The sequence below is a fragment of the Carassius carassius genome, chromosome 28 (assembly GCF_963082965.1).
Source record: "Carassius carassius chromosome 28, fCarCar2.1, whole genome shotgun sequence".
Classification (NCBI taxonomy): Eukaryota; Metazoa; Chordata; class Actinopteri; order Cypriniformes; family Cyprinidae; genus Carassius; species Carassius carassius.
In genome coordinates, this window is record NC_081782.1 from 5,727,204 (window position 1) to 5,789,892 (window position 62,689).

The 62,689-nt window shown below is 41.0% G+C and overlaps 4 protein-coding genes across 4 annotated transcripts in view; all 4 read right to left on the reverse strand.

Annotated features, from left to right (window-relative positions):
• Positions 1-25,132: 25,132 nt before the first annotated feature.
• On the reverse strand, positions 25,133-29,017 carry LOC132107782 (chymotrypsin-like protease CTRL-1). The gene is made up of 7 exons (XM_059513988.1): positions 28,469-29,017; positions 28,255-28,355; positions 28,089-28,168; positions 27,897-27,978; positions 26,241-26,421; positions 26,029-26,159; positions 25,133-25,941 (listed from the first exon to the last, which is right to left on the reverse strand). Exons 1-7 carry the CDS (start codon positions 28,521-28,523, stop codon positions 25,780-25,782), a joined length of 792 nt encoding a protein of 263 aa, XP_059369971.1. The 5' UTR covers positions 28,524-29,017; the 3' UTR covers positions 25,133-25,779.
• Positions 29,018-40,457: 11,440 nt separating this feature from the next.
• LOC132107781 (chymotrypsin-like protease CTRL-1) lies at positions 40,458-43,196 on the reverse strand. The gene is made up of 7 exons (XM_059513987.1): positions 42,387-43,196; positions 42,174-42,274; positions 42,008-42,087; positions 41,816-41,897; positions 41,191-41,371; positions 40,975-41,105; positions 40,458-40,893 (listed from the first exon to the last, which is right to left on the reverse strand). Exons 1-7 carry the CDS (start codon positions 42,439-42,441, stop codon positions 40,732-40,734), a joined length of 792 nt encoding a protein of 263 aa, XP_059369970.1. The 5' UTR covers positions 42,442-43,196; the 3' UTR covers positions 40,458-40,731.
• A 13,854-nt stretch (positions 43,197-57,050) lies between these two features.
• Positions 57,051-59,226, reverse strand: LOC132107783 (chymotrypsin-like protease CTRL-1). Its single transcript, XM_059513989.1, has 7 exons — positions 59,017-59,226; positions 58,799-58,899; positions 58,632-58,711; positions 58,445-58,526; positions 57,595-57,775; positions 57,379-57,509; positions 57,051-57,297 (listed from the first exon to the last, which is right to left on the reverse strand). Exons 1-7 carry the CDS (start codon positions 59,069-59,071, stop codon positions 57,136-57,138), a joined length of 792 nt encoding a protein of 263 aa, XP_059369972.1. The 5' UTR covers positions 59,072-59,226; the 3' UTR covers positions 57,051-57,135.
• Positions 59,227-62,342: 3,116 nt separating this feature from the next.
• Positions 62,343-62,689, reverse strand: part of LOC132108369 (chymotrypsin-like protease CTRL-1) — a 1,621-nt gene continuing 1,274 nt past the window's right edge. Inside the window, exons 6-7 of the mRNA XM_059515070.1 lie at positions 62,608-62,689; positions 62,343-62,526 (exon numbers count right to left, since the gene is read on the reverse strand). The exon at positions 62,608-62,689 is cut by the window's right edge and continues 49 nt beyond it. Of these exons, the coding sequence (XP_059371053.1) occupies positions 62,365-62,526; positions 62,608-62,689 (244 nt within the window). The 3' untranslated portion in view covers positions 62,343-62,364. The remainder of the gene's footprint in view (positions 62,527-62,607) is intronic.

Sequence of the window (62,689 nt, forward strand, 5' to 3'; positions counted from 1 at the left end):
CTTTTAAGCCAAAAACAGGCGTAGAACTCATCACAAACAACATATACTTTGTGAATGTGTTAAGACTGTATTTTGAGTTCAATTTACAAATTTCACGTGTATAATACCAACCGTTTGCTGTGTATTTGTTGAGGGGCTTTGCTGGTTGATCGTTTAACAGACAGTTGCAGCTTTAATGCTCCAGTAATTTCCAGACTGCCCCCCCACCACCCTTTGAAAGAAATGTCAAGTTTTGCATATTGTACGCAACGGTTCACACAGCATGAACATTGTGATGCACAGTGAAACTGCACTACAATCACTGAAACCCCTCAGCGAACCCAAATCTTATTGAAGACGCCCCCTGCTCCTCTGCTCCTCTGATGTGTGTGTGTGTGTTTTTTTAAGAAGGGTATCCCCACCACTAAGGTTACATAGTTTAGATGTGTTTGCACTGGGGGTCTGCCTATGTCTCTGTGAGCATTATATGTATTCATCAGGCTCAATGTGGGTTAATTTACAATGAGCCATTCAAGATGAAACAGTTGAAAATATGTCATCCTTTGCTAGCAGGTATACCTCTGGCTTCACAAGCAGTTTGTGTTTCTAAAGCAACACTGTGCTGATGTACAATACTTATTGAAACAGGCAACTTCTTGGAGTGTTACAAGCTCTTGGTGCATGAAGAAGATATGTAAAGTTGCAAAGACTAAAGTCTCAAACCCAAAGAGATATTCTTTAGGAAAGTTAAGACTCACCCCCCTTTGTTGGCTTATGAGAGTCAAACAAACATATACAGACAAGACCAAATTACAAAAGACGCCTAAGGAAACTTTCAGGCCTTATGAAGCTAAACAATCAAAAACCAAACAAACATTTAAAAAATATTGCTACTGTTCATAATTACATCTTTAAAATGAGGCAGAAGTAAGGAAAAATCTGGGGAACCCGGTATTACAGTTCAACTGAACTGAGTCAAGGGCAGTCCAGTCACTGTATTTACATTTTTCCACTACAGATTGTGTCAAAGCAGCTTCACAGTATTAAACAGAAAAAATATGTGTGTTGAAGGAACTAAAGCTCCCTCATTCTTCTCTGGCCAGACGAATCCAGCAGTTTAATTGCAGGCTGCAACACAGGTCAGATTGTGTAGAGGACTGGTCTGGTTCCTGTGGTCTTGTGCCGATGGCTGTCTTGGTGATGAGGATCTGTCTCTAGGAATCATCTAGTTGTCCTGGTCTCCACTGTCATTTAGGGCTGTCAAGAGCTTGTCTAGGTGCTGATCCACCTGTTGTTTATAAATACCAGTGGTGACATTTTACAAATCGATCGATCAGTTTACATGTGTGTGTGTGTGTGTGTGAGAGAGAGAAAGAGAGAGAGAGGGGAGTCAGCTGTCTTTACTGTCCATGGCTTGTGCACTGCAAACACATACAAGCTTCATCACTGTGTCTGTCACAACACTCTGTTCCCCTTTCGGACTTGAACTGATGGTAAAACCGTAAAACTAAGGACTTTATTAACTGTCTTTACATTTATTAAATTGTTACATTTCAGACGAGGGCTTGTGGTGTTTGGCCAATCACAATGCAGTGGGTCAGTTGGCCAATCAGAGCAGACTGTGCTTGTCAGAAGGAGGGACTATAGAAAACAACACGTTTGAAAAGGCAGGGCAATGTACATTATTTTTAATATAATGTGTTTTTTTGAAAATTAAAGCATGTCAACATATTCTGTCACACCAAATACACCAAATAATGATCTTTAAAAAAGCATCACATGAGCCTTTAAATGGTTAGTTCAGCCAAAAATGAAAATTAAGCCATAAATTACTCACCCTGAAGTCATTTTAGGTCTGTATGACTTTCTTCTTTCAGACAAATTCAGTTGGAGTTATTTTAAAAATTGTCTTTGATCTTTCAAGCAGTTTGATGCCACTCAGCAGGTGTTGTGTTCCATTGGTCCATGAGAAATGTAATAAAAAGCTCATCCATAAAAAAAGGGCATCACACAGCTCCGGGGGGTGAACAAAGGCCTTCTGAGGATAGATGGATAGATCGATGGATGGATGGAGTGTATCACGACCATGAACGTCTCGGTTACGTACGTAACCCTCGTTCCCTGATGGAGGGAACGGAGACGTTATGTCGAACGACATATGGGGTCTCACTTGGGAGGCCAATCATCTCTGAATTTAAGAGAAAATGCCAATGAAAATTGGCTAGTGGATTTAACATACCTGAGCCACTCCCCGTGCCAACGGGTATAAATAGGGCGACAGGTGCATCCACTCATTAGGTTTTATGCTGAGGAGCCGAGAATGTGTCCCGGCAACAGCGACCGGTTCAAGGTTGTGGCATGGGGACATAACGTCTTCGTTCCCTCCATCAGGGAACGAGGGTTACGTACGTAACCGAGACGTTCCCTATCTGTCAGTCACTACGAGTTATGTCGAACGGCATATGGGGTCCTATGGAAAACGCCACAACCTGAACACCGTCACAACCCTGTGGCGCTGCAATTGTCGACAAGCCCTGGCGTGCCACAAAAGCTACGCTTAAGGTCGTAACCTTCCCAAAGCCCCAGCGCAAATTCACTGACCTTGGTACCGAAGGGGCCAAAGGGAGAGTACATCGCTGCTGGAGAAGGCCACGCTGCTGTTCCGCCCACACAAAGTTAGTTTGGAAGGGATTTCAAGAGAAAGATTGCTTCAAATCTTCCCTATTTGTTCTTACAGCTTGGCAAGACAATGGGGAAGCGAGCCTTAGGAAAAGGTCGCTATGGAGACCACATCCTACCCGTAGGGAGGTGGCATGTGGAGATACTGATATGGACTGACCCAGGGGGCAGTACTACATATGGAAGGGGTCTCTGAGGCAGGTCCTACCTTAGAGTAGGGATTGAACAGCTGCCAGAAGAGACTGACAGAGCAGGTCTGTCAAGGGAAGACACTGGTTTGCCGAGAGGGAAACCTTACCGTGGAAGAATACACATATGGGATTACCCGTAGGGAATCAAGCCATATGGACACCTAGCCCAGTACAGGGGCTGACCGGAACTCCGGGCATGCTAACACCAGTGCTGGGCCTGGCGGCAGACTGCTCCGCCAAGTCTAACCGCCGAGGGTGCTGGAGGATGCTCGACCAGGGTACGCCAACCGGGGATCTCACTGAGAGAAGAAAGGCGCTCACATCCCCGTGTTAGGGGGAATGGCGCAGCAAGTGTGACACCTCGCCAGCCCTTCCCGCCAATTACCTGTTACCCCACACACAGGAAGAAACTGGCTCTACACGGAGGTTGTAAAACCTCGCAAAGGTGTTGGGTGTCGCCCAGCCCGCAGCTCGATAGATGTCTGCCAGAGAGGCGCCGTGCGCCAGCGCATAGGAGGAGGCCACACTCCGTGTGGAGTGGGCCCTCACCCCCAGGGGGCACGGCTCACCTTGGGAATGGTAAGCCAAGGCGATGGCCTCCACTATCCAGTGGGCCAACCTCTGCTTAGAGACAGCCTTCCCCTTCTGCTGACCTCCAAAGCAGACCAGGAGCTGCTCAGAGCTTCTAAAGCTCTGGGTGCGGTCCACGTATATGCAAAGCGCTCTTACGGGACACAGCGACGCCAAGGCTGGATCTGCCTCCTCCAGGGGCAGCACTTGCAGGTTCACCACCTGGTCTCCGAAGGGAGTGGTGGGAACCTTGGGCACGTATCCAGGCCGGGGTCTCAAGACAACGTGAGAGAAGGCCGGCCCGAACACAAGGTACTCTTCACTTACCGAAAATGCTTGGAGGTCCCCGACCCTCTTGATGGAGGTGAGCGCGACCAGGAGTACTGTCTTGAGAGACAGGAACTTAAGCTCGACTGAACCCAGCGGCTCAAAGGAACCCCTCTGAAGTCCGGGCCAGGACGATAGAGAGGTCCCAGGAGGGAATCAGGGGTGACCTAGGAGGATTTAACCTTCTGACACCCCTCAGGAACCTAACGATCAGGTCATGCCTCCCCAGGGACCGGCCGTCCACTGCATCGTGATGGGCTGCTATGGCAGCCACATACACTTTCAAGGTGGAGGGTGACAGCCTACGCTCCAACCTTTCTTGCAGGAAAGAAAGCACGACTCTGACCAGGCATCTCCGGGGTCTTCTCGGTGAGAAGAACACCAATTTGTGAACAGACTCCACTTCAGAGCATAGGCCTGCCTCGTAGAGGGGGCTCTAGCCTGAGTGATAGTGTCTACCACCGCTGGGGGCAGATCTACAGGACCGGTTCCTTGTCCTCCCAGACCTTGCACAGTGTCTGTGCGAGCAGGCTCACTGGGGGAAACGCATACTTGCATAAAGCCCGAGGCCAGCTGTGTGCCAGTGCATCTGTGCCCAGGGGGGCCTGGGACAGGGAATAGTACAGCTGGCAGTGGGAGGACTCGTGGGAAGCAAACAGGTCTACCTGGGCTTCCCCGAATCGACTCCAGATCAGCTGGACCGTCTGGGGATGGAGTCGCCATTCCCCGGGGAAAGTGAACTGTAGTGAGAGCGCATCGGCTGCACAATTGAGCTCCCCCGGGATGTGGATAGCGCGCAGCGACTTGAGCTGCGTCTGACTCCAGAGGAGGAGATGGCGGGCGAGTTGAGACATGCGACGTGATCGTAGACCGCCCTGTCGGTTGATATACGAAACAGCCGCAGTGTTGTCCGTGCGGACCAACACGTGCTTGTCCAGCAACAGCAGACGAAACCGTCGTAAAGCTATATGCACTGCCAGCAACTCCAGACAGTTGATGTGCCAAAGCAGTCGAGGTCCTGTCCAGGACCCTGAAGCTGCCTGCCAGTTGCATGTCGCGCCCCAGCCCGAGTTGGAGGCATCTGTTGTGACAACAACGTGCCGGGACACTTGTTCTAAGGGCACGATGGCCCGTAGAAAGGCAAGGTCCAACCAGGGGCTGAATAGGCGGCGACACATCGGTGTGATGGTGACACGATGTGTACTGCGGCGCCATGCCCATCTCGGGACTCGGGAGTGCAACCAGTGCTGAAGTAGCCTCATATGAAGCAACCCGAGCGGCGTGACTGCAGCTGCGGATGCCATATGCCCCAGGAGCCTCTGAAAGTGTTTCAGTGGTACCACTGTCCTGCCTCTGAAGGAACTCAGGCAGTTCAGCAATGACTGGGCACGCTCGCTGGTGAGACGTGCCGTTATACTCACCGAGTCTAACTCCATACCGAGATAAGAGATTCTCTGCACAGGGGAGAGCTTGCTCTTCTCTCGGTTGACCTGAAGCCCCAACTGACTGAGGTGCCGGAGCACCAAGTCCCTGTGATCGCACAACTCCTCTTGGGACCGGGCCATAATGAGCCAGTCGTCGAGATAGTTGAGGATCCTGATGCCCACTTCCCAGAGTGGGGCAAGGGCACCCTCCGCGACCTTCGTGAAGACACGGGGGGACAGGGAGAGCCCGAAGGGGAGGACCTTGTACTGCCATGCCTGACCCTCGAAGGCAAACCGCAGAAACAGTCTGTGATGAGGGAGGATCGAGACATGAAAGTACGCGTCTTTCAGGTCGATCGCTGCAAACCAGTCCTGGGGCTGGACGCATTTGATAATGCGTTTCTGCGTCAACATCCTGAACGGGAGCTTGTGCAGGGCCCGATTCAAGACTCGCAGATCCAGGATAGGTCGAAGGCCACCGCTTTTCTTGGGCACGATGAAGTAAGGGCTGTAAAACCCTATCCTCATCTCCTTCTGGAGGGACCGGCTCGATTGCATCCTTCACCAGCAGGACAGCAATCTCCTCGCGCAAGACAGAGGTGTCCCGGACTGCCACCGAAGTCTCGAGCACGCTATTGAACTTGGGAGGTCACCGGGCGAACTGAATTGCGTAGATCGTGACTGTCAACCGAAGATAAGAAACGACCGCATCCAGGAGGACACGGACGAAACGGCATCTTGAAAAAGACGCGAATCGTCCGTGATTTGCTCTTTTAGAAACTGCTCTTTTAGCTGAAGCGCCCAGGGGAATCGCTGTCACAGGGAAACCGCTGTACCGCGCCGTCACACCGACCAGGAACAGCTTCTCAAAACAAAGATGAATTGGCTTTGTAGTGACTGCTCTCATCAACTACTCGGCTCCGAAGCAAAAATCTAATGAGTGGATGCACCTGTCGCCCTATTTATACCCATTGGCACGGGGAGTGGCTCAGGTATGTTAAATCCACTAGCCAATTTTCATTGGCGTTTTCTCTTAAATTCAGAGATGATTGGCCTCCCAAGTGAGACCCCATATGTCGTTCGACATAACTCGTAGTGACCGACAGATAGGGAACCAGGATTTTCTGCTTACTATTACTAGCTGGTGACAGCGGACAGGGGTCAAGGTTGGTCTGGTTAACATGAACAGTTAGCCCCTGCTGGTAGGATACCCCAGCTCAGGATAGTCGATTTATGTTGTCGATAGGTGGCTTAAAGCTTACTCATGAACTAAAAGCTGCAAAACTCCATCAATAAATGTGTTAGGTTGGTGATTTTATTTTATTACATTTTTTTTAAGAAAATGTCCTTTTACTATATGTCATTCACCATCTATTTAGTGCCTACAAAGATGATGTAATGGAAACTTAACCAGTACAGTTAATACAAATATGTAAAAAATATATAATTCATAAGTTTTTAACTTTCACGCCTGAGGGTGAGGGTGGTCGGATTAATGCAGTGGAATATTTTATTTCAACCTACAATATCTATTTTGGGCTGGCTGAGTAAGTAATTTCCACAGATCCAGAATTTCTCTTTAGTTAAACTGACCAAAAATAAAAAAAAGCCCAACCCTAAAGTCTCTATGAGAGTCTTGTCTCTAAGTATGTTTCTTCTGTACAGTGAGCTTCGATTCTTCCGATAAAATCTGATCACAACTTTAAGCATGAGAATGATAAACATGGTGATACACGATCGGGAAAGCTGACTGTTCTGAGACTAGCCTTACAAAACCACTGCCAGCACATAACGTTAATGAGTGCATAATGTGTTTAAATGTCATTGTAACTACAATCGGAAAGCAGAGACCACCTGTAAAGTAAGTTAAGGGGCTTGACATTAATAACAAAAGCCACAGTTTTCAGCTCACACTAGGACATCAACACGTACATATTGATACTCACACACTTGCTTATTTGACCACGACCTCGCATGCAGCTGAGTCACTTTGAAATAGCCTGCATCATCTGTGAATGTCTGTGTGTGTGTGTGTGTGTGTGCACGCTAAATTGGAGAGAACAAAGTGAGCAGTTGCATTTGAGGTTAAAGAGTTACTCCACCCCGAAATGAAAATTTAGTCATTAATCACTGACCGCCATGTCATCCCAAACCTGTAAAAGCTTCGTTCATCTTCAGAAAACAATTTTTTATATTTTGGATAGAAACCGGGAGGCTTGTGCCTGTCCCATTGGCTGTAAAGTAAATGACACTGTCAAGGTCCAGAAAATAATGAAAGACATCGTCAGAAAAGTCCAACTGCCATCAGTGGTTCAATCAGAATTTTATGAAGCAATGAAAATACTTTTAGTATGGGGTGAAAACAAAAATAACGTTCTAAGTGTATTAATGCTTTGTTTAGAATGAAAACTGCACATCCGCTGCTTGCGTCCAGTGGATATTCTCAAACATGGCACTTTGGTGATGCAGTGAGACACAGAGGAGACAAATTGTTAAATAAAGTCATTATTTTTGCTTTCTTTATGTACAAAAAGTATTTTTGTCGCTTCATAAAATTCAGATTTTACCACTGATGGCAGATGGACTATTTTGATCATGTCTTTCATAGTTTTCTGGACCTTCACAGTGTAATTTACTTGACAGTCACAAGCCTCCTGGTTTTCATTCAAAATATCTAAAATTGTGTTACAAAGAAGAACAAAGCATCTACGGGGTTTGGAACGACATGGGGGTAAGTGATTAATGACAAAATTTTCATTTTGGGGTGGAGTATCCCTTTAATGTCAGGATTAGAAGAGGTCTAAACAAAGAAAAGTTGATTAAATGTAGAATGTATATTTAAATCAATGTGGTTCAGTACTTTTAATTTACTATTAATACTTGATATTAAAAAATGTCAGGAATGTAAATGCAAATGTTACTAAAGAGCTCACCTTGACTGAAGGAAACTGCATTAACTGTAATGTTCTGTATAATTTGCTGAGCTACTTGTGCTATATCTGCCAATGGCTGGTGTATTGGGGAAATGTTGCAGCCATGTAACTGTATGTAATTATTTCATTAAAAACAGGCAGAACAAATAGGGGGAACAGATCTACAATTTTTTTTCTTATAATTCTTATTCTTCAAAATGTGTCACAATGCAGCACATCAGATTACACATTTATAATTACAACATAGTCTTTGCAAACTGATAATCACAGCCTAAACCAGCCAACAGGCAATAGCACTGTTCTGTAAACTCAACAATGTCAAGTCCTGATTACTTTCTTAATTTTTTTCTCTGTTTTTCAATAATCTGTTACACTTGGATATATACCACCAGTGGCATCGGACTGGGGGTAAAACCAGTATTACCAGGGCCCCAAAGGAAGAGAGGGCCCTTGAAAAGTCTGAAATATATATTTTCGGGGGTGGGGGGGTTCTGTTGAGCTGATGAATGCAATGGCCAATCACAGACATTCAGATGAATCATGTTTCTTCTGTACAGTATGCTTGAGGGCTTTATCTTCCGATAAGATCTGATCACAACTTAAAAAATAAGAATGTTAAATATGGTGATACATGACCGGGAAGGCTGACTGTTCTGAGACTAGCCGTCTAAACCACTGCCAGCACATAACTTGATAAACAAAGGTTGATGAGTGCATAATGTGTTTAAATGTCATTTTAATTACAGTACATTTGGAAAGCAGAGACCACCTGTAAAGTGAATTAAGGGGCTTGACATTAATAACAAAAGCCACGGTTTACAGATCACACTAAGACATCAACACGTACATATTGATACTCACACACTTGCGATTTTGACCACGACCCCGCATGCAGCTGAGTCAATTTGAAATAGCCTGCATCATCTGTGAATGTGTGTGTGTGTGTGTGTGCATGCTAAATTGGAGAGAACAAAGTGAGCAGTTTGCAGTTGAGGTTAGAGCTGGGATTAGCAGAGGTCTAAACAAAGAAAAGTGGATTAAATGTAAAATATACTTTTAATATACTATTAATACTTGGTATTAAAAAGTGACAGGAATATGTCTGCAAATGCTGCTAAAGAGCTCACTCAGACTTTTCTCACAGATAATAAGTTCTTACTAAATACTAACTAAAATCTTTTTCTTCCAGTGTTTTGCATTTGTAGAGCTCTTTATTTTGACTCTATTATTCTGGGGCGCATTAATGCACAGGCTTTAAGGGGCTGAAGCCCAGGAGCCTACACTGGAATGAGTGCCCACTGGCTGCAGGAAATTATATTTTTTTAATAATTATTTATATGGTTTGCAGCAGTGATAACAGCGTTCTGTAAACAAACACACACACACACACACACACACACACACACACACACACACACACACACACACACACACACACACACACACACACACACACATTTTCAGTGATGTCCTGGTTGTAGTAGCCTATATAGTGAATGGCTCAGTTTAGGTTCCCCCACACAGTTTGTATAGTTGGTATGTTCCACATTTTCTATAGATATACAATGCATTTGCTAGTAAATAACCACAGCATGAGAGTATCTTTATGTCAACACACAGATTAACAGAAACCCAATACTACTGTGTGAAAGGAACTGGACCGGACAACGTTCTGTAATATCATAGAGTGAGAATTCAGTAACTTGCTTGGATGTAATATGTGTGTCATCTGTGTTCCATAAATAGTGCTGCTTCAAAGTCTCAATGTTAAATCTGGGGATGGAAAAATAGAATGGAATATTCAGCATTGTCTTCTCTTCTGTGTCTGTTATGAGAGAGTTCAAAACAAAGCAGTTTGTCATATCCGGTTCGCGAACGAATCATTCGATGTAACCGGATCTTTTTGAACCAGTTCCGATATGACAAACTGCTTTGTTTTGAACTGTCTCACAACAGACACGGAAGAGAAGGCAATGCTGAATAAAGTCGTAGTTTTTGCTATTTTTGGATCAAAATGTATTTTCGATGCTTCAAAAAATTCTAACTGACCCTCTGATGTCACATGGACTACTTTGATGATGTTTTTCTTACCTTTCTGGACATGGACAGTATACCATACACACAGTTTCAATGAAGGGACTGAGAGCTCTTGGACTAAATCTAAAACATCTTAAACTGTGTTCCAAAAATAAACTGAGGTCTTACGGGTTTGGAACAACATGAGGGTAAGTTATCAATGACATAATTTTGCAAATTGGGCGAACTAAACCTTTAACATACATCCATTATTCTCAGTAAAGCTGGTAACAAAAGCGAGTACACACTAAGTGAACATGTCAAAACTGTGTCCAAAGTGTCAATATTTTGTGTGAGCACCATTGTTATCTATCACTGCCTTAATATCCTCCTGGGCATGGAATTCCCCAGAGTTGTAAAGGTTGTTGCTGGGATGCTCTATCACTCCTCCATAATGACATCACAGAGCTGCTGGATGTTAGACACATGGTGCTTCTCCACCTTCCGCTCAATATGGTTCAGGTCCCTCAATGAACCGCAGCTCCCCTGCACCATCCGCACTCATCCAGCCCCAGACCACGATGATACCACCACCATGTTTGACTGTAGGCAAGACACAATTTTCTTGTTCCTCCTCACCAGGGTGTCGCCACACATTCTTGCGCTTGGACAGATTGTCTTCAGGCCATGCAAACTGACTTGTTGCAGTGTGTGACCTGGTCTGAGCACTGACAAGCTGACCTTCCACTTCTGCAACCTCTAAAGCAATGCCGGAAGCACAATAACTTTGTGGTCAGTCTGCACAAGATCAACATGTTTGTTTCCTTTGCGGCTCTTTTAAATACAAGTCAAGCATTGGATCTATGTCACAGTATCTATGAAACTTTACTACAGCGTTGTTGGCAGGGCGGCCAAAGTGAATTTTGACGCTCTCGACTACAGTGGTGTGAACGCACAGTAAGAGATTTGTTTGAAAAATGTTGATTCATGCAGTAAAGAAACAAGTATTTAGGAGTGAGTTATTGAATCATTCATTCAAACCACTTAGTTTAGTTCAGAATCATGATATCAATTAAGGACAAAAACAATTGTTTCTCAGTTTATCCTGAATTGTGCTGCTCTTTTGTACACGCACTGCCAACACACATTTATTTTCAAACAACATGTAAAAGTGAATTTTGCATAACAGGTGCCCTTTAATAGTTGTTTTATACCTCGTTGACAATAAAACTGAACCCTTTAGACTTCAAAATGAAATGAAATCTCACCCCATGTATTTTGTAAATGTGTTATAGATCTGACTGCGAATGATTCATCAATTTATGTTTTATATTTTATTTCTTTGACCTCATGTTTTTATCAGAATGCTAAATCTTCTAGTAAAATGGACCCAAAAAACTTTACTGTCAACTGCAAGCTCACGTTGATTTTTTATTACAATACCCACGTTTCAAACTCCGCTCAACATCTGATGGATAGATCCAAGTCCTGCTCTTTTTTTTTTTTTTGCATTTACATTCAAACAAAATTAAAGGAATAGTGCAGTCTGACTAATAAGAAACCAGTTGATAGTTTCCTAAAGCATCACTTTCATTTTTGCACAGTAAATAGTATCATAGTACAAGTAGATAATAGTCTAGTACAAAACTTTACCAAGGTGGCATTTGGTGTTAGCTGTAAGACCTTAAGGGGTGACCACATAAGCAGGTCAACCCTGCCTCAAAAGTTAAAATAAGTGGGCCACTGTTTAAAATGCTCGGAAACTGCAGGGTGTGAACAGTATGGGTCCAGTTTGACTCAACAGTATCAAAACTTTAAAACACTGCAGTTTGTAAGAACCATATAAGGGATCAATCAAAGAAAACAATCAAATTGTCAACTTCTAAGTCTGAGTCATGTTCATCACATACATACATGTGTTTAAAATGTGTAGACCACCCTTGCAAGGGTCCTAACGAAACCTAACTACAACAAGTCTGCCATGGGTCATCAGTTCTCAGAAACCTTTATGTACACCCCCTTTCGGTGTGACAAGCTTCCTGCGCAGATATGTGAAAACATTCAGCTTCCAAATGCAGAAATGAATGGCCTTCGAATTATTATTGGCCTAAATTATTTTCATTTGCATGTCAAGCCTAGTCAACGTGCATATGATTAGTTAATGCTGCTTAACTGCATGTTTTATTTGCACAAAATATAATTGAGCCCTAATTAAGCAAGTTATGACTGGGGCAAAACTGAATTAAAGTCTATAATAGTTTACTTTGAACAAGAATACCTATCAAAATGACTAAGACTTACACAAAATGCATGAATGACAAGTAGTTCCAAGTTACCACAACCTGACACCAGACTGATCTCCGTAAACACAGGCTAGTCAGAAAAGCAACGAATGTCAAGAGCTGTGGTTGATAGAAACATAGAGTGAGAAAGACAGAGACAGAGAAGGAGAAAACAAGAAACAGATAGTGAGCACTGAATGTGTCATGAATGAATCTTGAACGGGGAAGTCTCCAGTCATGGTTTACCGTGAAATTCGCTGTAACTTGTGGGTTTGCAACAGCGAGATGAAGAGGCCAATGGAGACCAGCTTGATTACTTGTCAGCAATACCGGCGTACGGGAACTGTGACGACTAGAATGCGATTTTTCCATTTCACGCTGAATCGAACCTTTCTTTTTACACACTGTATTTTGAGGTTGTCAGTGTGGCCTCATCTTCAGGTCAAAGGATGTGAGCAGTGCACGCAGTTCCTGTCGAGTTAGCAAGTGAAATGCCATATATCTGAAATGGGGACTGCGCTATTAATATAACAGTAGTATCTTTATGTTATATATTTATTTTGCATGAGAAGCTATAAACTAGAACATGACTGAATGTTAGTCATTTTTTTCTGTTTTTGAGGCTTATCAGCTGATCAATTGTCTTCTGATTTTAGAGCACATGTTGGTACTTGTTTCAAATTGATATGATAGATAGATCTGTGTCAGGTTCATGGTCTTGTTTTCCTTGGTTCTCTTTTTTTTCTCTCTCTCTCTCTCTAGTTTGTTTCTATGATTTATGATTAGCCTGCACCTGTTTCTGTTCTCCATGTTTACACTCTCTGTATATTTAAGTCCTGTGTTTCCTTAGTTGTTTGTCTGATCTTCTTTATGTTTGCGTAGCATTTACCCCAACACTTTCCTGTGTTTTTCCTTGTGGATTTAATATTATTATTAAAAGATTGCTTATTAGTAAAAGTTAAGTCATTATTCAAACAGCCTTTATCAACCCTACACATAAAACCCTATCGCTTAAATAAGGTGACTGCAAGCTAATATCAACATTAAACCAGTCTTCGTAATATATTTTACTTATAAAATATGACTTATTTTGAGTGAAACAGGACATTCAATGAGATTTCTTTGGGGTAAACTTGGATAGAAATACAGAAATACTTAAATATTTCCCAGAAGACAAAATAAGTACAATTTGCCACTCCATAGCCATTCAGAGGTGGACTTGCCGGTGTGTTTGGGATTATTGTCCTGTTGCATAGTCCAAGTGCACTTGAGCTTGAGGTCACAAACTGACGGCAGGACATTCTCCTTCAGGTTTTTCTGATAGAGTGCAGAATTTATGGTTCCATTGATTATGGCAAGTCATCCAGAAGCCCCAGACCATCACACTACCACCACCATGTTTGACTGTTGGTATGATGTTTGTTTTTATGATTGGTTTTATACAAACCTCCCCAAAAAGTTAAATGTTTGTCTCATCAGTCAACAGAATATTTGCCCGAAAGTCTTTGGGGATAATCAAGATATTTTGGGGCAAATATGAGACGAGCCTTTGTGTTTTTTGCCTTGGAATTCTCCCATGGATGCCGATTTTGCCCAGTCCCAACACTGACCTTAATTGAGGCAAGTGAGGCCTGCAGTTCTTTAGATGTTGTTCTAGTCCTTTTGTGACCTCCTGGATTAGTCGTTTTTGCACTCTTGGTGTAATTTTGGTAGGCCTGACACTCCTGGGAAGATTCACCACTGTTCCAAGTTTTCTCCATTTGTGGGAAATGGCTCTGACCGTGGTTCGCTGGAGACACAAAGCCTTAGAAATGGCTTTATAACCCTTTACAGACTGATACGTCAACTATTTTGTTTCTCACCTGTTTTTGAATTTCTTTAGATTGGATGATGATGTTTTGCTCTTTAAGCATGCTCCACTTTATCAGACAGGCGCTATTTAAGTTATTTCTTGATTCAAGAGGTCTCAGAGTAATCAGGCCTGGGTGTAGTTAGTGAAATTTAACTCAACTTTCGAAAAAGAATGTGGTTTATCACAGTTCTTTCATTATTTAACAGGAGGGGGCAATTAATTTTCACGTAGGGCCAGGTATGTTTAGACAGCATTTTTCCCATAATAGATTAAATCATAATTTAAAAACTGCCTTTTGAATTTACTTGCATTATCTTTCTGTAATATTAAAATTGGTTTGATGATCTAAATCTTTTAAATGTGACAAATATGTAAAATAATAAATAAAAATAAAATAAAAACAGAAGGGGGCAAAAACTTTGTCACGCACACATACACACAAATACTATTAACACATCATTATTTTATATGATACTATTTGGGATTCATATTACATATACCATAACAGGTATTAGCCAGGAGTAGAGAGTTGTTTTTTTATTTATTCGTTTTTGTTGGCTGACATAGAATATTTAGCTCATCATCATGCTTAATTGCCCAATTTTTCCATTTAAATTATTGTCATCAAATTTCACATACAGTTAGTCTTTAAAATCACTAATACTTTAAGTGTTTACAATATTCATACTGTTGCCAGATTCACTTTGACCATTTAAAATGTTATTTATTTATTTATTTTGGTGTTTATATATATATATATATATATATATATATATATATATATATATATATATATATATATAGGTCATATACACTGTGACTAAACCTGCCTATTTAGCCCAGAGTCTAAAACGATTGTCTGCCTATTGGGGTCGGTATGGGTTTGGGGGGGCTACCCCAGTTTACACAAGTGGGATGAGTAGCCACTAGGGTGAGTAATGCTGTCCACTGACACATTTGTCACTGGCCACACACATCACATCTACGTCTCACTTTGTGACAACATCTCAAAACCAGTTCCATTGTGTCATGACATTGACTGCCCATCTTTGAGGTCTGACTCTAAATTGTGTGAAACAATAAAGCTCTGTCTATACAACTCTGAAGCTCTGATCTTTTTGAGGTTGAGAAGGTTTTTTTTTTCTTTTGTATGGAGATAATAGATTCTGTTTTGAAATAACTCTCTTTTTAGCATGAAACACCCCCATTCCACCTACTCTATAGCTTTTAGTGTTAAGTTTCTTGTTCTTCAGAAACGCCAGCACTCACCACACCTAACCTGCTTCAGAAGAGATGCTCACTGAAGCTACATCAGTGACTCCCAAAGCTGTGGTTTGACTCGAGGTGTTTCCCTGCACATTCACCCAAAATTTACATCATGTTAACACACAAACACCACATTAACCACAGTTATTTTAGACATATGTTCATAGACGACTAGGTTTACATACCTTAGGTCTACTCCCACAAATCTCTGTGCATACATAAGAAAAAAATCTAGAAAATTCTGCATATCATTATTTAGCAGGCAACTAAGACGTATTTACCTGCAATAAATAAAGAGTCACATTTTGTATTATACACGTTATGCATTTCTTTAGATGTAAAAAGTTATTACACCCTTTGAGTAAATTATCTTTTCATCACAGGTACAATGCAAAAAATTGTCTGGGAATGAAGATCAAGTAACTGTTGTGAAGTGTCAGGTGAAACCCCATTTTTAGCCCACATACTGTATAGCTCTATAACGGAATCCTTTTGTAATTTGGAATGTCTTTCAGTTCTATTTTCTATAAAAAGCCTAGTATTTTTCTCTAAAGAATACTAGCCACCATTACATGGAAGTTTACATTTTGTAAACAAATATGCAAGAGTCCCTCAAATTATTTAAAACTTTTATTAGTTTAATTGAAGTAAACATGTAGATTTTCCCCTCACTACAAAAACTAGCTTTTACACATTTTGTCAAAATATTCAGTTAATATAAACGAGAAGAAACAAAAGTAGAGGTTGTAGTAATATATATATATATATATATATATATATATATATTTTTTTTTTTTTTTTGATTTGTTATTATAAGACATTTTCATTTAAAAAATGGAAGAATAGGGTGTTCGAGAACTTTTATGTTCAAACATGATAATATAAATTGATGACACTGTAGCAAATTAGCTCAAAGGGCAAATGTTTATGATGAATTATAACTGGTTATAATTAATTATGAATTTTTAGATCAGATCTTAGAATTAACTGAAGCAGAATCAATATTACAGTTATTTAATCTGTTTGTCCACCGACAGTATAATCATTTATCAATTCCTAGGAAAGATTATTTTCCTGGCCAAGAAAGAATAACCTTCCTATTCATACAGTACTAGCATTAAAGGTTTAGTTAACCCAAAAATAAATTACTGACCTTGAAGTCATCCTAAGTGTATATGACTCTCTTCTTTCATATGAATCCAGTCAGAGTCATTTTAAAAATTGTCTTTTATCTTTCAAGAAGTTTGATGCAACTGAGCCTCTGCACTCCATCGGTCCATGAGAAGAAAATGCATCCATTAAAAAAAGTGTCTCACAAACCTCCGGGGGATGAACAAAGGCGTTCTGTAGCAAATTGATGCATTTTTATAAGAAAAATATCCATATTCAAAACATAATAATAATTTTAATATAGCTTGCGCTATATTCTCATGGACCGATGGAGCACAACACCTGCTGAGTGGCATCAAACAGCTTGAAAGATCAAAGACAATTTTTAAAATAACTCCAACTGAATTCGTCTGAAAGAAAATAGTCATATACACCTAGGATGACTTCAGGGTGAGTAATTTATGGCTTAATTAAAGTTTTTGGCTGAACTAAACCTTTAACTTAGCATGTAGCAAGATCAACATTCAGTGACTTGTGAGCAGCACACAGAGGCAATCAATTGTGAATATGAGGAATTTAATTAATTTAACAACAGCTAGGACCGGAAGTAAGAAAAGAGAGAGAGAGAGAGAGAGAGAGAGGAACAAAGAAAATCAGTATTTAGCATCAATTAACCACAAACTAATGTATATATTTATTATTTATTATATATATATATATATATATATATATATATATTTGATATATATTTCAGATATGCTCACTGAATATAAACCTAACAGACCACTCAGATCATTAGGATCGAGAAATACCAAGGGTTCACACAAAACAAGAGGAGTCCTCCTTTAGTTACCATGCCACCCGCAGTTGGACAGTTAGTTCACACAAAACAAGAGGAGTCCTCCTTTAGTTACCATGCCGCCCGCAGTTGGAATCAGCTTCCAGAAGAGATCAGATGTGCTAAAACAGTAGTCACATTTAAATCTAGACTTAAAACTCATCTGTTTAGCTGTGCATTTATTGAATGAGCACTGTGCAATGTCCGAACTGATTGCAATATATATTTTCACTGTTTTTTTTTATTTCATTTTATGTAAAATCATTTTCTAACTGTTTTAAATTAATTTTAAATAAGTACAGTTTTAATAATTTTAAAAGTTTTAAAATTTCTTGTTTTATTCTTGTTATTATTTTTCTTCATTATTATTTTACTTTCTTTTATGTAAAGGACTTTGAATTACCATTGTGTACGAAATGTGCTATATAAATAAACTTGCCTTGCCTAATGAGAATCATGAATCACCTTGACCAAGTGGCTCAAACTTAGACACACATCTAACTAGTTTGAAACAATTACTTGCTTTTTCTTTGTAGCTGAACAAGTGTCCAAATGTGGTAGACAATGGAGGCCCCTGATGAGTTCTGCAGGAGTGAACTGGAGGCTTTCGTCAAGTTCTGAAGATCGGAGAGTCCACCGCAACATCACCCACCACCACCCATCAAACATCTTTATTGCATTCAAATGCTACAACATCATCCATGTATGTATTGCAATGGATGTATTGCTGTAATACTTTGTGGTTGTGTATTGGTTTGTCTGAAGCAAGTATTGTGTGTGTGTGTGTGTATATATATATATATATATATATATATATATATATATTAGGGCTGAACGATACATCAAATTTTCATTGTCATCGCGATATGAACTTGCGCGATGAACACATCGCAGCAGACAGCCTGACACGATGAATAAGGGAAAACAGTTTATTACATGCCCTAAGCGCATGTAATAAACGTTTGACCTATCACGTTTAGATCTGAAGACATGGCTGGCGCGTTCATGCTATTTGGCCAATCAGATGAAGCCCCGGGAAAGTGGCTGACAGCTGTCAATTTAGTTGCGAGTCTGCACGGTGTGTTATACGATGGCGGAGGAAGGAGAGAGTGAGGTGATGGTTGACGAAGAATTGATAGTGAAAAATAACAGCACTTCAGATATCTGGAAATATTTTGGATTTAGGAGGGATGACGTGCTACAAACACAGGTACTGTGCCGAACATGCCGAACAGTAGTGGCAACTTCAAGAGGAAACACGACCAACCTCCATCACCACCTGCAATACAACCATAAAGACCTACACGAACAATTTAAAACTAGCCAAACAACAAAACCAAAAAATCCGAGTAGCAAATCTAAAACTTTGCCATCACTAACGTTACAACAGCAGTCAATTTCTCAAAGTTTTGCGAGCGTAACTCCTTTATGAAACAACATCTAAACGCCACAGAGAAATCACAGCGGCAATAACGCGTTATTTGGCGAAGGACATGATGCCGATAAACACAGTAACCAAAGGTGGTTTTGTGAGCCTGGTAACTAGTTTGGACCGAAGATACCAGATTCCATCACGGACCTATTTTTCGCAAATCGCCATTCCAAAAATGTATGACGCATGCAGGGAGACTGTGGAATCAGAACTGAGTCAAGTTGAACACTACGTGTGTACTACAGATCTTTGGTCCAGTCGAACGACAGAGCCCTACATCAGCCTCACTGTGCACTTTTTGGATCAAGACTTTGAACTGAAAACGCGATGTCTACAGACATCCTATTTCCCCGGGCAGCATAACGCAGAAAACATTGCCTGTGGATTAAGTGATGCTTTGGCCAGCTGGCATTTGCGGGAAGAGCAGCTGGTTTGCATTACTACCGACAATGGGGCAAATGTTGTGAAAGCAACAGAACTCAACCACTGGGTCAGACTTCAGTGCTTTGGCCATAGGCTGCATCTTGCTATTGGTAAGTGTGATGATAATATTTGCTTTAAGTTACGTAAGGGATAGAGCGAGGCGGTTGTTATAATAGCAGCTAAAGTTAACGTTAGTCCTAATCAGCATGAAGGCATTGTATTCGCTGCATAACAAACAGATTCGCTCTACATTATCCCGCTTATTACATGGCTACCTTCCAAATAAATAATTTGACACAAAATATTAATTTAAAAAGAAGTTTATTGATTTAAAAATAAGTGTATTGCTTTCGCTAAACAGAAGCGTATCCATAGCAACGATCTGTTTTTCATATACGGTCTGAGCCATGTAATAAATGCTAAGTTACTATTAGGCTAATGCAAGTATTATTTTATTATAAACAATAGGAAACTCTGAGCACTTGTTGTAAGTTGTATTTCCCCACTGTATGGTCAGCATTTATCTAACGTTAACAGGATTATCACTGTGTAAGAATTTTAGTTAATTATGCAGCATTTGAAATTGAAATTACTTTATTAAAATAATTATATTACTATAAAATGTAATTTAGTTAAATTATTAATAATTAAATAATTGGCTACAATGTTTACTGGTAGTTTGAATAGTTTGTGACAATTTATTTCTTATCCTCTTTCCAGGAAATGCTGTTAAGGATGATTGACCGTGCTGCTGGGCTGTGCAAAAAATTGGTGGGACATTTTTCCCACAGCTGGAAACAGAAGACGGCACTGAAAAAAGCACAACAGGAGCACAACCTCCCTGAGCACTCACTCATCACAGAATGTCCAACTAGGTGGGGCTCAAGACAAAAGATGATTGAGAGGGTCTTGGAGCAGCGGCGGGCCATTTCTGATGTCCTCTCAGCAGACCTTAAAACACGGCATCTGGTTCCCTCCTGGCAGGACCTGGATGTACTAGAGTCTGTAAACCTGGCATTAGGCCCTTTGCAGGAATTTACTGATGCTCTTTCCGGGGAAATCTATGTCAGTGTTTCATATGTGAAACCCGTCCTTCATCTTTTAAAGACATCGGTCCTTGTAGAAAAGGAAGATGACACAGATTTAACCAAGTCTGGATTACATGAATACAAAGTATGATGACCCAGGAACACAAGAACTTCTGGACATCGCATCCTTCATGGACCCCAGGTTCAAGGTCACCTACATCAGCAGTGAAAAAGTTGAGGACATCAAGAGCAGGATCATGTCAGAAATTAAAGACTCTGCACAGAAGGAAGGGACACATTCTGAGAACACAGAGGCCCTGATCATGGAGCCACCCAGCGAAAAAAAAACAAAGCGATCATTGGGCAGTTTGCTCAAAACAAATCCAAGCCCCACTCCAACAGCATCTTTCATGCATCTAGAGCAAGCTGTTGAAGCTGAACTTAACAGCTACTTGTTCTCCCCCACCATTCACAGTGAAGCCGACCCTTTGGCCTGGTGGAAACTCCACCAGGTCACCTACCCTAAGCTGACCAAACTTGCTCGGAAGTATCTTTGTATACCTGCAACTAGTTCTCCCTCCGAGAGGCTCTTCAGCACTTCAGGGAATGTAGTAACATGTCAACGAACATGTTTGAAGCCTAGCAAAGTTAACATGCTGGTTTTCTTGGCCAAGAACTTGTCCTAAAGAGATGGCCAAGGCAGTAACTTGTCCTAAGAGGCAGATCTTTTTTTGCTGATTTTATGAGCCATACAGTTATTTAAAATTTTCGTTTTTAGTTTGCAGTTATTTCCCCCACATTTGTTTTGTTTAAAGAGAGATCTTTTTGTTGAGTTTACAAGAAAATAATCTAAAAGGAGCAGGGGAAATTGAACGTTATTTTTTTTATAGTTATAATGCTTCATTTATGTGCAATTTGTTCAATAAAAGCATGTCAAAAATGATCTATTTTGTTTCTTTATTCAGTGGAAATAGGCTATTCAATGTTTAGGTTTGCAAATAACCAATTAAAGCACTGACATGGGAACAGTATAGCTAACATTCACATCTGAATATTTATCGCAAGTCATATCGTCATCGCAATATTAAACAATGTTATCGCACATCGCAGCTTTTCCTCATATCGTGCAGCCCTAATATATATATATATATATATATATATATATATATATATATATATATATATATATATAGATAGATAGATAGAAACAGACCTATGCATGTGTGTGTATAATATATACACCAAACAACAATGAATTGTACATACACTACATGGAGAAAAAGATTGGGACACCCCCTTCTTTGGAACAGAAAAAGGCAATACAGCGGCTACAAAGATGGAAACATAATACATGTATTTAAGTTTTTTTTCCATCTCTGTTGCAACATTTGTGAAATGTCTAAAATGACTGTACCTATACTTACAAGTCATTGGTGTTTGGTGATGAGTTATTGGCCCAAGGTCTGCATTTAAAGTCACACCAGAGGTGTTGGGTTTGTGCAGACCAGTCATGTTCTTCCACACTGACTGAATCAATTGTTTCTTTTTGAACCTTACCTTATACACAGAGGCATTGTCATGGTAGAATAGAAAAGGGTCCTGTCCAAACTGTTGCTACTGTATACATTTAGAAGCACACAATCCCCTAGAATGTCATTATATGCTTAAACATTAAAATTTGTACTCATGGAAATTAGTAGTCAAACGTGTTAATTAGAAGGGGAAGTACCATTACTTTTGGCAATATAGTGTATACACACACACACACACACATTGTTTTTTATGCTTTATTTATTTATTTTAACATTGGAGCATATAAATGACCACAGACCAGACTTTTACAGAAAGTTCTGGTCTCACACCTGCCATATTCCAGGTTCATTTTCTAAATAGATTATTACTGAGCTCTAGTGGTTAATTATGAGCAAAGCAGGCATAAGATTTACTTCTACAGGTATGTTTCAGTTCACTTTAGTGTACACTCATGGCATTATTCTTGTAGATTTGTAATTTATATTTTAATGTTTGCGCAACTGAAACAGAAAACCAGTAACACAGCCGTGTCATGAATCATCGAAACATGCATCAACAAAAATGGACAAATCTCAAAAATGGACGGATCTGCCAGACTGTTGCACTGTAAGTAAATCATAATCCTGAATACCAGGAACAGACAAAATGTTATTGTTCTCAGGCTGAGTTTAATGTGTTTTATGGTTGACATTTCCTTCTTGTTAATGCCATTGTTTTGGGGCACAATGAATTTTTCCATTATTCATTACCATTGTGTGCACTATTACAGAACAATGGCAATAGTTTGTTGCCTTTTTCTGGATATAAAAACGTTTTTTTTTTTTTCTTCATTTGATTGCTTTAAAACTTATTTTTTAGTGCACATTTGTAGGTGCAATAGTGTTAATGTTGTGTTATTTGTATACTATTAATACTTTTCAATATTTTTAATTGGCTTTCATTTTTAAATGTACATTTTTCTCATTTGTTTTTGTAATTGCATGTTTTGTTTTAATTTTAATTTTATTATTTTAAAACATTTCCATTTAGCTTAAGTTTATTTGATCAGTTTCAGTTTTAATTTTAGTACTTTAACTTCAACTTATTTTAGTTAGTTGCAAGTAAACAATTTAAAAAAAAAATGTTTTCATCTAATATTTATATTTAATTTATTTCAGTTAACAAATTTAGACATTTGTTTTTGGTTTACAACATTATAATACAAATTATATATTAATATATATATATATATATATATATATATATATATATATATATATATATATATATATATATATATATATATATATATATATATATATATATATATATATATATATATATATATATATATATATATATATATATATATATATTTTTTTTTTTTTATAATAAATAGCTTATTTTGTTTTTCTGTTTAATAATGTCATAGGTTACTTTTCAGTAAAACTCCAAAATACTTTTCTTAAAATCTCTTAAAAGCTTGTGCATCTGAAAAATGGCAGTTTTACCCAGTTACAAAGTCAATAAGTTTAAGTAGGCTAATAGACAGTCAGCAGAAAGAGGCATTATAACTAATTCAGTCAAGTTAAACATAATAGAAAAGCTAATAAAAGTGCAAATCTGAAGCAATCAGAATTATTCATCATTGCATAAGAGAATGCTTTGTACGTGGCTTTAGCAAAAAATTTACTCACTAAGTAGATTGAGCAATCCTCTTTACTGGATTCTAAAGGAATGTTTTCAACGTTTCATGATGTTACTTTCATATACCATGAAATTACTTTATAAGTGGCATCAGTTATAATGTTTATGTTATGTACAAGTATAAAAATGTATGTACACCACAAAAATTACAGCACCAGGGATAGAGAATTGATTTATATCTTCTTTTTATTCATCTTGGATCTTTCTTGATCTATTTGGCCATTTTTCTGCATTGTTTTATTTGGATTATGGCATGTTCATAATTTCAAGTTCATGTCAAGTCAAATCAGTATTAATATAGCACTTAAAACTAAACAGATTGTACCAAGGTTTTACGACCCAGGCCTCTGTGGCTCTCTCCGACGGCCACCGGAGGGCACCTTCACATGAGTACTGACATTCTCATTGACTACATTACCCAGCAGCCCCGTACCTCTGACTCATCACCACCAGGTGTTCCTCATTCCACACCCTATATAAACTGTAGCCAAACACTCATTATGAAGTCTTGTTTGGCCTGTCTTGCAATTCTGAGCGTTTATCCCTGTCTGCCTTTCCGTGTATTACCTTGACCTGTTCTTATACTGCCGATCCTCTGCCGCCGGCCTTACTGACCCTCTGCTTTGTCTTTGACCTGTCTACTGCCCAGACAGCAAGCAGTCGGCCCAGATCTGGCCCACAGTTGGCCCGCATGGATTTCACACGGGCCAGATGTGGGCCAGTTCTGGGCCGAAATTGCTTAATGTCTGGGTGTCTGCCACCTGTCCCGATTCAAGTCTGGTAACCGACCTTGATATTGACTGTCTCTGATATCCCTGATGCTGTTGTCTGAACCCTGCCTGTTATCACTATGAGTTCTTATTAAACATTGCACATGGATCCGAATGTCTCTGACTCCTCGTTACACAAGGGTATTCAATGTTAAACAGGAACGTAGTGTTTAAATAATGCAGGAAGACAAAGGTAAAAAGTAAAATAGATCACCATCCAGCTCAGTTCAGATCTCTTTAAATAGTGACAAAGGTTACGGTGGCAAGGAACCAAAATTAAAAAACCTCATCCAGACAGAAAGTATAATAAGGACATTAATATGATTTTTCAGTTGTTTTATGATAAGCTTTACAGGTCAAGAGCTGTACTCTTCAGTTTAGTCTCATATGGAGAGTTTTGAGTGGATTGAACATGAGATGCTGAGAAGTTAAATCCGCCTACTGGAGGAGCGAGGAGACATAGGAGTTAACACAACACAAGAGTCTTTAATCATCCAGGAGGTAAACTCTGGAGATAATCCCGGAGGTAATCCAGAGGGAAAACTCTGGAAAAGAATAAGGCTGAAATTCCTGTAATAATATTGAATGTTTTTTGAATGCTGTATAGCATGGACAAAATGTTCATGTTGGATAACTGGTGGTGTTTCTTGACACTGAGAAGCATTTGGACAGGAAAGAGTGACCCTATTTTTTCTGGGTTTTAGACAAATTTAACCTTGCTAACAATCTTAAAATATGGGTAATGCTGCTCTATACGTAACTGCAAGCCTCTGTCATGTATTTGCTCCAGTGATTGAGCCCCTGAGCTTTCCAAAGACAGAACATTCAAATCTTTAATAAATTCAGAAGCTTTTCAATTGACATTTTAAAGACCTGTGTTAAGTGTAAAATGGAGAACGGTACATATTTTAATCATATTATTGACTGTTCTTAAGTCATTCTTAATGGCATGTCTTAATGGAAATCTCTCTTGACCTTGACCCACTGGTGTGTACTTTCGGGATTCATATAACACTTGGAGCTCATCTTAGATCCTGCTGCTCAAAATTTATTTACTTCCAGACACTGCATATTTCAGCTGTGGGTTTCTGAAAAACCATCAACAAGACACAATGGACTAAGAGTGTATTGAACATTATTCCATTTGAAGTCTTAAATTTTTTCCTTAAATACAAGCTATTTCAGTTTTACAAAAATTGGCACCCTTTTCTCTCCCACTTTGGAATTTAAGTTGGATGTTGAAGGACGGACTGCATGGCATCAATGCTTTTTTTTTTTTTTTTGCATTTTATTTCACTCATCTCATTTATTGAAAGGTTTTCATTATCTGTACAGCTGAAACAGGAAAACAGAATGAACTCATTGACTGACCCAAACCCACAAACTAAAAGACCACCAACAGGGAATCAAAGACAGAAAGTAAATATTCAGACTGGTGATCTAGTTGGAAGCAATAGTCTTGTCAATCCAAGAGCGCAGTTGGGAGATGTTGGTGTAGACTGCAGGCAAACGGGGGTCACAAGTGCTTCTTTCCTGAGACACAGAGCCCACCAGAGTCCAGACCCCTGAACTCTCACACACCAGAGGACCACCAGTATCACCCTACAGAAAACATACATTTGAGACTCATAATTTTCAGAAGCAACATTAATATGGTAATGTACTTCTTCTTGATCTGTCTTCATTTACCTCGCAAGATGAGGAACCAGAGGATCCAGCACAGATCATGGCATCAGTGATTCTGTTCTGACCCCAAGTCTGCCTGCACACAGCCAGACTTATTATGGGTGTAACTGTTTGCTGCAGAATCAGAGGGCTCGCTAAAAAATAAAAGAAATCATGACACATTGCACAGTAAACATATGTGTTGTTATTCTCTTTTTGTTTCACAGCTGACTGACTTGTGGTAGCAGTCTGGCCCCAGCCAGTGGTGAAGCAGCGGGTTCCAGGCACGATGCTGGCGTTTGATTCGGCCAGACATACAGGAGAGATACGAGGAGTGAATGTGACTGGAGACGACAGTTTCAGCAGAGCAATGTCATTGTTGAGGGTTGCTCTGTTGAAGAGTGGATGGGTGATGACCTGCATATACATACAAGACGGATGATCAGTTAGTTGTAGGGATGGACTGATACCACTTTCAAGTACTCGCCGATACAGATACTTTTAGTTTTGGTACTTGCCGATAAAGAGTACCAATATTTTAATTGCACTTGTAATTTTTTTCAATATTGGGTACAGAAACCAAAAGGGTATGTATAATGTTAGCTGGTAAACTTCATTTATTAAAAAGATTCAGTCAAACCTAAATTTATTCAGACACCTTCAACCTTTCTCACATTATCACAGTTTATTCTCTATAGTTTTGAAGATGGTTAGAAAATATGACAAGAACTCAGAGTTAAACTATGTCAGAACAAATTCAGCTTGATAATGTTAGATAACTTTTCTAGAAAGTTATGTAATGGATTACAGTGAACCAAAAATGATTCAGACAGCCATTAGTATGACAGTATTTACACAACTATCAATACTTAGACATGCAAACCTTATCCTTAATGGCTGCCTATAGTCTCCTGGCTATTTTGCTATCCTCACTTACATAAATGAACTATAGTGTCCTGCACCCACTAGTTAAAAAAAAAACATCACTCTGAAATTCTATCTGGTATCTGAATATTTTCTTGGTTTGACTTTATATCCTTAAGTTATTTTCACACGTAATTATGCCCATTAAAATTATATTTACAAGTTTTTGTTACTCTCGCTCTTTGGTTCATCCTCTTTAATTTAATAGAATTAGAGCTGCTCCATTACAGTGACTTAGTCCTGTAATGAAGTGCTTTGCTTTAATAATGCAGGGAACCACTCGTTATAAATCTCCTTACTGTGATATTCTCACAAACAGAAGTTGCGTTTTTTTTAACGGAAACGATCTGAACCGTGCTGCGATTTATATTCCAAAACCACTCATATAATACAGAAACACTCAAGCAAGCAAAACGTGCAAAGCGTACATATATTTGTACTGGTACAGATTGAGAAGAAGAAGGACAGTACAGCTGAGTGCATTTCATACCGGCTGCTAGATTCATTTTCGCCAGAAAGTCGTGTATGCCTAAGGTTGACATATATGAATAGTTTTACCAATTTCCACAATTTTCCACTGTAATATTGAGTTCACTGATTAAAAAACACAACTGTTTAAACCCTTTGAATTATGTCTGTTAAATCACAAATGAGAAACATGTGAGTTCAACTGAACAATAACAGACATACAATCTAAAACAAAGATTAAAATAATTTTGCAACCTTTTAGATCACACCTTTTCTTAAATTACAGGACATAATCCTATTACTAAAATATTTACAATAAATATATATTTTTGTAGTGTAATGATGACTAGGTTGTTATTATTATGTTTAAAAACAGTAAAAATGATTTCTGGCTGTATTTCATATGTAATTAATATTAGCCAGAACAAAAGCAATATCACTTGGTCTCTTTTTTTCAGATTTAACATATCTGATCCACTGAGATCATAAAATATTGTTACCTTGGAAACTAGCTCTATCTGGATGGGTTCATCATTGGAGCCACGATTATGTTCTCCAAGAATGACACGGTGGGAGTTGACCCTAAAAAGACAGATAAAAATAAAATGAATAGATAAAAGACCGAAATAATCCAGACAGAGTATTTATTAATCATTGTTGTATGTGATGTTTGTCAGATTGAAGATTCTTACAAGACAGGGCATTTGGCAGAAGTGAGAACCCAGTTCTCGTTGATCAAGGATCCTCCGCAGATGTGGAAACCATTGGCTTGCTGATTAAAAGGTAAAAGCATTGTAAACATGAAATTTACTCTTAAAACAAAGCAGAAAAATGTGTTTAAAAACACGGATAAGTTACCTGAAGAGAGACCTGCCAGGGCCAAGAACCAGAGATGGCATTCTGTCCGTTCACAATCCTGCTGCCGATCGTCTGCGGTTTAATCTCAGGGATTCCACAACCTGTTATTACAGAATGTAATACATTACTCATGAGTCAGGAAGCTCTTAAATTAGGTTTTTGCATTTTCAATATTCGTTCATCATTATTTTTCCGAAATAAATGAGACACTTACCCAGAGCAGAGGCCACCAGGGCAAGGCAGGTGATGGAGAAGATGGTGAAGGTCATGATGAGTGTGTGATGTATCTCACTGATGTATCTGTAGGTGCTCTCTCTCGCTTTTATATCATTTACAGCAGCTGATCAATCTGTGACATGATGGAAGTCCATCCCATCAGCTCCAGTGAGCTCATAACTTTAGATATGTTATTGATGAAGACAGTTTTTATCTCCATTGTCCAGAGCTTATTTTTTGTGTGCAAAGATGATGAATTCTCCATTGTTTGACCTCATGAAGGGCTTTAAGTCTTTTTTAAGTTTCCTTGAGAAGTTTCCTTGATTTCAATTCTCTCTTTGTATGTTATGACGTGTTTTGGATTAGAAGTAGGTTTTGTTTGTTGCTGTGTTGAAATTTCAGTCAATTTATCATGGAAATTACTTCCTTAAGTGTTTCTGCTATACCTGCAGTAAAAGAACTGCTTTCCCAATACATTGGGAAATACTTTGACATTAACTAGTCATGTATTCAACCTTGGATGGGACTAAAGTTGTGACACACTATGATTATATCAGTTATGAAAGCTGGGCTAAAGTAAAACTTAGTACTAATATCAGTTTCTTTAACATCACTTTAGATTAAATTAAGGACAATAAAATGGTCAAACAAGTTCTTTAAAGTAAGAGTGTTACAAAATGGTGTGCTTTTCTGTAACACCTTACATTTTTTACTTTATATTTTACTTTATGATACGGTAAACTGCTTTTTTTACTGACTAATTTTACTGATACTGTTTTAATTTTTGTTATTTTGAATAAATGCACGTACTCATCCGCTGTTGTTTTAATAAAATTTTCTTGCAATATTAGAGTTAGTGGATAGGAATTTCACTGTTATAATATTTTTGTTTGCTTTAGCTGTTTTCATAATGTAGACAGAGAGATTGCATATATCTTTGGTATTGATTTATATAATAAAAAGCCTACAATAAATGAGTAAACTAGATGAGGTAAAATGTCCACATTCTATTGATTTGTGCTTACTGGAGAAATTGCAATACCTGAATTTCAAAAGTAAATTTCTCAAATGATAGCAATCATTACAGTTATAATTTTGTGGAAAAAAATAAATAAATATAAATATATACAGTACAGACCAAAAGTTTGGAAACATTACTATTTTTAATGTTTTTGAAAGAAGTTTCTTCTGCTCATCAAGCCTGCATTTATTTGATCAAAAATACAGAAAAAACTGTGATATTGTCAAATATTATTTCAACTTAAAATAATAGTTTCCTATATTAATATACTTAAGAAAAATAATTTATTCCTGTGATGCAAAGCTGAATTTCAGCATCATTACTCCAGCCTTCAGTGCCACATGTAACATCCAGTCTATCACATGATCATTTAGAAATCATTCTAATATTCTGATTTATTATGAGTGTTGGAAACAGTTCTGCTGTCTAATATATTTGATGAATAAAAGGTTAAAAAGAACTGCATTTATTAGAAATAAAAATTCTAATAATATATATTCAATAATATATTTTCTTTACTATCACTTTTTATCAATTTAACACATCATTGCTGAATAGAAGTATTGATTTTATTTAAAAAAAAAAAGAAAGAAAAAAAAATTACTGATCCAAAATTACTGACCAGTAGTGTATATTGTTATTACAAAATATTTATATTTTAAAAACATAGCTTCTTTTTTTTTTTTTTTTTTTTTTTTTTTTACTTTTCATTCATCAAAGTATCCCACTTTGATAATGAATCATCATATTAGAATGATTTCTAAAGGATCATGTGATAATGATCCGAAAAATTCAGCTTCTTAAAACATTGCTTTTAAAACATGTCAGTGCCTTTGTTTTGTATTAAGAACACCAGTGATGCTTTTTCTTCTAAGCCTAAGGCATATTTATAAAAATTATTTAAATGTCGTAATTAAATTATGGCCTAATCCTGACCTAGGCTAAGTCCTCTCTATGAAACTGGGCCTTAGTTGACTAAAATTTGATTAAAACTAAATAGGTTGGTAAGGAAATGACTAAATAACTAAATGATAAAAACACTGACTAAGACTAAGACTAAAATTAAAATAGCTGAAAAAATGAACACTACTATAAACATAATGTCTGTTTTATTCATACTGGATGCCAGAGGGCATCCTCGCACAGAAAATTCTAATATCTAGTCACAGAAGTAGCAGAACTCGTGACCCATAAGAAAATCCCTTATATGGACAAAGGTATATATAAGATATCTATAGCTGTAACTGAGTAAACAGAACATATAAACTCAGAAAAATCTGAAAACGCTTTGGGAATATCCTTCAGCGCGACCAGCTCTGTATAACATGTGTAATCATATGGGCATAGGGACCAGGAAGCTATAAAAGCACGTGAGGTGGAACGAGCGTCAGCTTCTAGGAATGAAGCGAACTCTGGTAGGGATGCCGGAAGTATGGCCTTGAGACGCAGCTTCTCATTCCTTTCGGAGAACCTAGATTACATATGTAACCTGGGGCGTTCTCCTTCAGGAACTCGAGCTGCGTTGGAAAACGCTTTGGGAACGAGAATCTATACCATAAAATCTGACAAATGTAAGGGGGATGGACCATCCAGCTGTGTTGCAGATGTCCTGGGTGGACACACCTGACAAGACGGCCTTGGAGGCTGCCATACTGCAGGTTAAGTGAGCCTTGACTCCCAATGGTCAGGGGAGATCAGAGGACTCATAGGCAATAGTAATTGCATCCACTATCCACTGACTGAGGGTCTGTTTTGTGGCTGGAAGACCCCTCTTAGGGGGACCATAGCATACTAGGAGTTGGTCCGCCTTTCTCCAGATGGCGACCACTCATGATTGCACCCCAACCATTGAGGGATGCGTCTGTCGCTAGCGTTACATGGTGACAAGGAAATCCCAGCACCGGGCCCTGAGACAAGAACCAAGGTTTCCTCCATATATCTAAGGCACGTAGGCATCGCCGCGTGACTTGATAATGCGAAGTGGGTCTCCCCTCGGGGATAAGAGGGTGACATCAAACAGAAACACCTCCCATGGGTACATGTGCAGCTGATATGGCTGCCACATAAACCTTAAGAGTGGCAGGGGCCACCCCCTTAGAAAAATGACCCTGGAGAAATTCCAGTATTGAGCCTACAGGGCAATGGAGTGGGTCAAAATAGTGTTGCCTTACACCAGGAGGCAAAAAGCTTCCACTTAAGGTCATACAAGTGTCTTGTGGAGGGAGCCCTAGAATTAAGAACAGTGTTACCTGGGGCAAAAGAGAGGAAGGGGGGGGGCAATTCCGGGAGGAAGCTCAGCTTCCTGACAGCCTCTGGATCAGTATCGACTCCGATACTGCCATTTTCTGTGGATCAGGTGCGTATTCTATTCTGTATTATTGTTGAGCCCCACGAAAGGCACAAAAACATTATAAAGCACCAAAACATTTTTGTGGACATATTTCAAGTGTTCTGAAGCTGTTCGATAGTTCAGTGTGAGGTACAGATTAATATTGAAGTCATTAAATTCAAGTTCATATAAACTCTTTTTTCCGCTGCGGCTGTCTGTCATCCTCCATTCAACAATCAAACTGTGTGTTGCATTAAAACTGTTAAAAAAACAGGCTATTTAAACAAACACACAGATTTAAAACACTACGTATCAATATCTCTCCCCTTGAGATATTTGTGATGTCTGGTTCACCAATCGGTTGTTTCAAGCTCATCATTCTGAGCACGGGATGCGCATAAGTGCCCTGTGACGCTCTATATTGGCGCCTTTAGTATATTAATACTTTTCTTTGGAAAGATTATTAATAGTCTTTCTTGTTCTTTCAAATATATTATATGTTGCTGCCTTTTTTACTGTGCTATAAATTTAAAAGAAACTTCTGTTATATTTCTATATACAAACCGATTCCAAAAAAGTTGGGACACAGTACAAATTGTAAGTAAAAAAAGAATGGAACAATTTACAAATCTCATAAACTTATTTTTTAATCACAATAGAATATAGATAACATATCAAATGTTGAAAGTTAGGCATTTTGAAATGTCATGCCAAATATTGTGCCATTTTGGATTTCATGAGAGCTACACATTCCAAAAAAGTTGGGACAGGTAGCAATAAGTGGCCGGAAAGGTTAAATGTAAGGAACAGCTGGAGGACCAATTTGCAACTTATTAGGTCAATTGGCAACATGATTGGGTATAAAAAGAGCCTCTCAGGATGGCAGTGTCTCTCAGAAGTCAAGATGGGCATAGGATCACCAATTCCCCCAATGCGGCGCGAAAAATAGTCGAGCAATATCAGAAAGGAGTTTCTCAAAGAAAAATTGCAAAAAATTTGAAGTTATCATCCAAAGATTCAGAGAATCTGGAAAAATCTCTGTGCGTAAGAGTCAAGGCCGGAAAACCATATTGGACCTTAGACAGCACTGCATCACATACAGGAATGCTACTATAATAGAAATCACAACATGGGCTCAGGAATACTTCCAGAAAACATTATCGGTGAACACAATGCACCGTGCCATTCGCCGTTGCCAGCTAAAACTCTATACTTCAAAAAAGAAGCTATTCCTAAACATGATCCAGAAGCGCAGGTGTTTTCTCTGGGCCAAGGCTCATTTAAAATGGACTGTGGCAAAGTGGAAAACTGTTCTGTGGTCAGACGAATCAAAATTTGAAGTTGTTTTTGGAAAACTGGGACGCCATGTCATCCGGACTAAAGAGGACAAGGACAACCCAAGTTGCGTGTGGCATGGACAGCTTACACATCTGGAAATGCACCATCAATGCTGAAAGGTATCTCCAAGTTCTAGAACAACATATGCTCCCATACAGACATTTTCTCTTTCAGGGAAGACCTTGCATTTTCCAACATGACAATGCCAGACCACATATTGCATCAATTGCAACATAATGGCTGCGTAAGAGAAGGATCCGGGTACTGAAATGGCCAGCCTGCAGTCCAGATCTTTCACCTATAGAAAACATTTGGCGCATCATAAAGAGGAAGATGCAACAAAGAAGACCTAAGACAGTTGAGCAACTAGAAGCCTGTATTAAACTTATTTTGCAAAGAGCAATGTGTAACATTTTACCAGATTTTAGACTTATTCACTTTTATTTGTAAATACAATATTTCACTAGATTTTATAAAATTATTGTGCACCCGTGATTTTTCTAGAATCTAGAGTATATTTTTATTTGAATATTTATATTTATATTTTTATATATCCTGAATTATCCACTAACCTAGTTTATAATAGTATTTTTGTCATAGATTATAATTATATAGTTTTTTTTATTTGTTATTTTTCATTCAAATTAAGTTGTCTATATGTAGATTGTGTTTTCAACACACAAAAGAGTGATTTTCAGAATTTTCGGTATCGGATCGGTTCTGAAAAAATGGTAACGTTGCATCCCTAGTAATAGTAATTTAGTGTTATATTACATTCCTACTGAGTTATTCGTATGTATGTCTGCACTATGTACTTTCTTCTACACTGGAAGTTCCTGTCGTCAAGTCAAATTCCTTCATGCTAATTCATTGGCCAATGGTACCACCCCAAGAATATATCACGTATGCTCATATCAGCATGCTATGCACAAATTCATCAGATGTCCACACAAAGGAAGTGCAGATACAGGAACAGCCAGCATTGCTGCATTTTTTTCCCTATTCAGGGAACCAAGATTACATACATAACCGAGACATTCCCGTTCATAGGTTCATTCAATGCTGCACTGACATCATCATTATGGGAAAAATACACACCGCCGCTGTCGAGACTGTCAAAAATTGCTCTGACCGTGCTGCTCACAACGCTACTGAAAGATTTGTGAGTGCTCTGATGCTCTGACGTAGATCAAATGCTTATTTTGTATTTAAAGTGGTCGCAAAGCAAACAAGCTTGTTGATCTTGTGCAGACTAACGTTAACCTCATTAAATATTCTTATGGATGAAGTATTAAGAGCCTTTACTTAATGTATAAAGCACTGTAAAAATACTCTTATGCAAGTAAAAGTCCTATATCATTACTGCACATCAGCAGCTCACTTAAGGAACATGAACAATCTCAGACACCTTGGTCCACGTATAATTTTTATTTTAACTCCCTGTATGCAGACAGGGACACACAGATTATTGCAAACCCGCCACAGTAGTAATAAACCTGTCCAATTGAGAGTGAGGAGTTGTCGTCATAGCACAGAGCCCCTCCCCTCGATATCACAGTCTCCGCCATGTTGGCAGGACACCGGCAGCGAAACAGGATTGTTTACATGTGTTGTTAACTCGGTAGTAGAGAAGGTTTTTGCAATTCTGCACCGTTTTAGCATGCCTGGAAGTTACTGCTGCATTAAAAACTGCTCCAGTACCTCACACAATAAATATGGAAAACATAGGAACAATGGAATACAGGGTTTTTTTTATGTTACACCAAGCGCAAAACAGCGGTATTTGGAGAAGCTCTCAGGCATCCAAAATATCGACCCATGCAAGCTCCCTGCAGCTTAATGGCACAGAGACCTGGACCATACTTCATCCTGGACATTGTGAATTATCTTGTTTTTGGTGTAAGTTACTACACAATTCAGGAGTTTAAAAGCCACAAGTTTTTGGAAAGTTACAAGGCTTTCTGCTGTGGCTGGGTCCATCTCAAACCCCCAGGTGGTGAAAACTGTGTTGTACTGGCCAAAGTAAGTTTATTCACATGCGTTTTAGCGTGTTGTAATTACATTGCATTTAGCAGACATTTCTTGACCAAAATGACAAAGTAACTTAAATAACTGCGACTGTTTCGTAAACACTAGATTGTAACGAGATGTTCAATGTACACAAACGTTTCCATCATGTTTTGATGTAGGTGTAACACTATTGAGCTGATGGTATTTCAGCCATCTGTTCCATATTAATGAATCCTAACTCTAACACATTCTGCACTCAAAGACCAGAACGTGAGTAACCCAGGACTTTTAGTTTTACTACATCTTCCAACATAATTCACCATTTGGGGGGCCGCGATGTCGGCAACATCCTGCCGTGGGTGACAGTTATTACACCTTAGAGAGAGTCTCCAGAGACACTCGCGGGAGCCTCAAAGGAGAAACAAAACCCACACATTCCTGAACACACACACACAAACTTTTCTTAATAATAAAGTCCTTAATAATATGTATTTCGAATATGTTTGTGCGTTGCATAAAATGGTTAATCCTTGTTATGTGAAGAGTATAAGTTGCTAGCTTATACTTTGGAAGTGTTTATCCTAATTTTAATGTTCTCAAATAAGAATCATGAGTCTGTAACCCTACCCCTGACCAGCTCATAAAACTTTATGATCCCACTTGGAAACAGGAATCAAAGCTAACTCTTAGAAAGAGAATAGTAAAATCTACTCAAATGTATTCTCAATGTATTAAGTATTGCTTTTTGGTGCATTAGATGGTTCCCCATATAAATTGGATTATCTGCAGTTTATATCGTGTGTTAATCAAATTTTAAATGTGTGTAATTCTGCATTTAAAAATGTAACTTCATGTTTTGATAATTTATATATGTCACTCTTGACGTCTGTGTAATCATTAGCTTTGACGAACTCATTTATCTAAAGCAAATTAATGAAAAATGTATTAATCTGGAATTATGAACGTGCTAGGATATCACTGTTGAAATCTGATAAACCCTAATTTATTAGGGTGGGTGTTTCCACAGAGACACAGGAACCTTTTCCCGCTTCAGATCGCGGACGTTCATTGGTTGTTCACGCGAACAGGGGCGTGAACCATTTCAAGCCATAAGAGCTGACCCCGGAAGGTCCAGTCCTCTCCTCTTCACTCTTCTCTCTCTCTTCTCTGATCGCGCTCTTCTCGTACGTGCTGCTCGTCCCTCTGTGCGGCCTTAGGCCGCGCTCCTATCGCCGTCCCCCTCAGCACATGGGCTGAGAGGACTGCCATTCTCATGACTCCTTCGGAAGCTTTCGTTTTCGTTGTTTTGTTTATTTTCTTTACTAAGTTTATTCACCTATTTGCCTCTCCACACGAGGAAGATGAACTCTGAACCATTGCTTTCTTTGAACTTTTAAATATCGCGCGATTCCGCAGCAGCCGGACACAGAGAGGACAAGCCCAGACTGACACATGCTACACGCCCCCGCTGTTCCAGCACACACACAGAGACACTTGCAAGTATCATTATAAGATCTTAAATGCTGCTCAAGTTGTCTATAATCTGATTCCTGTTGCCTCTCAAGGGTTAATGTCTGTTGGTTTACATAACTGAGGGCGTGATTGTGATCACGCCTTTTCTCTCATTTATCATGCCTTTTCTCTCATTCTCTTTCTCTCCCTCTCCCTCATTTGGATTGCGTTATGTCTTGTACAAAGGTTACTGTATATATATTGCCGTACGCGTATTTTCCTCTGTATAAATCGTAGTTGATGTATTATTAGTTCAATTATTAAATTCCATATACTCCAGATTGTCTGTCTAAGTTGCTCATGTTACAAGTCAATGAAATGCTGATCTTAGCTACAAAGCTCATCTGTTACTTTTAAGTAATATAAATGTTATAAGGACAGGAGAATGGTTTCATGGCCAGAAACTATGCGTCCTGGAATTATAGGAAGTGATAGCGTTACTGAGAATTAATAAAACAAATCTTACGGCCGTTTGCTGGACGAACCACGTTTGATTTACATTAATTTCTAGTAAAAGATATCACAATAATTGATATGAAGAATAGAATATTGAAATATTAATGAGTTAATTACAGTGCCTTGTGATGAGTTATTAATATATACAATTGACCTATTTTTCATCTTCAATAATTTTAATGCAACTGTAATATGATATATATATATATTAATCATATTCCTGAATAATTGCCCAAATTCCCTATATAATTTGAGTTAATTATTATGTACAACCCAGTGCGGCTACATAGGCTAAAGCTGTGTATGTTTAGTTATAATTTGACTTTAGCCCAATGACACATACTGTACCAGGTTTTTGTGTTGGGGGCTGCAAAGTGGACAAACCAGTTCTGGGATGGCTAGGGTAGTTAAATGTGTGATTGCAAGATGTAAATGTCCTGGTTAGATTAAAGCCATTAACAGCGTGAATGCAAGGTGACTTACATCGTAAACAATATAATTCACAATGGCCATATGTGTGCATGAAGGTAAATGGTCCAGGTCTCTGTGCCGCTGCAGAGAGCTGGTATGGGTCGATGTTTTGGATGCCTGAGAGCTTCTCCAAATACCGCTGTTTCGCGCTTGTTGTGAGCTTGTTCCGGTAAGGTCCCTTTTCTTTCGCCTTATCTTTTTGCATTGTTTACTTTCTTCATTTCTTTCTCTTATTCGTAGATCCGTCTCTGTCCTGCCGAAATAATAAATGCGCAAAAATTAAAGAGCTCTGGAATGTTTAGTCGGCGCCTCTGTGAAGTTCTGAAGGCGTTGCCCCTGGCAACCGATAGCGTGTCCTACCATCATGGCCGACCGGCTCAGACCCCTCCCAAATCAACCCAAATTGGCACGTGACTCCTCACTCTCAATATTGTGCTTCAGAACTAATTTGGTTGGAGCTGCATTCTCTGGAAACCCCTCAAGCGGTGGACTTCTACTTTCTGATTGGTTGCCGCCAAACCGTGTCATAGCTCATTACCATAAAGATGACCTGATTTCTACTCTCCCCAATGCTCTCAATGGCCAAGTTGCGCCACACCGCTCTTCGTCGCAGGCTCGATGCCAGCTCACAGTGAAAATGAATGTCTTCCGGCCACTTTGATGCTCTCGATGCTGGCTGTGTGAACACACAGTAATGCAGCAATATATTGGATCACTCTTACACAGCAATAAAGGATGCAAAATCCCACGAGCAGATTTGGGGCTCTCTAACCACTTTTTTTGGTTCATCTTATCCTATACTACAGGCAGAAACTGAAATCAGCTAAACGTGATTTAAGGACTGCTAAAAGATGGACTAATGAAGCAGTGCTTAATTTACAACCTTGTTTTGACCTCACCAATTTGAGTGTTTTTGAATCTGGAGCCACCGATCTGGAGGAGCTCACAGAGACTGTAACATCCTATATCAGTTCCTGTGAAGATATGTACATTCCTACCAGGACATTCTTATCATTTAATAATGATAAACCGTGGTTTACTGGGAAACACAAGCAGCTTTTTCACACCAAAGAGGATGTTTACAGAAATGAATGTTTATAACCAGGTCAGGAACAGACTAACAAAGGAGATCAGAGTTGCTTGTAGGGTCAAAAATTATCAAAGACTTCTGTTTTCCTTTCCCAAACATATCTTGAATAACAAAAGGGGCATTTGGAATTCCTAAAGGCACAGAATTGCTGTTATTGATCAAGGCCTGTAGGCCAACATGTGTATACATTGGAGGTCTGCTAACTGTCACACCTTTTGCAGAGTGGGTGAAGCTGTAATCTGCTGATTGGTCAGTTTGAATATCTCACAGACATGTTTAATAGTCTGTGCTGACCAACTGGCCCCCATCTTCACACAGATCTTCAACAGATCACTGGAGCTCAGCTGCCTCCTCCCTGATTGTCATTGGCACCCCGTCCTAAATCGCCACCCTTCACCAGGCTCCAGACAGGAGTGGGTGTTTGAGAGAGGAGGGGCGCTGGACGAGTCAGGGCTGGCAGCGTGTGATGGGGAACACCTGAAGGAAAGGGAGCCTCATCACCGCTGCTGTTGAAAAGCCCAATGCACCACTCCTCGAGAGACCGGTCTCTTCCCTGTGCATGCACACTGGTGTCCTCATGGGTCCAGGAAGGGTGAGCTGCCGGACCCACTGTCTGGACGAGAATCGCACCAGTTTACATGGCCGATGGGCCAGGATCCCGGGCCGTCCATCCCCTGCAAGTGCCGCGGCCAACGAGCAGGATACGGCCGCCGGACTCCGCCCCTTACCTGGACCCTTCCTCCATGAACACTGCCCGACCCACACAAACCCCGCAGCATGACGAGATATGACGATACCAGATTCCCTGTTGTTTTGGACACTCTCCCCCTTTGGCCACTTTTATCCCCGGTATTATTTTATTTTCTGTTAATAAAAGCCTCTTCGAGGCCTGACACCATGCCCACTGTGTCTGTCGTGTGCTCCTCCCACAACAATATCTGCACACTAATAATATATCTGTACATTTATCTAAACAATTACATTTATTTCCTATACCTCTATTTATGTATATACAATGTTTTATGTTACATATTTAATGTTTTATTTTATTTTTTAATTATGTTTTTTTATTAGAGTTATATTAGATCCCTACTGTTTTATTTATGTCTGTGCTATAATGTACGTCTGCATACATATTTCCCTGTGTTATTGACTTTTCTTAATGCATTCTTAATGTCGTGTCTTAGTAGAAATCTCTCTGGACCTTGACCAACTGGTGTGAATTTTACAGATTAGTGCATATAACACCAAGCGTGAACTTGTGAACTGCCAGAAGCTGCATATTGCAGTAGTGGATTTCTGAAAAAAAAACACCAACAAAGAAACAGTGTATTGGACATTATTCCATTTGAAGCATTGAGTTTTTTTCCTTAAAAACAAGCTATTCCAGTTTTACAAAACTTGGCACCCTTTTCTCTCCCACTTGGGAGACAGTTTGAGTTGGATGTTGAAGGACAGACCATGGCATTACATGGACCAAATTGAAGTGAACATATGGATGCCTACAACTTATTTTATTATTTATTGCTACTATTATAAGTAATATGGTTTTGTTTTTTCCTGGCAATTGCTGTGCTTTCGACTGTGACAGTATGTGATTGTTTTACTACGATGCCTCTGAAAACGACTGTTAATGTGTGTTTTTTGTTGCTGTTTTTGTTGTTGCTCTTCTTGCAAATAAAGGATAAAAGGAACTAAAACTACATAGGTGACAGAAATGGAAAAAAATAAAACAACTCTCCTCTTGCCATACGAAAACAACATGATGTGGTTTAATTCCAGACTGCAGCACAAGTCATATTGAGCAGAGGACTGGTCTGTTATCACCCGTCAGATATAACATGTCATTAATTACACTCTTTAACATTCTCCATTGCTTTTTTTGTTTTTCTTATGTCATTTATTGAAAGGTTTTCATTATCTGTACAGCTGAAATAGGAAAACAGTATGAAGTCACTGACTGACCCAAACCCACAAACAAAAAGACCACCAACAGGGAATCAAAGACAGAAAATAAATATTCAGACTGGTGATCTAGTTGAAAGCAATAGTCTTGTCAATCCAAGAGCGCAGTTGGGAGATGTTGGAGTAGACTGCAGGGAAACGGGGGTCACAAGTGCTTTTTTCAAAAGACACAGAGCCCACCAGAGTCCAGAGCCCTGAAATCTCACACACCAGAGGACCACCAGTATCACCCTGCAGAAAACATACATTTGAGACGGAACAGCAGCAACATTAATATGCTGGTGTGTTTCTTCCTGATCTATCTTCATATACCTTGCAAGATGAGGAACCGGAAGCTCCAGCACAGATCATGGCATCAGTGATTCTGCTCTGACTCCACATCTGCCTGCACACAGCAGGACTAATGATGGGAACGCCTGTTTGCTGCAGGATCATAGGACTCGCTAAAAAGAGAAGAAATCATGACACATTGCATTGCACAGTAAACAGATTTGTTGTTATTTTCTTTTTGTTTCAAAGCTGACTGACTTATAGTAGCAGTCTGGCCCCAGCCAGTGGTGAAGCAGCGCGTTCCAGGCACGATCCTGGCGTTTGATGGAGCCAGGCATACAGGAGAGATACGAGGAGTGAATGTGACTGGAGACGACAGTTTCAGCAGAGCAATGTCATTGTTGAAGGTTGTTCTGTTGAAGAGTGGATGGGTGATGACCTGCATATACATACAAGATGGATGATCAGTTAGTAGCTTACTTTTTAGAAGGTAAATAAATATTTAAGCATTTACGTACACCGTGGGTTTTTAGAATGTGTTTTGGTTGTAAAGAAAAATTTGATTTTGTTGTTACTTGTAAGTTTATGACAATAATAAAATCTAAACCAAAGATTAAAATAATTTAGCATCCTTTAAAATCACACCTTTTCTTAAATTACAGGACATGATCCTACTACTAAAATATTTGTAATTAATATATTTTTGTGGTGTAATTATGACGGTTATTGTTATTATAATTGTTTAAAAAACAACATTTATATATTTTTTTTCTGGCTGTATTCTGTATCTAATTAATTTTGGCCAGAACAAATGCAATATCAATTGGTCTCTTTTTCTCAATTTCAATATCTCTGATCCACTGAGATCATAAAACATTGCTACCTTGGAAACTAGTTGGATCTGGATGGGTTCATCATTGGAGCCACGATTATGTTCTCCAAGAATGACATGGTGAGAGCTGACCCTAAAGAAAGATAAAAAAATAAAACAAATATATAAAAGGCAGAAATAATCCAGACAGAGTATTTATTAACCACTAATGTATGTGATGTTTGTCAGATTGAAGAATCTTACACGACAGCGCATTGGGCAGAAGTGAGAACCCAGTTCTCATTGATCAAGGATCCTCCGCAGAAGTGGAAACCATTGGCTTGCTGTTTAAAATGTAAAAGCATTGAAAACATGAAATTTACTCTTAAAACAAAGCAGAAAAATGTGTTTAAAAACACGGATAAGTTACCTGAAGAGAGACCTGCCAGGGCCAAGAACCAGAGATGGCATTCTGTCCGTTCACAATCCTGCTGCCGATCGTCTGCGGTTTAATCGCAGGGATTCCACAACCTGTTATTACAGAATGTAATTCATCATTTATGAGGCAGGAAGCTCTTATTTCAGGTTTTTAATTTTCAATATATGTCCATCATTATTCTTGCAAAATAAAGGAGACACTTACCCAGAGCAGAGGCCACCAGGGCAAGGCAGGTGATAGAGAAGATGGTGAAGGTCATGATGAGTGTGTGATGTATCTCACTGATGTATCTGTAGGTGCTCTCTCTTGCTTTTATATCATTTACAGCAGCTGATCTGTGACATGATGGAAGTCCATCCCATCAGCTCCAGTGAGCTCAAAACTGAGGAATGTTTAGATCTGTTATTGATGAAGACAGTTTCTATCTTCATTGTCCAGAGCTGATGTTCTACATGCAGAGATGATGAATTCTCCATTGTTTGACCTCATGAAGGGCGTTGAAGTCTTCTGTCTATTTCCTTGAGAAGCATCATGATTTCAGTCCTCTCATTGTATGTTACGATGTCATTGAGTTTCTTGGATTAGAAGTCTTTGTTGTAACCTTCTCTCTTTGTTGTGTTTGCTGTGTTGAGAATTCAGTCAATTTATTATGAAAATTACTTCCTTAAGTGTTTCCACTATACTTGCAGTAAAATAACTGCTTTCCCAATAAGTCTTTGACATTAACTAGTCACACATTCAACCTTGGCAAGCCGTTGCAAGACAGTGATACTAAAGAGAATGGGTCTACAGAAACATGTCTTCACACCAATACACTTATAGGTATATGTATAGGTCATTTGTCCAAATCCCTGAAATCAGAGCTTATACTACAATTGTGCCCATATCGGCAACAGGAGACTTTCATATTAATGTTTTGTACTCTTTTATCGGCACCAAAATTTGGGTTTTGTATGTTCAGTTGGTAGAGGATTGCTTTAAAAAACAATATGCAATCATGTGAACATGGGTTAAATCCCAGAGAAGGCACATGCTCATAATATGAATATGTCACGTGTGGTGTTACAGATAACACAGGAGAGAGAACCAATTCCGGGTATGTATTTATTAAAGGGTAATCCAAAGGGGTAAACAGTCCAGACAGGGTCAAAACCAGAATATCCAAATCCAACATAAACAAGACACGAAGACAAGGCAAAGCAAGGCAAGAAGCGACGGAAATGAATAAACTTTCAAACATTAAACTAGGACTCCGTAACACAGACTCAGACAGACCGGGTATAAATACACAGAAGGATAATGAGGGAACAGGAGACAGGTGGGGAACAATCAATTACAAAACCGGAGGAAGGTGACCAAATAAGGGAACTGGAAGTGATAAGGAGAAAGACACCGTGAGAAAGGAGGACACCTAGTGGAAACCCAGGGAACACAACCCAGACACTGTGACAGTACCCCCCCTCTACGGAGCGGCTCCCAGACGCTCCACGACATGACACAAAACAGAGACCAGGAGGGAGGCGGACAGGTGGAGGCTCAGGGGGAGGGACGGAGGGCCAGAAAGGAAACCTTGGAAACAGACACCAGAAGTGTAAACACAAAACAGGGAGACCAGGAGGGAGGAGGACCGGAGGAGGTCCAGGGGGAGGGACGGAGGGCCAGGCTAACAGAGGGGAACCGACAGAAAACACAACAGAAAATGAAAAACATAAAGTCCATGAAGGACTTCATGTGGCGCCCACCAGGGCGGAACAGAAGACCACCACAACCGTGTGGTCAAGGCGGAAACCCTCCAGGGCGGAGCAGAAGACCACCACAACCGTGTGGTCAGGGCGGAAGCCCCCCAGGGCGGAGCAGAAGACCACCACACCCCTGTGGTCAAGGCGGAAGCCCTCCAGGGCGGGGCAGACGACCACCACAACCTTGTGGTCAAGGCGGAAGCCCCCCAGGGCAGAGCAGAAGACCACCACACCCCTGTGGTCAAGGCAGAAGCCCCCAAGGGCGGAGCAGAAGACCACCACAACCTTGTGGTCGAGGCCAGAGTCCCCCAGGGCGGAGCAGAAGACCACCACATCCTTGTGGTCGAGGCTGGAGTTCCCCAGGGTGGAGCAGACACAGTCCTTGAAGATCACCGGTGACTTGACACAGTCCTTGAAGATCACCGGTGACTTGACTCAGTCCTTGAAGATCACCGGTGACTTGACTTGACTCTGAAAGATCAACGGTGACCAGACTAGTCTCTGGAGTATCAGCGGTGACTAGCCCTGACTCTGGAGGATCAACGGTGACTAGCCCTGACTCTGGAGGATCAGCGGTGACTAGCCCTGACTCTGGAGGATCAGCGGTGACTAGCCCTGACTCTGGAGGATCAGCGGTGACTAGCCCTGACTCTGGAGGATCAGCGGTGACTAGCCCTGACTCTGGAGGATCAGCGGTGACTAGCCCTGACTCTGGAGGATCAGCGGTGACTGGCCCTGACTCTGGAGGATCAGCGGTGACTAACCCTGACTCTGGAGGATCAGCGGTGACTAGCCCTGACTCTGGAGGATCAGCGGTGACTAGCCCTGACTCTGGAGGATCAGCGGTGACTAGCCCTGACTCTGGAGAGTTCACTGGCACCTGACTCGACTCTGGAGAGTTCACTGGCACCTGACTCGACTCTGGAGAGTTCACTGTCACCTGACTCGACTCTGGAGAGTTCACTGGCACCTGACTCGACTCTGGAGGGTCAACTGGCACCTGACTCGACTCTGGAGGGTCAACTGGCACCTGACTTGACTCCGGAGGGTCAGCTGAGACTCTCATCCTTTGCAGTGGCGCTGGGCAAGCAGCCATCTTGGGCCATGACTCTGGACAGGCGGCCATCTTGTAGGTTCAGAGATGGCCGGGTAGGTTCAGAGGCGGGGTTAGGTTTGGTAATTCGCAAGAATTGTATGAATTAGTCACTTAGTAAAATATGTACAAATTGCAGTTTCTTGGATTAGAAGTCTTTGTTGTAACCTTCTCTCTTTGTTGTGTTTGCTGTGTTGAGAATTCAGTCAATTTATTATGAAAATTACTTCCTTAAGTGTTTCCACTATACTTGCAGTAAAATAACTGCTTTCCCAATAAGTCTTTGACATTAACTAGTCACACATTCAACCTTGGCAAGCCGTTGCAAGACAGTGATACTAAAGAGAATGGGTCTACAGAAACATGTCTTCACACCAATACACTTATAGGTATATGTATAGGTCATTTGTCCAAATCCCTGAAATCAGAGCTTATACTACAATTGTGCCCATATCGGCAACAGGAGACTTTCATATTAATGTTTTGTACTCTTTTATCGGCACCAAAATTTGGGTTTTGTATGTTCAGTTGGTAGAGGATTGCTTTAAAAAACAATATGCAATCATGTGAACATGGGTTAAATCCCAGAGAAGGCACATGCTCATAATCTGAATATGTCACGTGTGGTGTTACAGATAACACAGAAGAGAGAACCAATTGCGGGTATGTATTTATTAAAGGGTAATCCAAAGGGGTAAACAGTCCAGACAGGGTCAAAACCAGAATATCCAAATCCAACATAAACAAGACACGAAGACAAGGCAAAGCAAGGCAAGAAGCGACGGAAATGAATAAACTTTCAAACATTAAACTAGGACTCTGTAACACAGACTCAGACAGACCGGGTATAAATACACAGAAGGATAATAAGGGAACAGGAGACAGGTGGGGAACAATCAATTACAAAACCGGAGGAAGGTGACCAAATAAGGGAACAGGAAGTGTTTAAGGAGAAAGACACCGTGAGAAAGGAGGACACCTAGTGGTAACCCAGGGAACACAACCCAGACACTGTGACAGTACCCCCCCTCTACGGAGCGGCTCCCAGACGCTCCACGACATGACACAAAACAGAGACCAGGAGGGAGGCGGACAGGTGGAGGCTCAGGGGGAGGGACGGAGGGCCAGAAAGGAAACCTGGGAAACAGACACCAGAAGTGTAGACACAAAACAGGGAGACCAGGAGGGAGGAGGACCGGAGGAGGTCCAGGGGGAGGGACGGAAGGCCAGGCTAACAGAGGGGAACCGACAGAAAACACAACAGAAAACGAAAACTCTGGAGTTTGACTCTGGATGACTCTGGAGGATCAGCGGTGACTGGCCCTGACTCTGGAGGATCAGCGGTGACTAGCCCTGACTCTGGAGGATCAGCGGTGACTAGCCCTGACTCTGGAGGATCAGCGGTGACTAGCCCTGACTCTGGAGGATCAGCGGTGACTAGCCCTGACTCTAGAGAGTTCACTGGCACCTGACTCGACTCTGGAGAGTTCACTGGCACCTGACTCGACTCTGGAGAGTTCACTGTCACCTGACTCAACTCTGGAGAGTTCACTGCCACCTGACTCGACTCTGGAGGGTCAACTGGCACCTGACTCGACTCTGGAGGGTCAACTGGCACCTGACTTGACTCCGGAGGGTCAGCTGAGACTCTCTACGGAGCGGCTCCCAGACGCTCCACGACATGACACAAAACAGAGACCAGGAGGGAGGCGGACAGGTGGAGGCTCAGGGGGAGGGACGGAGGGCCAGAAAGGAAACCTGGGAAACAGACACCAGAAGTGTAGACACAAAACAGGGAGACCAGGAGGGAGGAGGACCGGAGGAGGTCCAGGGGGAGGGACGGAAGGCCAGGCTAACAGAGGGGAACCGACAGAAAACACAACAGAAAACGAAAACTCTGGAGTTTGACTCTGGATGACTCTGGAGGATCAGCGGTGACTGGCCCTGACTCTGGAGGATCAGCGGTGACTAGCCCTGACTCTGGAGGATCAGCGGTGACTAGCCCTGACTCTAGAGAGTTCACTGGCACCTGACTCGACTCTGGAGAGTTCACTGGCACCTGACTCGACTCTGGAGAGTTCACTGTCACCTGACTCGACTCTGGAGAGTTCACTGCCACCTGACTCGACTCTGGAGGGTCAACTGGCACCTGACTCGACTCTGGAGGGTCAACTGGCACCTGACTTGACTCCGGAGGGTCAGCTGAGACTCTCATCCTTTGCAGTGGCGCTGGGCAAGCAGCCATCTTGGGCCATGACTCTGGACAGGCGGCCATCTTGTAGGTTCAGAGATGGCCGGGTAGGTTCAGAGGCGGGGTTCAGAGGCGGGGTTAGGTTTGGTAATTCGCAAGAATTGTATGAATTAGTCACTTAGTAAAATATGTACAAATTGCATTTAAATAAACATGCATTTTGATTGGTAATAACAGTCACAAGTGATTTCATGACGACAGATGCAACATGACACTGTCATTATTTTTCAATTTGTAATTATTGCATATCACAACCTACTGTAAAGGAGTGCATAAAGGGACTTGGTGTCAGGAATCAGTCAAGCCCGGTCCCATCCATCCCACAATGATCACGCTCCTCTGAGTACTAATCACCTGCACCTGCTCACCATTAGCAATCTCATCACAGCGCACTATAAAGCACTCACCACAACCCCAGGTCAATGTCAAGCCTCCAACAAGAACAGACAATAGACGGCTGTCTCTGGATCATCTAGTGCACCACTGATTCAAAGACGTAATGTATACGCACCTTTTGAATCACTAACCTTTGTGTTCTTGTTCTACTGCCCCCAGGATTCCTGTATGTTCGCCTGTTACCTGAGTTCCAACGATCTCCCGAGCCTCCTGTGTTTCATCCAAGCTTACTTGATAACTTCCGCACCCGAAAGAGAAAGAAAAAAGTATAAATGAACTGTGACTATGTGGCATTGACATATCTGCTAAGGACTTAATCACTAGTTTTCAGCCTCGAACGGAGTGATTTGCACCAAACCCGCACCTGAAACCAACGATTACTCACCCCGTACTTGTTATTCTGTAAATAAATTCTGTGGTTGGATTCACTTACCTCTGCCTCTTGTTACTATCCTGACAGGAAGCTTGACCAACACCGCAATCAACCCAATGCAGCCCGAAGACAGTGCTTCCGCAAACCCCGCTCCCATGATGGTTTACATTGCCAAGACCGTCTCTCGACCAGTGCCCTTCTCTGGCCGGGCGGAAGATTGCAACGGGTTTCTGCTGCAATGCTCGCTCGCTCTCGAACACATGCTCACCAATATCCCACGGTAAGATACAAGATCTCATTTATCATCCAGCAGCTATCTGGGGCAGCTTTAAGATGGGCTAAAGCGCTGTGGTTCCAGGAGACGGCAATAACCTCGTCTGTACAAAGTTTAATTAGTCATTTCAAGGAAGTGTTTGGACGCCCTGTAGGTGATTCCTCTGTCGGCGACCAACTATTACAGTTACGTCAAGGTAAAAGATCTGTTTCTGAGTACTCCCTGGAATTCCGAACCCTAGCTGGGGTGAGTGGTTGGAATAAAAAAAAAGGCCCTCCTTACGGTTTACCGAAGAGGATTAACCTGTGTCTGTGAACTCTACCTGCATTGAATGCCCAAAGAAAATCTTTCAGTCAACATTCCCCCGTGTCATTCATCTTTTGAGTACGTATTCAGTCCTATGGCAGCCTCCAAGTTACTGCCACACCGACCTTGGGATTGTGCAATCGATTTGATCCCAGGTGAAACCATTGTGTATTTTTCTCCCGAAAATTATCCCACGCTGATAGAAACTATGATATTGGTAACTGGGAACTCTTAGCCGTGAAACTCACCCTGGAAGAATGGAGACACTGGATGGAGGGGGCCAGACATCCGTTACTCATACTTACCAACCACAAGAACCTCCAGTACTTAAAGGAAGCCAAGAAGCTTAACCCTCACCAAGATAGGCTCTGTTCTTTACCTGGTTTCACTTTCAGATATCCTACCGTCCAGGGTCAAAGAACACAAGAGCAGATACTCTGTACCATCTCCACATTCCCGAGGAAACCATCCTACCAACCAAGTTATTCATCAACCCCATCCAGTGGGACCTTAATGAACAGATCCTTGAGCTGTCACAAAACATGCCCGTTCCTCCAGCATGCCTGCTGACAACATCTACGTACCTGAAGATCTCAGCACTTCCCTCATCTCCTCCTCTGACTCATCTGTTGGAACAGGTCACTCCGGCATCAGCAAAACATACTCCACCTTTCAGCAGAAATACTGGTGGCCAAGAATGCAGGACGACATCAAGACCTTTGTCCAGGGGTGTACACTCTGCACTATAACCAAGGTCCCACTCCAGTTACCCACCGGAAAGCTAATCCCATTACCCATCCCTCATCGCCCCTGGTCCAATATTGGAGTCAATTTTGTCACCGACCTTCCAGTCTCCGATGGGAACACATGTATTCTTTTGGCCGTTGATGGATTCTCGAAGGCGTGCAAACTAATCCCTCTGAAAGCCCTGCCTACCGCCTTTGACACGCCAGAGTAACTGTTTGAACACGTGTTTGGCAATTTCGGCATCCCTGAAGATATCGTGTCTGATCGAGGACCCCAGTTCATCTCTCGGGTATGGAGGGCATTCTTCGCCCTTCTCAATGTAACAATAAGCTTAACTTCCAGTTACCACCGCAGACAAATGGTCAAACAGAATGAAAAATTTAGGACATCTGCTGTTTCCTCAGGATGTTCTACCACACCCACCAACATTTTTGAAGCCGCTATTTAGTCAACTGGCATCCACAAACCTGACCCTTTTCCAATGCGTCTTGGGCTATCAACCCCCATTGTTCCCCTGGTCTGGTGAACCATCCGAAGTCCCCGCCATGAATACATAGATGAAAAACAGTGAGAGGGTTTGGAATCAGGTACACCACCACCTTCAGCAGGCAATAAATTGTCACCGGCAATTTGCTGATACTCACCGTCGGCAAACTCCCACCTACCAACCTGGGCAACTGGTATGTCTCTCCCCCCGTGATATCCAATTGAAGCAACCATGTCACAGGTTAAGCCCAAAATACATCGGTCCATTCCCTGTGGAGAAACAAATCAAACCGTCACTTACTGACTTCGCTTACCCGCTCAGTATCGGATACACCCCACCTTTCATGTCTCCCTGTTAAAACCCCATCACTTACCTGTCTCTGTTCCCTCTGCAGACCAGGTCCCTGACAATAACCCCCCGATACCACCCGTAGGAGCCAAGCCCATCTACATGGTAAAGGAGATACTGGACTCCCGACTCTATTTTCTGGTAGACTGGGAAGATTATGGTCCAGAAGAAAGGTGCTGGGTACCAGTACTTTCAAAAAATGCAAACAAAGATTTGAGTCTATTTCTTTCCATCTCTTGTTTTTAGAGATCACTCAACTTTAACATAAGGTCATAATAAGGTTCTTGCACAAACATATATAGGGTTGTTGTCTGGACTAAAGTTGTGTAACACTATAATTATATCAGTTATGACAGCTGGGCTAAAGTAAAGCTTATTGCTAATTTCAGTTTCTTTAACACCACTTTAGATAATATTAAGGACAATAAGCTGGTCAAACATGTTTTGTAATAAATAAAAGTAATGCTTGTTACATACCGCTGACACATTTTATATATTAAGTTGGCTTCTTCTTATGTTTGTATTAATTTTTGCTTCTTTGTTTGTTTGTAATCAGCACTCTGTCCACTGGTTTTATATATATACAGTATATATATATATATATATATATATATATATATATATATTATATTTGTGTGGGAGAAATAAGGCTAGTTTGCTTTAACTATACAAAATCCCGGTCTTTAGTTTTATAAACTTTCATGTTAAAAAAAATTATATATATAAATCGTAAAATGAAATGACCAGCTTTTTTTTTATTTGAGTAATGTGTACATGGTGTGTCTAAAATATAAAGCAATAGGTTCAGTTTTTTTAGTCAATTCAGTTCCTCTTCAGGAACTCGAGCTGCGTCAAATGCGCTTTGGGGAATGCGCTTAGTGTGAGCGACTCTGAATATCGTGTGTAATCAGTCCAATGGAAGAGTGTGACGTCACAGGTGGGGTGACGTAAGCACCCAGGAAGCTATGAAAGCACGTGCCGCGCAGCTGGCGTCAGCTTCGCGTCTTTCAGCAAGCGCTCTGTGTGTGAATGTCGGTGCGGCTGCTTCGCAGGTGCACGAGACAGCCACCTCCCAACCGGGGCCTTCCATTCTTTCCCGACCTGCATGATGAGATCGCATATTGGGGAGCTGGGTTTGAGATTGAACGCCAAGAAGAGTGTACTTTCTCCGGTTCAGAGAACCACCTATCTAGGCGTAGTATGGGATTCGACCGTGATGCAGGCACGATTGCCCCCTGCTCGTATCGAGTCGATCCTCATCTCAGTCGAGAGAATCAGAGAAGGTCAGTCACTTACTGTCAAACAATTTCAGAGATTGTTGGGTCTGATGGCAGCTGCGTCTAACGTGATACCTCTTGGCCTGCTGTACATGAGACCCCTACAGTTGTGGCTCAAGACCAAGGGATTTTCCCCGAGGGGCAATCTACTTCGCACTATCAAGGTCACGCGGCGCTGCCTCCGTGCCTTGGACATGTGGAAGAAACCTTGGTTCTCGAATCAGGGCCCGGTGCTGGGAGCTCCTTGTCGCCGTGTAGTACTAGCGACGGACGCATCTCTCACGGGCTGGGGTGCAGTAATGAGTGGCCACCCTGCCCGTGGTCTGTGGAGCGGTCGCCATCTAACATGGCATATCAATTGTCTAGAAATGCTAGAAGTTTATCGTGCACTGAAGCACTTCCTCCCTGACCTAAGGGGTCACCATGTGTTGGTGCGCACTGACAACACATCGGTGGTCTCTTACATCAACCACCAGGGAGGTCTGCGTTCGCGCCCTTTGTACAAGCTGGCGCACCAGATCCAGGTGTGGTCCCAGAGCAAACTCCTCTCATTAAGAGCAGTATATATTCCTGGGAAACTAAATATGGCAGCAGACATACTTTCGAGGCAGGGGCCGAGGCCCGGTGAATGGAGGCTTCACCCAGAGGGGGTGAAGCAGATATGGAGAGTATTTGGCAGGGCTCAAGTAGACCTTTTTGTGACTCAAGAGACATCACAATGTCCCCTTTGGTTCTCTCTAGTTCATCCATCCCCTCTGGGACTGGACACTATGGTACAGACCTGGCCGAGACTTCGTCTGTACGCCTTTCCCCTTAATGCTCAGCTCCCAGGAGTTCTGGCGAGAGTACGCCGGGATGGGGTCCGTCTGTTATTAGTAGCCCCGTTCTAGCCGGGCCGAGTATGGTTCGCAGACCTGGTCTCGCTCCTCGACGGCTCTCCATGGGAGATACCGATCAGGACAGACCTACTCTCTCAGGCGCAGGGCACGATAATTCACCCTCGCCCAGAGTTGTGGAAGCTGTGGGTGTGGCCCCTGAGGGGGCAACTGTTACACAACTGTTAGCAGCTGGTCTCTCAACTGAGGTTGTCGAGACCCTCCTCCAATCCAGAGTTCCCTCAACGAGGAAACTGTACGCCCTGAGGTGGAAACTCTTCACCTCATGGTGCAGAGACCGCCAGCTAGACCCAGCAAACTGCTCAGTTGGTACAGTTCTGGAGTTTCTACAGGCTAGGCTCTCTGCAGGGTTGACCCACTCCATGCTGAAGGTTTACGTGGCGGCCATTGCGGCCTACCATGCCATTCTCGATGGCCAGTCTCTGGGAAGACACCCCCTAGTTACACGTTTCCTCCGCGGTGCGCTGAGGCTGAGACCTCCAGTACGGTCCCGTATTCCCCCGTGGGACTTGGTTGAGGTGTTAGAGGCAATGTGCAAACCCCCATTTGAACCCATTCAAGATATTTCAGACAGACATCTTACACTTAAAACCTCCTTTCTGTTGGCTATCACCTCTCTGTGGAGAGTAGGAGATCTTCAGGCCCTCTCTGTGGCCCCCACTTATCTTGAGTTTGCACCTGGCATGACGAAAGCGTTCATATACCCTCGAGCGCGATATGTTCCCAAGGTTCCCTCTGTTACACCACGACCTGTAGTGCTGCAGGCCTTCTGTCCTCCTCTCTTCCGGGAGCCCGACCAAGCGAAGCTAAATTGTATGTGTCCAGTTCGAGCGCTGGACGCATACGTCCACAGAGCCAACCTGTGGAGAAAAACTGACCAATTGCTTGTATGCTACGGTCCCCCCAAGAGGGGTTCTCCTGCTTCTAAACAGACTATTAGTCGTTGGAGAGTCGAGGCTATCAACGCCACCTATGAGTCCTCTGGTCGTCTCCACGCTGTTGGGAGCCAAGGCTCACTCTACTCGGGGAATGGCAGCCTCCAAGGCCTTCCTAGCAGGTGTATGCGGGGTGGTCCACGCCCTCTACGTTTGTTAAATTATATGGCCTAGATATGCCAGTCACTCCAGGCGCTTCTGTCCTCTTGTCCTAAGCTGTGCTCTTCGGATACACACTAGGCAGGGGTTTGGTAGTCTGGCGGCGTTGGTACTCGTTCCCCAAAGCGCATTTGACGCAGCTCGAGTTCCTGAAGAGGAACGTCTCTAGGTAACGTATGTAACCCTAGTTCCTCGAGGGAATGCTGTGTCTCGGAGCCATACCCCCGGCACCCCTGCCGGTGCTTGCTGGTACTCGAAGCTGACGCCAGCTGCGCGGCACGTGCTTTTATAGCTTCCTGGTCGCTTATGTCACCCCGCCTGTGACGTCACGCTCTTCCATTGGACTGATTACACACGATATTCAGAGTCGCTCACGCTAAGCGCATTCCCCAAAGTGCATTTGACGCAGCGTCTCGTTCCCTCGAGGAACTAGGGTTACATACGTAACCTTGAGACGTTTTTTTAGTCCCTTAAACCTCCTCATACAAGAAGACAATAAAATCTTAAGCATTTTACATAACCTCTGAGAAACCTGTCACCACTCCTCTTTCATTGTTTTATTCAGGCATATTTCCAAACAAATGAAAGGAAAACAAATATTTTTGAAGCTCTTAATCAAATGACCCAATGTTTCACAAAATGATTTATTGTTTTGAAGTGCCTGAAAAACTGCATTCTGTCCACAACTGCTGCTCAAAATATAATTTTTTAAAAATATTTCCTTTATATTTCATTGCATATTATCATTTTTACTTATCATCAAAATATAATTTTTACAGATCATTGTTCTTTTGTATTATACATGCACAAGAATTAAGATTCATTAATAAATATTAAGCTACACTATCCACCTAATTTTTCCACCTTTAAAAGTGGTCGCCGCTATTTGTAAATTTCCAAAATAAGTTTCTGGCTCCTGGTGTCCTCCTTCCAGTGGTTCCATGCTTCCAGTTATTTTTAGATGTAAAACAGCTTGTTTTGCTTGATATTGCAAATAGTTGTGTCTTACCATACTATTTTAATGTTTAACTATAAACACAACGGCTTGTAGTGCAAACAGTTTTACCATTTACTGCACTTTTTACTTCTTCAAATGCTCCACCATCATTCCGGTCCCCAAAAAGCCCAAAATCACTGGACTTAACAACTATAGACCTGGGACAACCATCACAACAGACCTTGGAATTACACAATCCTATTTGTGGACTTAGGTTCGGCCTTTAATACCATCATGTTTGACCTTCTCTCCGACAAACTCACACAGCTCTCTTTGCCGACCTCCAAATAAATGTTTAACAAACCTGCATATGACTGAAGAAGTTAAACAGTATAGTGTGATAAACCCAATGTGCTTATTTTCAGATTTCTATAAAGCATTTGAAGATCTTCTAGTCCCTTCTTTAGATGTCTCACTTTTTTGAGCTAATAAAAAAAAAAAATTCAATCTCAACTGGTCAGACTGTTTTTTTTTTTCTTCTCCAGTCTGGAATTCCTGTAATAATATTAAATATTTGTTTAAATGTTCATGTTGGATAACTGGTGGTGTTTCTCGACACTGAGATGCATTTTGACAGGAAAGAGTGGCCCTATATTTTCTGGGTTTTAGACTAATTTAACCTTACCTACAATCTTATAAGATGGCAAATGCTGCTCTATACGTAACCACAAGCCTCATGTATTTGCTCTAGTGATCGAGCCCTTGTATGGAATGATATTCCGGACATTATTCAAAAGGAATTGCAAATTGTATTTGCAATTGCGTTTTCAATTTGTGGACGCATAAAATGTGACATAATCCAAATGCAAATGCAAATGCAAATGCAAATCCAGCAGCCATATCACCCTGGAGCCCAAGACCGGTTTCCCACTGAAGCTAAGCAGGGCTGAGCCTGGTCAGTACCTGGATGGGAGACCTCCTGAGAAAACTAGGTTTCTGCTGGAAGAGGTGTTAGTGAGGCCAGCAGGGGGCGCTCACCCTGTGGTCTGTGTGGGTCCTAGCGCCCCAGTGTAGTGATTGGGACACTATACTGTCAACAAGCACCGTCCTTCGGATGAGACGTTAAACCGAGGTCCTGACTCTCTGTGGTCATTAAAAATCCCTGGATGTCTTTTGAAAAGAGTAGAGGTGTGACCTCGGCATCCTGGCTAAATTCGCCCATTGGCCTCTGACCATCATGGCCTCCTAACAATCCCCATATCTGCTGATTGGCTTCATCACTCTGTCTCCTCTCCACCAGTAAGCTGGGCGTTCTGGCGCACTATGGCTGCCGTCACATCATCCAGGTGGATGCTGCACACTGGTGGTGGATGAGGAGATACCACCTGACTATGTAAGCGCTTTGAGTGCCTAGAAAAGTGCTATATAAATGTAATGAATTATTATTATTATTAAATCACGCATTACCGTTTGCATTTTCACTTTTGCGAACGCACAGTGAGTGCCAAATTACAAATTGAAAAGCAAAGTCCATTTGCAAATGCAATTCTCATGTCTTACGAGCTATGAGCCTGTAATATTTAAAAAGCAATTTTAATTACCACATTTGCTTTTTCACTCTCTCTGCACAGTGCATGTAAACTGCCAAAACTCAAATGGAATCGCAATTCCTTTTGCATTTGAATTTCCGACGTCTACACAGAAACCTGTCAATCAAGTGACAGGGGTGGGGCCATTTGATTGGGCGTGTTTGCATTGGGAAGTGACGTACCTCACAGTCGACGGTAATAAAAATTATTAATAGACGATTTTGCTGAATGTTTGAAAAATGGTAGAAATCGGTGATTGTGGAGGACATGTTGACACTCGTGTAGCAAGTTGACGACAGTTCACACGGTACAGATTTCCTTTTACTCAGAAGCCGTTTGGTTTTGGACAGGTTAAATGAGTTTATGGAAAATACAGTTTGCAATTCTTTTTGAATAATGTCCGGAATATCATTCCATACCCTTGAATTCTCCAAAGAAAGAATTATTAAAATAATGAATAAATTAATAGCTGCTCAAAATTTTATTTACTGCCAAACGCTGCTTACTTCAGCAATGGATTTCTGAAAAATCACCAACAAAGACACAGTTTACTAAGATTGTATTCAACATTATTCCATTTGAATCTTGAGTTTTTTGCCCCCTAAAAAACAAGCTATTTACGTTTTACAAAACTTGGCACCCTTCCATATGGAGAAAAGCTGAGTTGGATGTTGAAGGACGGACTGCATGTCATTAAATGGACAACATATTACTGGGTGCCTTCAAGTGTTCCATTTCTATTTATTTATTTATTAATACTATTAACAATAATACTTTTAGTTGTTTTCATTGTTTTGCAAATAAAATAAAAAAGGAACTAAAACTCCATCTGTGACAGAAATGGATGAAAAAAAAAATGCTCAGAAAAGCATGGTGTGGTTTAATTCCAGGCTGCAACACAAGTCAGATTGAGCAGAGGACTTAATGCATGATATCACCTGTCTGATATTACATAATTAATAACACACAATTGCACTACACAACATTCTCCATTGCTTTTTTTTCATGTAATTTATTGAAACATTTTCATTATCTGTACAGTTGAAACAGGGAAACAGTATAAAATCATTGACTGACCCAAACCCATAAACAAAAAGACCACCAACAGGGAATCAAAGACAGAAAGTAAATATTCAGACTGGTGATCTAGTTGGAAGAAATAGTCTTGTCAATCCAAGAGCGCAGTTGGGAGATGTTGGTGTAGACTGCAGGGGAACGAGGATCGCAAGTGTTTCTTTCCCTAGACACAGAGCCCACCAGAGTCCAGACCCCTGAACTCTCACACACCAGAGGACCACCAGTATCACCCTGCAGAAAACATACATTTGAGACGGAACAGAAGCAACATTAATATGCTGGTGTGTTTCTTCCTGATCTGTCTTCATATACCTGGCAAGATGAGGAACCGGAAGCTCCAGCACAGATCATGGCATCAGTGATTCTGCTCTGACTCCACATCTGCCTGCACACAGCAGGACTAATGATGGGAACGCCTGTTTGCTGCAGGATCAGAGGACTCGCTAAAAAGAGAAGAAATCATGACACATTGCATTGCACAGTAAACAGATTTGTTGTTATTCTCTTTTTGTTTCACAGCTGACTGACTTGTGGTAGCAGTCTGGCCCCAGCCAGTGGTGAAGCAGCGGGTTCCAGGCACGATCCTGGCGTTTGATTCGGCCAGACATACAGGAGAGATACGAGGAGTGAATGTGACTGGAGACGACAGTTTCAGCAGAGCAATGTCATTGTTGAAGGTTGCCTTGTTGTAGAGCGGATGGGTGATGACCTGCATATACATACAAGATGGATGATCAGTTCATAGTGCAAGCCGACTTTTTAGAAGGTAAATTAAGATGTAAGCATTTACTTACACCGTGTGTTTTTAGAATATTTAGAATATTTTCTTTACTGTACAGAATTTCATATTTGTAATAAATAAATAAATGTGCTGATTGTGTTGTTAAATGTTTATTTTGACATATTTTAGGAATACAATAGCATACATTTTATAGCTAAAAAAAAAAAGACATGCTGATTGATATTTTTACCAGTTTGCACACATTTCAAATGTAATATTGAGTTCACGTATTAAAGCAAAACTCTTTAACCTTTTACATGATGGGCGTTTAATCACAAATGAAAAAAAAAAACTATAATACAATGTAAAACAAAGATCAAAATCTTTTTTTTTTTTTTACTTTTAGATCACACCTTTTCTTAAATACAGGGCGTAGACCTACTAATAAAATATTTATAATTAATATGTTTTTGTAGTGTAATTATGACTTGGTTATTACTATATTTAAAAAACAGTGATAAAACAACATTTAAAAATGTTTTCTGTCTGTATTCCATATGTAATTAATATTGACCAGAACAAAAGCAATATCAATTGGTCTCTTTATTTTCTCAACTTCAATATCTCTGATCCACTGAGATCATAAAACATTGCTACCTTGGAAACTAGTTGGATCTGGATGGGTTCATCATTGGAGCCACGATTATGTTCTCCAAGAATGACACGGTGAGAGCAGACCCTAAAGAGAGATAAAAATAAAACAGATAAAAGGCTGAAATAATCTAGACAGAAAAATGTATTAACCACTAATGTATGTGATGTTTTTCAGATTGAAGATTCTTACAAGACAGCGCATTGGGCAGAAGTGAGAACCCAGTTCTCGTTGATCAAGGATCCTCCGCAGAAGTGGAAACCATTGGGTTGCTGTTTAAAAGGTAAAAGCATTGAAAACATGAAATTTACTCTTTAAACAAAGCAGACAAATGTGTGTTTGAAAAACAAATGAGTTACCTGAAGAGAGACCTGCCAGGGCCAAGAACCAGAGATGGCATTCTGTCCGTTCACAATCCTGCTGCCGATCGTCTGCGGTTTAATCGCAGGGATTCCACAACCTGTTATTACAGAATGTTACACAATGAGATTAGAATGAGGCAGGAAGCTCTTAATTTATGTTTTGTATTTTATATATTTGTTCATCATTATTCTTGCAAAATAAAGGAGACACTTACCCAGAGCAGAAGTCACCAGGGCAAGGCAGGTGATGGAGAAGATGGTGAAGGTCATGATGAGTGTGTGATGTATCTCACTGATGTATCTGTAGTTGCTCTCTCTTGCTTTTATATCATTTACAGCAGCTGATCAGTCTGTGACATGATGGAAGTCCATCCCATCAGCTCCAGTGAGCTCAAAACTGAGGAATGTTTAGATCTGTTATCGCTGGAGACAATTTTTATCTGCATTGTCCATATAAAAGCAACAGTATGAATTTTCCATTGTTTGACCTCATGACGGGCTTTAAACCTTCTGACTATTTCCTTGAGAAGCATCATGATTTCAACTCTCATTGTATGTTATGATGTCATAGAGTGTTTGGGATTAAAAGTAGTTTTTGTTGTTGCTGTGTTGAAATCTCAGTCAATTTATCATGGAAATTAATTCCTTAAGAGTTTATGGTGAGAGGGTGACGTCCAACTGAAATACTTCACATGGGTACATGTTCAGCAGATATGTCTGCCACATAAACCTTTAGAGTGGCAGGGGCAACCCCCTTAAAAAAATGACTCTGAAGAATCTCCAGTATCGAGCCTACAGAGCAATAGACTGGGTCAAGATTGCGTTGCCTACACCAGGAGGCAAAAAGCTTCCACTTAATGGAATACAAGCATCTTGTGCAGGGAGCCCTAGAATTAATAAAAAATAATGGGGCCAGCTAGCAGACTGACAAATTCCAAGAACTACATCTGAGAGGGCTAGAACTGGATGTGAAGGTAGGCATCCTTAAGATCGGTAATCACAAAACAATCTTTCTGGTTCGGACATGAGACAAAACAGATTTTAAATCTCAGTACATGATTTAGTCAAAATAAAGTACAACAAAATAAAAAAAATACAAAAATCAAAATCTGAGCGAAGGGTACATCTTCTATAGCCCATTTCTCTAGAAGTGACACAATCTCCTGACTCAACACTGAGGCCTCGCTGGAATGCACCATCATGGAAATAAGCCAGCTGAAATGGGGACGGCCCTTTTAATGAATGGTATGTAGGACCCACTGCAGGATCTCAGGCAGGCATAGCCACATGGCCCAATTGTTTGCCAAGACACTTAGGTCCAATACCAATTCTATTTTATACCACTTCCCCCTCCGCCTACCCCTTCCCCTTATCCCTTGAAAAAGAGTGTCAAGGGGTAGGGGAGAAAATATTCCCCTAAGGATTGGGACACCACTACCATGACGTCACACGCCATCATTCGTCGTCTAGCTCTTACAATACACACATATACTGGTGTACATTAGAGCCTTTAATTATCATTCTGTATTAATGAGCTGTTTACTGACACATGACATGACACATATCGGAAATCGCGCAGCTCACACATCCAGGAGAAAATTAACTTGTCAACGCTGCCCCACAACTTTTATTAAATACAGTTTAAATGCTGAATCGCTACATTATATTTTCCAGCGACAAGAGGATACGATCACTGTTTTACACTCACTCTTTTACACCCCATCTTTCCGAGATAATTCATACTCCTTCGTTTGAAGTGTGGTCCCGAAAAATCTTCGTTTGAAGGGTTATCTGGCCCTTCCCCTTACCCCTTCCCCTCCACCCAAAAGAGAATCAAGACACCCCTACCCCTTCATGTGAACGCGTGAAACGAAGGGGTAGGAGAAAGGGGAAGGGCTAAGGGGTAGAATTGGGATTGGGCCTTAACCATCCTATGCTTGGAAGCTGCCAAACTGCAGGTGTTAAGATATCATCTGACTGCAGAGAGCCATTGGTGTCTGCAAAAACATGAAGCACATGTAGAGAGACCGCACTTAATGAGCTCATTTTTATCCCCTGACCCTCCTGCAAATAGGGCCCTGAATCAAGTGAGTGGAGGGAACCTCCGTAACAGGAGGTTGGCTGGCCCACCACACCAAATTGGGGGCTTTGATTGCCATCATAAACGGGCCATGCACACATAACCACCCTAGGGATTTTTCTCCAATACTGCAGGCTGGAAAGTGCAAAGTGTCTGTGGAAGTGCTCATCATGAAAACTCGTTCTTGAACCAACCGAGGAGCAATATGTGATGGCACAGTTAAAAACAGACCTGGGAGGCCACAATGAGAGAGGCAAGTACATTTGTGCGGTTGGTCCAAGCTCTCCAAATGAGTGCCTGACCTCCGAGGATGAGCGAGGGAATCAGAAACTACTACTTGGAACTTAAGAATGAGAGGTCCTGGCCATCAAACACAGGTCTATCCATTTACGTTATTGTGAGCTAACCGGTGGACAAGACCTAGAACCACATTCCTTATGAGGGGGTTCCATAGGAGATGGTTCACTCCGCTGAACCTCATGAGGGCTCTGCAGAGAAGACAAGTATGATGTCCCTTGGTTTGATTAAGAAATTTGTCACACAGAAGATGTTTCCTATAGTGATGCTGTTATCCCAGCATTGAGTGAACCTATGAAAGTGAACTGCTTACTTCCGTATTGAATAATAAGTTGGTCAAGTCATTCACGTGTTTGCCAGATCATTGCCATCTAAAGGCCGAACTTTCGGAATTTCTAAACGTTTCCAAACAGTATGATGCCAAAAACTCCTGTTGATACAAGCTCAGAATCACCGATTCAAAACAGATGTAAAAAAATCTGTTATCAATCAGAATTGATAATGAAATAAGTGTTAATGTTTTAGTCAAACTTCTGATTGTGATTCATTCTTTTTGAGGAAGTTGTTTTCAAAACATTGTTATATTTACAATATCTTTCTCAGTTCTGCGACCCATCAAAAACCAGCAAGATAATCCAACTCATCTAGCTCTAAACAATATGGTTTGGTCAGATTCTGGTATGTTTGATTTATCGCCAAAATTACTAAACACAGTATATATTAAATTAGATTTTTCTGTAATTTGGTAGTAGATGTTTAATAAATGCTAGTGTAGTATCCTGAAGACGATTCTTTCGGATACTGTGTTAGCAGTCTGAATTGACAACACTAAATAATCAATAATCATTTGCACTATGTCTATAGTTTAAGTGACAGGTTAATTAAAGACTTATGGAATATCATTCTTAGTCTTATTCCAAAAGAAGAAAAGTGAAAATCCTCTGATGAAACATATCACAGGTTCTGGCACCATGGACAGAGGACAGAGATTTGTAATTATGCAGATCATTAATTTCACTCTTTAAATCACTACATTTTTTTTATTCATATTTTATTTGAATATTTGTAAAGCTGGAACAAGAAAACAGTATCATGAAGTAACCACTAGATCATTGGAGCCATAGATAGACATGAATTAATAAACAGCTTTTTCCTTCTCTGGTGGATAAATATTCAGACTGGTGATCTAGTTGGAAGAAATTGTCTCATTGATCCAAGAGTGCAGTTTGGAGATGTTGGTGTAAACTGCAGGGAAACGGGGGTCACAAGTGCTTCTTCCCCAAGACACAGAGCCCACCAGAGTCCAGACCCCTGAACTCTCACACACCAGAGGACCACCAGCATCACCCTGCAGAAAACACATATTTAAGATTGAACAGCAGCAACATTAATATGCTGATGTGTTTCTTCCTGATCTGTCTTCATATACCTGGCAAGATGAGGAACCAGAGGCTCCAGCACAGATCATGGCATCAGTGATTGTGCTCTGATCCCACAACTGCCTGCACACA

What these genes read in the sequence shown, in the direction of transcription:
- LOC132107782 (XM_059513988.1), bottom strand. Translation starts at nt 28,523, where the DNA reads ATGACCTTCACCATCTTCTCCATCACCTGCCTTGCCCTGGTGGCCTCT. An exon ending in CCTGGCAGGTCTCTCTTCAG is followed by an intron (nt 28,169 to 28,254) that starts GTAACTTATCCG and finishes CCTTTTAATCAG; the next exon opens with CAAGCCAATGGTTTCCACAT. An exon ending in GGGCCAGACTGCTACCACAA is followed by an intron (nt 26,160 to 26,240) that starts GTCAGTCAGCTG and finishes TTTATTTTTTAG; the next exon opens with CGAGCCCTCTGATTCTGCAG.
- LOC132107781 (XM_059513987.1), bottom strand. Translation starts at nt 42,441, where the DNA reads ATGACCTTCACCATCTTCTCTATCACCTGCCTTGCCCTGGTGGCCTCT. An exon ending in CCTGGCAGGTCTCTCTTCAG is followed by an intron (nt 42,088 to 42,173) that starts GTAACTTATCCG and finishes CATTTTAAACAG; the next exon opens with CAAGCCAATGGTTTCCACTT. An exon ending in GGGCCAGACTGCTACTATAA is followed by an intron (nt 41,106 to 41,190) that starts GTCAGTCAGCTT and finishes TTCTCTTTTTAG; the next exon opens with CGAGTCCTATGATCCTGCAG.
- LOC132107783 (XM_059513989.1), bottom strand. Translation starts at nt 59,071, where the DNA reads ATGACCTTCACCATCTTCTCCATCACCTGCCTTGCCCTGGTGACTTCT. An exon ending in AGATCCAACTAGTTTCCAAG is followed by an intron (nt 57,776 to 58,444) that starts GTAGCAATGTTT and finishes ATGTATATGCAG; the next exon opens with GTCATCACCCATCCGCTCTA. An exon ending in GGGCCAGACTGCTACCACAA is followed by an intron (nt 57,510 to 57,594) that starts GTCAGTCAGCTG and finishes TTCTCTTTTTAG; the next exon opens with CGAGTCCTCTGATCCTGCAG.